The 72089-nt window shown below is 35.9% G+C and overlaps 1 protein-coding gene and 1 non-coding gene across 5 annotated transcripts; one reads left to right on the forward strand and one right to left on the reverse strand.

Annotated features, from left to right (window-relative positions):
- Nucleotides 1-12323: 12323 nt before the first annotated feature.
- LOC145044516 (small nucleolar RNA R71) lies at nt 12324-12430 on the forward strand. Its single transcript, XR_013681463.1, has one exon. It is a non-coding gene; the product is annotated as a small nucleolar RNA R71 (small nucleolar RNA).
- A 22747-nt stretch (nt 12431-35177) lies between these two features.
- Nucleotides 35178-44603, reverse strand: LOC145043068 (NEP1-interacting protein-like 2). 4 transcript variants are annotated; one of them, XM_078991606.1, is made up of 6 exons: nt 44467-44603; nt 43844-44019; nt 36210-36293; nt 36001-36132; nt 35672-35807; nt 35178-35577 (listed from the first exon to the last, which is right to left on the reverse strand). In XM_078991606.1, the coding sequence occupies exons 1-5, from the start codon at nt 44573-44575 to the stop codon at nt 35685-35687; spliced, it is 624 nt and encodes a 207-aa protein (XP_078847732.1). In that variant the 5' UTR covers nt 44576-44603; the 3' UTR covers nt 35178-35577; nt 35672-35684. The 4 variants fall into 4 exon arrangements, with proteins under 4 accessions (XP_078847732.1, XP_078847731.1, XP_078847733.1 ...); XM_078991605.1 differs by having other exon boundaries at nt 35178-35589; XM_078991607.1 differs by having other exon boundaries at nt 35178-35807; nt 36001-36129.
- Nucleotides 44604-72089: the final 27486 nt, after the last annotated feature.

Below are 72089 nucleotides of genomic sequence, written 5' to 3' on the forward strand. Positions count from 1 at the left end.
TTATTATACTGTAGGACCAGGCCAACCAGGTCACAAAATTTCCCCCACATATCCGGCTCGGAGGTCAGGAACTCACTACAGACTCCGCCAAGTAGCGGACTAGAAAGTACGGGATGTTGCAACACATTCCTGGATGCAAAATAGACCATAAAAGGAACAAATTAATCTTTGTAACCTTTTCTTCATGCCGCCTATGATGGATGGAAAAAATTATGAGTTAGTGAATGAGAAGGTGAATTGGCGACTTGATACTGCTTTCCGGTGACACCCCTGAATTAAACACCCTCAATGCAATGCTGCTCCAGAACTCAGACGTGGAAATTCCTCCCTCATATCCACGAATAGCCTCTCTCAAGAAAAAAGCAAAGTCCAGGTACATAGCCTCATGGTTCTCATATAATCCCATCCTCCATGAAAATTCAACCAGACTACACTCCCAGTATTCTCCTCCTAAGCGAAAAACCAAGGCATGGGGGGTAATTGAGGTCTTAAACATTCTCATGAAATATTACAGTTAAGAAAAACTCCACAAATAATTCCTTATAGACCCGTTCTTGAATAGAAAAAAAGTTGTTCCATCATTTGCATGAAAAAGAGAGCCATTACCCAAAAATAACTTTGTAAGAAGTGGGTTTAACCGATCAACCAATCCAACCTCCCTCAACCTTTGCCAATTAAGAATTGGGGCAACAACAAACTCACGGTTATGTAGCCACCCCAAACAATTATTCCAAAGTGTAAGAACATCTCATGAAAAGTTGGTTGGGAAAACATAAAACGGGTGCAAACTAGTCACCCCTGTTGAAACCTCGCGTCTAGGAGCCATTTTTGCAAAACAAGCAACAATAGAAACCAAACAAGAGAAATCCAACATATTAGAATTAAACATAAGTTGGTATAGTCACACCAAGAGTTCATGTCGTGAATTCCTAGGAATTCACGGCGTGAGTTCATCCATAGAAGTCAGAATCGGTGAATGTAGTGTTCAAATTAGGCCAAAACAATGGTTGGGGTTTTATGCTAGAACAATCCTAAACACATTCCAGTACATGCAGTAAAGATTTAACTTATTTAAAGTATCAATTTTGATATTCAAATGAACTACAAACCCTAACTCCTAAATCAACCAAATAGGTCAAAAATAAAAAAAAATGTAAGTAAGATTAGTTTACCTAAATTGGATGATTACGGGAGCACACAAGTAAAGCGAAATAAATTCGGCCGAAATTGATTAGAGGGGGGGACCAAAAAACAGCTTCACTTCATGAGGAATAAAGAAAGTGGGATAAGTCAAATGTTTCCCGCCCTGAACTATGGTCCCGTGTTTTTTTCAAAACTCCCGTCGTGAATTCTAAAGATTTATGGCGTGAGTCTTCTTGGGCTGTGTGATTGGGCCATCTAATAATAAGTGGGCTTGGACATGTAGTCGGCTAATAGATAAGTAGTCTGTAAATCCTCTTGGACTCACGTTGTGAATCCAAAAGATTCACTTCGTTAAGTCTGTTTGGGCATATTATTTCTTAATACATCCAAAGTGTTATTAACTATACTTCTTAATTTATTACCACTTAATCTTAGGGACCCCATACTTAGTTTTTTATCATGCATAAAATGGTTTAGTTGATTCGATTGATTTTCCTAAAATTTAAAATTTAAAAACTAAAATGAAAAGAAAAGAAATTTCAAACTGAACTCGGGTTGCTTCCCTAGAAGCGCTTCTTTTTTATAGAGTCGTGAGCTGGACTCCGTGCCTCCCTACATTAAGTCGTCATAGGAATCCATCACTACCTGAATCTTTTGTTCTTTCCATCATCTCTTGTAAGCTTGAACTCCTCATTTATATGCTTTTTTTCGAGTTTTCCTTTTTAGCTTTCACATCATCCACATCAAGCTTTCTTTTGATCCCTTTAGTCTCCAGTTTTTCTCCATTCTTTTTAAACTCCATAGGAACCTTTTCTTCTTTCACGACTGCACTCGTCTCCTTATAAGTTGCCTCGTCTTCATCATCATCACTCTATATTTCATCGTTTTCCTTACTTACCCAAGAAGTTGGATTTATGTAGGCAATGACTTCAACTATAAATGGGACGGATGCTCTCGGTTGTGGTCGTTTGGCTTGTTGAATTGTTTTCATCTCTTCATCCATCAAATTCTCTAATTCTTAAACTTCATCCTCTTCACTTATTTTGAAAACCTCTCCTTGAACATCACTCTTGGGAAACCATCTTCTATTCCAAAAGTTTCCTTTTCATATCCTATCCTTAAAGTGAGCTTGGACTCACAAATATCAACCAAAACACCAACAGTATTAAGTAATGGGCGACCAAGAATAATAGGGACATCGGGATCTTCTTTAATATCCATAATCACAAAATCAATTAGGAAAACGAATTTCCCAATTTTTAATAATATGTCTTGTACAATGCCCCTGGGTTGTGTCACTGAATGGTTTGTCATGTGAATTGTCATTTTGGTAGCCTTCCTCTTCTGAATATTAAGCTTTTTCTAAAATGAGAAAGGCATCAAAATTATGCTAGCCCCAGAATCGGCTAAAGCATAAGTCTTCAGATTGTTCCCACACTCACATGGAAGAGTGAGGCGTCCAGGATCTCCCATATTCTTTGGTAATTCTCCCAACACTACCCTTTAACTTTGCTCATTTAAAACCACCTTGGAATTTTTCTTCAATTCTTGACGAGTATCCATTAAATCTTGTAGGAACTTTGCATACATAGGAATTTTAGCTAACGTCTCAACAAAAGGTGTATTTATAGGAATACCCTTGACGTGCTTTATGAACTCCAATAGCTCCTTTTCCAATGGACTAAGATTAGCTCGGGACGGAAATGGTAAAGGAGGAAGATAAGCCGGAACATTTTCTGAAGTTTTTTGTTCAGCCCGATCCCACGTCGTGAGCATATCAGGCTCACGTCGTGAATCTAGTCTTTCAGCAAAATTTTGATTTACGATCTTTAACTTCTTAGATTCTGGTTCGGGCTTGTAACAGCCCAAAATCCATGTATTCTTCTTTTGGCCTTGCATCTTTGTTAAGTTGTTAATTTAGGGTTTTCATGGTAGGCGAGTACGTTGGGCGTACAAGGTGTATGTTGCGCGTACTCGCGCGCCTCTTTTGGACGCGTTCCCCCTCAGGTACGCTGGGCGTACCCAAGGTTACGCCTGGCGTAACTTGCCCAGATCTAAAAACCCTAATCTCTTTGGAGGGCTATAAAAGGAATGTGTGGCTGGACTTCTTAGCCACGATCCCTCAGAGTGAAACCCTAAATAGTGTGTGCCTTCGTTCTTAAGCCTTTGTGTGTGCATTCTAAGCTTGGTAGTGCTATTCCAAGGTTGCAAAGGAGAAGAAGAGCTTATTGTAGAGGCTAGAAGTGGTGCTCAAGTATAGATCTGAGTTTTGCAAGGTTTAAAGCTTCATTATCAGGTAAAAAGTTCGGATCTTGGCACTTGGTTCATGTTATACGCTTAAGGTATCATTTTCTAGGGTTTAAGTCCCAAAGGTGGAGACTTTTTGTGCAAATGGCATCCATAAGCTTAGATACTTCATATTTCTGATCTATTGGAGTTGTACACTCATAAAAATGACATCTTGGATGTGGGTATTGCACCATGCATGAGATCTAGGTCCTTGAGTTTGAATAGAATGATGTTATGTGATGTTGGAGCCTTTACAGCCATGCCAAGGCTTAAAGGTCTCGACTTTATGGGTTTAGACACACTAAAAGAGTCGGATCTAGAAGTTGGAGTAATGGCTTAACCGATTAAGACCAGAAATGAAGAGTGGTTGATTCTGATGGTTACGATCAGCATAACTTCCAGTACACGTAGCGTACTGGGTGGAGACCCCGATCCAGGGGATTGGCGATGTACGCCCCGCGTACCCTCAGGGTTGAATTTTGTTGAATTTTAGGGTTTTAGTCAACATGAGGACTTTAGGTCAAGGAAGGGTAAAATGGTCTTTTACCCTCTGAGGAATGATGATAAGGGGTAAAGTTTTAGTGGTGGAAGTCTTTGTGTATTAAATGATATTTTTATGTTTAGGCGAGGTAGAGTCGTCGTTGGGATTCAGTGATAGCGAGGATAGGAGATCTTAGACTTTCCACGAGGTGAGTTTTCTCACTATACTGTACCCGGAAGGGTTTGACTGTGTGACCTGAAGGTTGGATATGTTATCAGATGTATGTATTATGTGTGATAAGTTATTCGTTATATGTGCCATGTATGATAAGCTTGATATGGGCCGGAAACCATTATATTATGGGCCGGAAGACGAATATGTTATGGGCCGGAAGGCGTTGTGATGTGGACCGTAAGGTTGACGTGGGTAGGACCGGAAGGTTTACCTAGTCGGGACGGAAGTCCCCTGAGACACATGGACCGGAAGGTCGGGGCCTAGAAAAGCGTATGTGCGTAAGTTGTATTTTGGGGAACTCACTTATTTATGCTTACAGTTGTTGTGTTATGTGTTTCAGGTACTAGCGAGGACCGTGGGAAGGCGCCGGCGTGATCGTACACATTGTCGGGGGAAAACTATTTTATGATCTTTGGGATGTATTTCGTTGTGACAATATTGTTTACGTTTGAATTGGAAATGTTAATCGATGTTTTTGATGTTTACAAAAATGAAAAATTGGTTTTAAAATTTACGTCGTTACAAGTTTGTATCAGAGCCTTGGTTTGAGGGATTCGGATACACCTTCGGGCATAACTGAACTCAAACCTAGGATTTGAGAAATTTTTAATTAATAAAATCAATAAAAATTTGATAAGAGATTCTGAAACAACCAAAGAAGAAGAAGTGTGTACGGTCAGCCAACGCCCGAACGGTAAACTCCCGAAAATACTCTTACAATATGTGTTATGAGATATGATATGATATGATACGCATGCTAGTAGACTAGGTATTCTTATTAGGACTAGAGTGGCCTGATTTGTGATGCCTTAGTCTAGGGAAATCTGCTGCTATGAGGTGATTTGAGATCGAGTGGGTAGCTAGTGCATGGCAAGAATGGAGTACTCATGATCTGGGGTTTGGGGAGGAGAACTTGGGGTGAATGCTGATGCGGTGTAGTTGGTAGTATTGGGCCCATACTACTGAAGACACCGGGTCAGTAGGCAACCCAAGTAAGAATCCCTGGGTATCGGAGAGTGAGTAGGGTTGCGTTATCGAGTGCGATTATGCTCGATAGAGTCTCTGATATTTCTATGTTGTATTTCAGAGGCATCATGGTTGGACCATGCCATAGACCTGGTACGAGCAGTGTGAGTGACGAGGAGCTTCGTCAGATGATTCATGAGGAGGTGGCTGCAGCGATCCGGGCTGAGATTCCGGAGATGCTTGGGTCTATTAAGACCACACTGATGGAGACTTTTGATGAGTGGTACGCCGCGGTGACTGAGGCCGTAGCCGCTGCAGCTACCGCAGCTGTGGCCGCTGCCAGACCACAGGGAGGTGACTCGTTGCTGTTCCAGGAGTTCAGCAACACGAAGCCACCCGAGTTTTACGGGACGTGGGATCCAATCGCTGCGATGAGATGGATTGCTGATATCGAGGGATGCTTCTACACTTGTTCATGTCCGGAGCATCTGAGGGTACGGTTCGCTTTGAACCAGCTCCGCCTGGGAGCAAAGGATTGGTGGAAGTTCGTGACGACGAAATTCACTCTGGCGGAGGTTTCAGTCGTGACTTGGGAGAGGTTTACTGCTATGTTCAAAGACAAGTACTTTCCCCCAGTGGAGAGGGAACAGTTGGTTCAGGAGTTCAGGACCCTCAAGCAGGGTAATGATTATGTCATGGTGATCACGCGGAAGGTTCATGAGAGGGCGATATTTTGCCCAGAGCAGGTTTCCGCAGAGTAGGCTCGGATGAGCCGGTATTTGGGTGTGCTGAGGAGGGATATCTGGGAGTTCGTATCGAACTCGTCGTACCAGACTTTTGCTGAGCTTCAGGCGAATGCCAGGAAGCGTGAGATCGAGTTGGAGACCCAGGCCAGGGAGGAGGTCGAGTCTCAACGGGTGGATCAGCGGCCAGCTCAGTCTCAGCCGGCAGCCAAGCGGACCAAGTCCACCGATTCGAGGTCGGGAGGTCAGAAGGGCCACACTTGCGGAAAGTACGGCAAGGGTCACGAGGGGGCATGTTGATCGGGTGCTTGCTACAAGTGTGGCAAGGAGGGGCACATTGCTAGGGATTGCGCCAAGGGATTTATGGTTTGCTTTCATTGCAACCAGACCGGCCATCGGAAGGCCGAGTGCCCCTAGCTTCACCAGGGATCTACGCCTGCTGCCACGGTTACCGAGACTCAGCCGGTGAAAGCTGAGGCTCCGAAGGCTCGTGGGAGATCTTTTCAGTTGACTGCACAGGAGGTCCGCGCGGCGCCTAATGTCGTAACTGGTATGTATTCTTTCATGTATTTACTTTTATGATAAGGTATTGTGCTTATATTATGATATGCGTAGGTACTTTTCTTGTGAATTATGTACCTGCCTTGGTATTATTTGACTCGGGTGCGAGTCGGTCTTTTTTATCGTTGACTTTTAGCTAGCACATAGGTATTGATCGGTAGGTGATGAGTCGACCCCTGCGAGCTTCTATAACGGATGAGAAAGCGGTATACGCCACTGATGTGATTCCAGGATGTGTGCTCGATATTTTTGGGGTCAAATTCCCTATAGACTTGGTTCCTATAGCGATGGGGGATGTCTGCGTCATCGTGGGCATGGACTGGTTGAGTAAGTTTGGGGCAGTCATTGACTGCGAGAGACAGTCGGTGACTATTCGATACCCTAGTGGGGGAGTACTTACGGTGTATTGCGAGGGGACCCGGTGTGGGTCGGCGTTTTGTTCGGCTGCCAGGGCGAGGTAGAGTTTGCAACAGGGCTGCAATGGATTCATAGCCTACGTGATGGATACTCGAGTGGCCGCGGGGAGGCCCAATTTGGTTGATGGCGTTCCTGTAGTATGCGAGTTTTTGGATGTGTTCCCCGAAGACTTACCATGTGTTCCTCCGGAAAGGCAAGTGGAGTTCCGTATCGATCTGGTTCCGGGAGCGGCGCCCATCGCCAAGGCGTCTTATCTTCTCGCTCCACCGGAAATGCAGGAGTTATCCTCGCAGCTTCAGGAGCTGTTGGGGAAGGGGTTTATTCGACCGAGTAGCTCACCTTGGGGAGCGTCGATTTTGTTTGTCAAGAAAAAGGATGGTTCACACCGGATGTGCATCGATAACCGGGAGTTGTCAAGAAAAAGGATGGTTCACACCGGATGTGCATCGATAACCGGGAGTTGAACAAGTTGACGGTTAAGAACCGATATCCGTTACCTAGGATCGACGATCTGTTCGATCAGTTGCAGGGGGGCATCTTGGTTCTCCAAGATAGACTTGAGGTCGGGTTATCATCAGATGAGGGGTCGGGATGAATATATTCAGAAGACTGCATTCAGAACTCGTTATGGGCATTATGAGTTTAAGGAGATGCCTTTTGGGCTCACCAATGCCCCGGCCGCGTTCATAGATCTTATGAACCGGGTGTGTAGGCCGATGCTGGATCGGTCGGTGATTGTATTCATTGATGATATTTTGGTATATTCGAGGTCTAGGAGCAACATGAGGAGCATTTGAGGGAAATTCTTGGGGTATTGAGATCGGAGAGGCTGTATGCCGAATTCTCCAAGTGTGATTTCTGGTTACGAGAGGTCCAGTTCCTTGGGAACCTTGTTAACCAGAAAGGGATATTGGTCGACCCGGCCAAGATTGAGGCGGTGTTGAGATGGGAGGTGCCGAGATCGCCCACTGAGGTCAGGAGTTTTCTGGGATTGGCCGGCTATTATCAAAGGTTTATCAAGGATTTCTCCAAGATTGTCATTCCACTTACTAGGATGACCCGGAAGGGAGTTGCATTTTCGTGGGGACCGGAGCAGCAGTCCTCATTCGAGAACCTTCTTCAGAAATTGTGCGAGGCCCCGGTGCTTGCACTCCCGGAAGGGACGGAAGATTTTATGGTGTACTATGATGCATCTATATCGGGTTTGGGGGCGGTGCTTATGCAGAGGGGGTATGTGATAGCGTATGCTTCGAGGTAGTTGAAGCCTCATGAGTCGAGATATCCCACCCACGACCTGGAATTAGGGGCTGTGGTGTTTTCCCTCAAGATCTGGCGGCATTATCTTTATGGGGTTCGGTGTACCATCTACACAGACCACAAGAGTCTGAAGTACTTGATGGATCAGCCAAATCTGAATATGCGACAGAGGAGATGGTTGGATGTGGTGAAGGATTACGATTGTGAGATCCTGTACCACCCGGGAAAGGCTAATGTGGTAGCCGATGCATGAAGCCGGAGGGCAGAAAGCGCCCCCATCCGAGATATTTGTATGAGGTTGACGGTGATGACCCCGATTTTAGATACCATTCGAGGAGCTCAGGCTGAGGCTGCGAAACCAGAAATCCAGAAGAGGGAGCGGGTTGTAGGTCAGGTATCAGGATTCGTTACGGATGGTCGAGGGCTTATGACTTTTCAGGTTCGGATTTGGGTACCGTTTGTGGGCGGCACGCGGACTATTTTGATGGAGGAAGCGCATCGATCGAAATTCTCAATTCATCTCGGGGCTACGAAAATGTATTTGGACCTAAGGAAGGAGTATTGGTGGCCCTGTATGAAAAGGGATGTTGCATGGTTTGTTGAGAGATGCCTAACTTGTCGATAGATTAAGGCCGAGCACCAGCGTCCGCACAGTAAATTACAGCCGCTAGAGATTCCCGAATGGAAGTGGGAACAGATTACCATGGATTTTATCACCAAATTGCCGCGGACTGCGAGGGGAGTCGATGCGATTTGGGTGATCGTGGATAGATTGACGAAGAGCGCTCATTTTCAAGCCATCAGCGAGAGCTCTTCTGCGGAGAAGTTAGCAGAATTATAAGTGAGGGAGGTGGTATCGCGGCATGGGGTTCCGATGTCGATTGTTTCAGATCGAGATGTGCGTTTTACTTCCATGTTTTGGAAGAAGTTTCATGAGGAGTTGGGTACGAGACTGCATTTCAGTACCGCATACCACCTGCAGACAGACAGACAGAGCGAGCGGACGATTCAGACGCTTGAGGATATGCTCCGAGCATGTGTTTTGGATTTTGGAGGGAGCTGGGACACCTATCTACCTTTAGCAGAGTTTTCGTACAACAACAACCATCATTCGAGCATTGGTATGCCACCCTTTGAGCTGTTATATGGTCGGAGGTGTCGCACCCCCATCTGCTGGGGAGAGGTGGGGCGGCGGGTGATGGGTAGCACGGAGATTGTACTCCAGACGACCGAGCAGATTCAGCAGGTTAGGCAGAGGTTGTTGACTGCGCAAAGTCGCCAGAAGAGTTATGCGGACAGGTGGTGGTCCGAGCTCGAGTTTCAGGGTGGTGACCTTGTGATCCTAAAGGTCTCTCCTTGGAAAGGAGTGATATGATTCAGGAAGAGGGGCAAGTTGGGACCCGGTATATTGGACCCTTTAGGGTAATGGCTAGGGTAGGACGGGTAGCCTACCGGTTGGATCTACCTGCTGAGTTGGGGCAGATCCATGATACCTTTCATGTCTCGCAGTTGAGGAAATGTATTGCCGACGAGTCGGCAGTGGTGCCATTAGATGATATTCAGGTGGATGCAGGCTTGAACTATGTGGAGAGACCAGCAGAGATCAGGAATCGGAATGTTAAGGTTTTGAGGAACAAGGAAGTACCCCTGGTACAAGTAAAGTGGCAACATCGAAAAGGGTCCGAGCTGACATAGGAGTCCGAGTCTGAGATGCGAGATCTGATTCTAGTGGGGGAGAATTGTAACAGCCCGAAATCCAGGTTTTCTTCTTTTGACCTTGCATCTTGGTTAAGTTGTTAATTTAGGGTTTTCATGGTAGCCGAGTACGCTGGGCATACAAGGTATACGCTGCACGTACTCGCGCGCCTCTTTTGGACGCGGCCCCCCTCAGGTACGTTGGGCGTACCCAAGGTTACGCATGGCGTAACTTGCCCAGATCTAAAAACCCTAATCTCTTTGGAGGGCTATAAAAGGAATGTGTGGCTGGACTTCTCAGCCACCATCCCTCAGAGTGAAACCCTAAATAGTGTGTGCCTTCGTTCATAAGCCTTTGTGTGTGCATTCTATGCTTGGTGGTGCCATTCCAAGGTTGCAAAGGAGAAGAAGAGCTTATTGGAGAGGCTAGAAGTAGTGCTCAAGTGTATATCTGAGCTTTGCAAGGGTTAAAGCTTCATTATCAGGTAAAAAGTTCGGATCTTGGCACTTGGTTCATGTTATATGCTTAAGGTATCATTTTCTAGGGTTTAAGTCCCAAAGGTGGCGACTTTTTGTGCAAATGGCCTCCATAAGCTTGGATACTTCATATTTCTGATCTATTAGAGTTGTAGACTCATAAAAATGACATCTTGGATGTGGGTATTGCACCATGCATGAGATCTAGGTCCTTGAGTTTGAATAGAATGATGTTATGTGATGTTGGAGCCTTTACAGCCATGACAAGGCTTGAAGGTCTCGACTTTATCGGTTTAGACACACTAAAAGAGTCGGATCTAGAAGTTGGAGTAATGGCTTAACCGATTAAGACTAGAAATGAAGAGTGGTTGACTCTGATGGTTACGCTCAGCGTAACTTCCAGTACACGCAGCGTACTGGGTGGAGACCCCAATCCAGGGGATTGGCGATGTACGCCCCGCGTACATCTAGCAGTATGCCTCGCGTACTCTCAGGGTTGACTTTAGTTGACTTTTAGGGTTTTGGTCAACATGAGGACTTTAGGTCAAGGAAGGGTAAAATGGTCTTTTACCCTCTGAGGAATGATGATAAGGGGTAAAGTTTTAGTGGTGGAAGTCTTTATGTATTAAATGATATTTTTATGTTTAGGCGAGGTAGAGTCGTCATTGGGATTCGGTGATAGCGAGGACACGAGCTCTTAGACTTTCCACGAGGTGAGTTTTCTCACTATACTATACCCGGAAGGGTTTGACTGTGTGACCGGAAGGTCGGATATGTTATGAGATGTATGTATTATGTGTGATAAGTTATTCGTTATATGTGCCATGTATGATATGCTTGATATGGGCCGGAAGGAATTATGTTATGGGCCGGAAGGCGTTGTGATGTGGACCGTAAGGTTGATGTGGGTAGGATCGCAAGGTTTACCTAGTCGGGACGGAAGTCCCCTGAGACATATGGACCAGAAGGTCAGGGCCTGGAAAGGCGTATGTCCGTAAGTTGTATTTTGGGGAACTCACTAAGCATTTATGCTTACATTTGTTGTGTTATGTGTTTCAGGTACTAGCAAGGACCGTGGGATGGCGCCAGCGTGATCGTACACATTTTCGGAGGAAAACTATTTTATGATCTTAGGGATGTATTTCGTTGTGACAATATTGTTTACGTTTGAATTTGAAATGTTAATCGATGTTTTTGATGTTTACAAAAATGATAAATTGGTTTTCAGATTTACGTCATTATAGGGCTGCCTTGGCTCCACTTCCAATTCTTCTAGGAACTCATAGATGGCCTCTTCTTCAGTCTCAATCATCATAACATGGGATTGAGCATTCTTTTCAGGAAATTGTGGGGATAATTTGTTGCTCACCAAAGTAGTTAGTTGACCAATTTAGACTTCGAGATTATGGATGAATGCTTGATGATTTCTTAATCAAGCTTGCTGGTCAATCATCATTGTTTTCTATTCTTTCATCATTTTCATGTGTTCCTTCAGCACTGCATCAGTATCATCGTGTCTTTTCTCGGAAGCTTCCATAAATTGGGTCAAAATGTTTCCAAATCTACTTTCTTCTCGGCTAGTGGTTGTTCTTTATGGTTGAAGCCTCGGCCTGTCTGCTTATAATTCTCTTCCTTTTGTTTCTTGTATTCATCATATGACAGCCACTCCTTCTTTGGTTTTCTCCAATCTTCATCATACTTATCCCCACTAGAATAACAAACTTGAGCCTTTTTATACCCATTATCATCTACGTTGCAATCCTTAGTCAAGTGTGGACTATTACATCTTTCACATCCAACTCTTATAGCATGTATTGTTTGATCCATTGTGTCAAGCATGGCCATCATAACAACCATGTCTGCAGAATTTCCACCCCCACTTCCTTTTTGCTCCCTCACTTCTTGGATTTTGATACTTACGATAATGCTTTGCAAATTCTTCCACTAACTCCTTAACTTCCCCCAGATTTTTCTTGACAAGTGTTCCTTGGGAATCAAGGAGTTGCCTTGTCATGACATTAACACCATCATAAAAGATTGACACTTCTTGTTGTATATTGAGGTCATTTTGAGGATAATTTCTCAACAATCCCTTATAGTGCTCCTATGCCTCATAAAGTGACTCACCTGGATTTTTCTCAAAATTTGCTATTGCTTTTTTGAGTTTAGCTATCTTGGAAGGTGGGAAAAATGATCTGAAAATTGTTTCGGCCCAAGTAGTGATTGCACCGGGTGGCAGTTCCTTTAGCTAGTCTTTTGCAGCCCCTTTAAAAGTGACTGGTAGCATCCTTAGCAAGACTGTATCTCTTGGAACATTTGGGATATTGAAATAATCTGCTATGTCATTTATTTCATCCAAATGCTTGTAAGCATCCTCATGACCCTTTCTAAACAATGGTACATCCTTAAGTACAACAAGGATGTGTCCTTTCAGTTTGAATGGGGCAGTTGCAGGAATTGCATGTTGTATTAGGCCATGACCAACATCATCTCTAATTCACTTTTTGTAAGCTCCCATGGACATATTCATAATATCTTCCATTTCTTTATCAGACTTGCCTTCGGATTCACTTCTATGTAATGCAAATTCGGGCTCAGTATTTTATTCGGTATCCTTTGGGTTTGGGTCTCGCTCAAAGCTTTCTATCTTACTTTTGTCCTTTGATGATGTAGTCGACTATCCTACTATCTATCCCGACTTCCTTCCAAAGACTGATTTGAGGTCTTTGAAAGATGACTTTTTTGATGTTTCACTCACTCCCATATTCTTATCTACCTTCGTGTCAAGGGTTGACTCTGGATCTTCAAGTGGTGGCACCAAAGGCGTGTTAGAGCCTCTAGTCATGAACTTTTGCAAAATAAACAAAAATAAATACATAAAACTAAACTAAAACAGTTGAACAAAGACAAATGGAAATTACTGGATTCACGTCATGAGCCAATAAAGCTCACGTCGTAAATTCAGTACTAAAAAAACTAAACTAAAATGTAACTTTTTTGCAGGTTTGACCCCACAAAAAGGATCGATTAACCTAAAGCAAATAAATCAACAATTAAATAAGTCGTTCCCCAGTAACGGCGCCAAAAAATTGATGCATGCAAATAGCTACACCAAATTTTATATTTATAACCTAACTAACTTAACTAATAAATTGCACCTAGGCAGTGTGTGACAATCGTCAAATTCTGGTCAATTCAAAGTCAAATAAAGTCAACAAGTCAAACCGGTCAACTCAACTAACCCTTGTGTACTAGGGTTTACGTTGTGTAATTACTAAAACAACTCGCTATTCTAAGGAGAGATCATAAATCGAAAAGTACGTACATCTAGATCTCCTTAACCCAAATCTATGGTAAGTGACGAGCCAAACCGATAAAAAAAATGTTGCATACTCATAGGGAGTGTGTAAGATCCTTAAACAAGGCTTAACGAGGTTTACGGACCTTGCATTACGAAGCCAGACACTCACAAATGCCACACATGAAACCTCTCTCAATCGTTTTCACTCTATCTCTTCTTATCAAGAATCTCTCCCAAATCTCCCTAAGAATGTCAAATCTCTCCCAAATCTCTCCAAGTATATGAAATCTCTCCCAAATATCTCTTTGAATGTGAAATCTCTCCAAGTATGTGAAATCTCTCCCAAATATCTTTTTGTATGAGAAATCTCTCCAAGTATGTGAAATCTCTCCCAAATATCTCTTTGTATGAGAAATCTCTCCAAGTATGTGAAATCTCTCCCAAATCTCTCTCAAAAGTTTCCGTAACTTTTTACAGTCATTCGGGTCATTCCGGCCCTTAACCGGGTCAAAAACGGCTTGAAACGGGGTAAAAACGAGAAAAATAGGCTTAAGGACCCGAAACCCTTCCCTTGGGGCCGAAGCCTCTTAGGATCCGAAAGTCCTCTTAGGGACCGAGACCAAGAACACCCGAACCCGAAGGCTCCAGGAGGAACCGAACCCGAGAGGTCCTCTCGGGGTCGAACCTCTCATGGGGGGGGGGGGGGGACCGAACCCGAAGCCACTGTTCATTCGGCTCATTTCGGGTCTGACTATCTTCACCTCTTACCTTCGGACCGAGCCTGGCATGCGGACCCGAGCCCTCCCTTCGCTTCCCTCTGTTTTGCTTCATTTCGGATTCGGCCATAGCAAGGACCGAACCTCGGCCTAGGACCGAGAGGTCTCGATGGGAATGCTTTTCTTCTCGGTTTTCGACTGGTTTTGCGTTTTAAGCCCGTTTTTAATTATTTTAACGTGGGATTTTCATGCAAAATTATATTTTAACATAATGAACCCTAAATATTCACAATTTAATCATATTTTCATGAAAATCTTTATTTAAATAATAAAAGTTAGTGGGTAAAGTACAAAGAGGTGGAGTATTAACTTTGCTTTACCTTATGACACAAGCAACCACTCCCACACCGACTCTATGACCAGCCACACCTCCCCACCTTATCTAGGTCACATCAATGTCCTTTCCATCAATTATCACCCTTTCCCACGTTTTTGAGAGCTGGACATTCATCCTCTCTCCTCATTTCTCCCATTTTCTCTCATTTCACCAAGAAGATCAAACTCTTTCCTCTCTAACTTCCTCTCTCTAGAAATTCGAGATTCAAGGGCTGATCTTGGCTTTTTCCTCCACATTCGGTAAGCATAATTCATTCTCCTTATGAATATCTCACTTCTTTATACTCAAATCATGGATATCTTACACAAACTCCATTGTATTTGTGTTAGAGCTTCGAATCTTCAAGTGTTCTTGGGTTGAACACTTCTCTTCTTCAACACTTATCTACTGAAATCACATAAGGTGAGTTCATACCCCTACATTTTCATGTTTTCTCAAGTTTTTAGGGGGGGAATACAAGTTAAAACACCAAGAACATAACTAAACTTTTCTAATAGCCTTCATCAGAAAAGTTCAACTTCATTCACGGACTGTTTTGGACAACTTAAACATTTTAGTTTTCAAAACTGTTTTAGGTGCAAGTAGTTCCACTTCTTAGATTTAAAATGAATACTTGCACATCTCCATACGATTTTTCTACAATTTATGGTGATTTTTACAAAACAGCCTGTCTTTTCAAACACAAATCCGGACCAGTCTGTGAATATGAGTATACTAATACAAGTTAAAGGCTTACAAAAATCATGATAAAATTGATGAGTAAACTAGACTCATTTAGGAACTCTCACAATTTACGGATCTAGTTTTTGACTTCATCTGATTTGTCTAAAACAGTGCAGAAAGGTTAAGGAATTAGTTAACAGCTTCTAACTAGCAAAACACTTTGTAACATGTTGAGCAAAGTGTTAAATCTTTGATAACTTCATATATTACATGTATTTCTTGTTATGATATATTTATATAATAGGAAATTACTTATGGAATTTATAAGAATCCTCCATCATAATCATTAGTACAAAACAAAGCAAGTTAATCATAGCTATACTGTACAATACATTTGACTTACATGGAAAGGGTTCTTCTACTCCGCAAATAAACATACTAAACTATAATGAGTATAGTTAGGTTACATATACATTTCAAACACTTTAATAAACTGTAATAGTTATAGTTTATGATCAGTTACATAACACACTCGTACAAAAAGAAAGGGTACAAATACAAAGTGTCGGGTTAAAGGGGGTACAAATACAAAGTATCGGGTTTTTATACAAAAAGGGGTACAAATACAAAGTGTCGGGTTTATATAAAACAAGGGGTACAAATACAAAGTGCCGGTTTATATACAAAAAGGGGTACAAATACAAAGTGTCAGTTTTTATACAAAAAGGGGTACAAATACAAAGTGTCGGGTTTATACACAAAAAGGGGTACAAATACAAAGTACCGGTTTTTTATACAAAAAGGGGTACAAATACAAAATGTCGGGTCTTTATACAAATAGGGGGTACCGATACAAAGTACCAGGTTCACTTAAGATAGTTATTATGATATTAAAACTATATTTCATCTAGAATTGCTAGACTTCAACTATAATCGTTGAGCGTATATGTTTAAGTCATATAAGAATTTAGTCTCAGTTGGCTTAGAATTGGTGGGGCCCGCGTCATCTCCTGTTCCTCGTTGGGTTGTGGACCTAGGGCAAACCCACTATATTCAACATTTTATCTAATTTAAACCTTATATAACTTATATACGTTGGACGATTATAGGAGAATGCTATGGGTCATTCTAGGGTCATTAATACATCATATAGGAATATTCTCTAAGGCACCAGCATGACCCATCAACCACGTCCCTGGCTTTGGAGTAAGCCAGCCTGTTACAAGTGTGGAGAAACGGGACACTTTAAAAGAGACTGCCAAAGAACAAGAGATACCGGTGGTGGTGGAAGGGTGCTTGCAATCACCGAAGGAGAGACCACCCCGGAACTTCCCGCAAATATCAGTACGTGTTTCTAACATCGACATTTAAAATCTAAATTTCTTTATATGTCAAATCTAGCATCGATTAAAGCATGCATAGTAGTAATGCCAAGGATTAGACTCAGAGTGTAAACAATAAGAAACTCCAAGACCGTCATGTGACATCGGGCGCGTCATTTCTCACCATAATCAATTTCTTGTACTGGTAAAAGTTTCCCCCATCTTTCCTCTGAATTCTTGGATCCCCATTCGAAGTGCAAATTTCGGGACGAAGTTCCCTCTAACGGGGGGATGATGTGACAACCGTCAAATTCTGGTCAATTCAAAGTCAAATATAGTCAACAAGTCAAACCGGTCAACTCAACTAACCCTTGTGTACTAGGGTTTACATTGTGTAATTACTAAACAACTCGCTATTCTAAGGAGAGATCATAAATCGAAAAGTACGTACATCTAGATCTCCTTAACCCAAATCTATGGTAAGTGACGAGCCAAACGGATAAAACAATGTTGCATACTCATCGGGAGTGTGTAATATCCTTAAACAAGGCTTAACGGGGTTTACGGACCCTGCATTGCGAAGCCAGACACTCACAAATGCCACACATGAAACCTCTCTCAGTCGTTTTCACTCTATCTCTTCTTATCAAGAATCTCTCCCAAATCTCCCTAAGAATGTTAAATCTCTCCAAGTATATGAAATCTCTCCCAAATATCTATTTGAATGACAAATCTCTCAAAGTATGTGAAATCTCTCCCAAATATCTCTTTGTATGAGAAATCTCTCCAAGTATGTGAAATCTCTCCCAAATATCTCTTTGTATGAGAAATCTCTCCAAGTATGTGAAATCTCTCCCAAATCTCTCTCAAAAGTTTCCGTAACTTTTTGGAGTCATTCGGGTCATTCCGGCCCTTAACCGGGTCAAAAACGGCTTGAAACGGGGTAAAAACGAGAAAAATACGCTTAAGGACCCGAAACCCTTCCCTTGGGGCCGAAGCCTCTTAGGACCCGAAAGTCCTCTTAGGGACCGAGACCAAGAACACCCGAACCCGAAGGCTCCAGGAGGAACCGAACCCAAGAGGTCCTCTCGGGGTCGAACCTCGCATAGGGGGGGGGGGGGGACCGAACCCGAAGCCACTGTTCATTCGGCTCATTTCGGGTCTAACTATCTTCGCCTCTTACCTTCGGACCGAGCCTGGCATGCGGACCCGAGCCCTCCCTTCGCTTCCACTGTTTCGCTTAATTTCGGATTCAGCCATAGCAAGGACCGAACCTCGGCCTAGGGACCGAACCTCGACCTAGGACCGAGAGGTCTCACTGGGAATGCTTTTCTTCCCGGTTTTCGACTAGTTTTGCGTTTTAAGCCCGTTTTTAATTATTTTAACGCGGAATTTTCACCAAAAATTATATTTTAACATAATGAACCCTAAATATTTACAATTTAATCATATTTTCATGAAAATCTTTATTTAAATAATAAAAGCTAGTGGGTAAAGTACAAAGACGTGGAGTGTTGACTTTGCTTTACCTTATGACACAAGCAACCACTCCCACACCCACTCTATGACCAGCCACACCTCCCCACCTTATCTAGGTCACATCAATGTCCTTTCCACTCAATTATCACCCTTTCCCATGTTTTTGAGAGCTGGACATTCATCCTCTCTCCCCATTTCTCCCATTTTCTCTCATTTCACCAAGAAGATCAAACTTTTTCCTCTCTCACTTCCTCTCTCTAGAAATTCGAGATTCAAGGGCTGATCTTGGGTTTTTCCTCCACATTTGGTAATCATAATTCATTCTCCTTATGAATATATCACTTCTTTCTACTCAAATCATGGATATCTTACACAAACTCCATTGTATTTGTGTTAGAGCTTCGAATCTTAAAGTGATTCTTCAAGTGTTCTTGGGTTGAACACTTCTCTTCTTCAACACTTATCTACTGAAATCACATAAGGTGAGTTCATACCCCTACATTTTCATGTTTTCTCAAGTTTTAGGGGGGGAATACAAGTTAAAACACCAAGAACATAACTAAACTTTTCTAACAGCCTTCATCAAAAAAGTTCAACTCCATTCACGGACTGTTTTGGACAACTTAAACATTTTAGTTTTCAAAACTGTTTTAGTTGCAAGTAGTTCCACTTCTTAGCTTTAAAATGGATACTTGCACATCTCCATACGATTTTTTTCTACAATTTATGGTGATATTTACAAAACAGCCTCTCTTTTCAAACACAAATCCGGACCAGTCTGTGAATATGAGTATATTAATACAAGTTAAAGGCTTACAAAAATCATGATAAAAATTATGAGTAAACTAGACTCATTTTAGGAACTCTCAGAATTTACGGATCTAGTTTTAGACTTCGTATGATTTTTCTATGATTTTTCTAAAACAGTGCAGAAAGGTTAAGGAATTAGTTAACGGCTTCTAACTATCAAAACACTTTGTAACATGTTGAGCAAAGTGTTAAATCTTTGATAACTTCATATATTACATGTATTTCTTGTTATGATATATTTATATAATAGGAAATTACTTACGGAATTTATAAGAATCCTCCATCATAATCATTAGTACAAAACAAAGCAAACTAATCATATCTATATTGTACAATACATTTGACTTACATGGAAACGGTTCTTCTACACCGCAAATAAACATACTAAACTATAATGAGTATAGTTAGGTTGCATATACATTTCAAACATATTAATAAATTATAATAGGTATAGTTTATGATCATTTACATAACACGCTCGTACAAAAAGAAAGGGTACAAATACAAAGTGTCGGGTTTATATACAAAAGGGGGTACAAATACAAAGTACCGGGTTTTTATACAAAAAGTGGTACAAATACAAAGTGTCGGGTTAATATACAAAAAGGGGTACAAATACAAAGTGCCGGTTTATATACAAAAAGGGGTACAAATACAAAGTGCCGGTTTTTATACAAAAAGGGGTACAAATACAAAGTGTCGGGTTTATACACAAAAAGGGGTACAAATACAAAGTACCGGGTTTTTATACAAAAAGGGGTACAAATACAAAGTGTCGGGTCTTTATACAAATAGGGGGTACCGATACAAAGTACCAGGTTCACTTAAGATAGTTATTATGATATTAAAACTATATTTCATCTAGAATTGCTAGACTTCAACTATAATCGCTGAGCGTATATGTTTGAGTCATATAAGAATTTAGTCTCGGTTGGCTTAGAATTGGTGGGGCCCGCCTCATCTCCTGTTCCTCGTTGGGTTGTGGACCTAGGGCAGACCCACTATATTCAACGTTTTATCTAATTTAAACCTTATATAACTTATATACGCTGGACGATTATAGGAGAATGCTACGGGTCATTCTAGGGTCATTAATACATCATATAGGAATATTCTGTTCACACCTAACTAAGAAAATAGTGGATTTTCTGGAAATCAAACTCTATCGATTTAGAAGGAAACGTTTTTCTACTTCAAACAAAACTCTTATGAACTCACCAACTTAATTGTTGACACTTTTTCAAAACTACTTGTATTCTCAGGAAATCAATGAAACAGGAAAACTTCAGCGCTTTGAGGATGGGACGTTAAATCATCAACAATTTATTTTTGTCATCATAATGTAATTGATTTTGAAACATGTAAACATATACTTTGGTGTAACTTTTTCAATTATATTTATGATGGTTGTATTTACTTTGAGCACTATTATACACGTTGTTGTGATATTGTACATGAAGTCCTCCACCCCCGGACGTTTCCGCAATCCTTGGTTTGGGGGTGTGACAGATTGGTATCAGAGCGTTGTTTATAGTGAACTAAGTATATCGAACCACATAAGATATACAAACTATAAATGCATTGGGACTAAGGTCTCTGATTTAAAGTTTTCAAAACAACTATACTTTTAGAAATAAATAGCTTCTTGTTAAAAGTATACATGCATGCATACATACTAAGGTCATCATCATTCTAGAAGAAAACAAAAGTAATGATTGTTGGATATCACAGGTAAGTTTGGGGATGTATGGTCAGTCTTGGGAATGGCATAGCCTGATCAACTATGCTGGTCCAAGGACTGATTATCATATGCCCAAGAATGGTTGTGATGTGGCAACAAGTCTAAAAACTTACCAACACCACCACAATGAAATACCATAGGGGTATTTGGTGTTATTAAAATTACTTATCTGCGAACTAAATAGATTTTTTATCAATAGGTCAATGATTGCTTAGTGGATACATTAAAATTATATGTATCCAGGATGTCATAGACTTAGAATCTGTGGATCTTTGCTTTACTTCATGTTCTCGTTGGATTGGGGATTTAGAGTTAGGGTCGCTTATTCGAAGGTCTATCCTGTCCCAAATACATATAACTAGTATGCACTGTTGAAGTACCTGATAAAGATCATCTTCTAATTATCTAATTAGTTCGTCTACTTAGTTATTTCTTATATCCCCATTTCTCGCAAACATATCATGGCTGGATTCCATCCCCATGATGACCTGTACTACCCCAACCACGACGATACTAAATGACTCAGAGAGAAGCCAAAGAATGATCACCCAACCCCTGTGGATGGTCACCAAGCTGAAGGCTATGCTGATGGTTCTGACTACGACCATGAAGTGGAGAACCTATCCCCGATGACCCGTGTTCCAAATCCCAACCCTCGACCGGCTTTTCAAGGCCCAACGCCTCCTTGGGTAGAGTGCTTGGAAACCTAGAGCAAAGAGCAAGACCAACCTATGCCGTTTAATGGAGACCGAAGCTTCTACAACATAAACGAAGGAAGATCAGCATATAGAAATTTTCCATTCCTGGTCCGTAGAGTTGCCCGAAACGAGATTCAGGCAGAACAACTCTCCATAGTATCACAGAGGTTGATACAAATGCAAGAATACATACAATCCGCACCAATCGCCTTGAGCACACTCGTGAAAAGTCTGAAAGAGACTATGAAACCTTGTTGCAAGCACTGGCTAAAACACGAACCGAAGTCATAGAACTCTGAGTACGCCAGAGGGTGTACGAAAGGCACATGCTTGTTATGGAGCGACAACTAGCTGAACTGGGGGTTCACCAGATGAATGACCACCGCCAGTAGTAGATGCCTTACTTTCTTTCCCTATTAACGAGGAATTTTTTTTTCCTATCTATGTCCTATGTGGCATTCTCTATGAAACCATCTTGTACTGTAAGTACTTTGGTTAGGCCTTTAGACGACCAAAACTCTCCTACTCCGGATGTGATGTAAGACCCTCTACAAAGTCAATTTTTCCCAAGCCTGTCACATCTTAAACATCAATGACGTTGTCAGTCAGATAAATTTTGTGACACTCTTTGTTCGAATACTTCCATATGAGTCTATCTGAAACCCACTTTAGTCAAGTTGTTGGACTAGAGTAATTTAGCTCCGGCATCGTTCCCAATTTCTTTCCAAGGTTGGATCATGTTATTCACCAACCAATGGAACCCGATTTTGAAACGACAAACGTCATAAGATCATTCTCCGAACTTACTTCTACTCTGATATAAGACTGCATCATAGGGATGTTGGTCAAACCTTCGAGAACTTCAATTGATCATAATAAGCACCTAGCCTGGGTCAAGTATAAGGCTTCACTTGGATACAAAACCTACTGAACTCATGAAGTTCATTCATATGGACTTCCTTTATGAATTACATATAAGGCATTCTTGAATCGGAGAATAATGTATAAAAATCTAATTCTATAACAAGTGACTTGTCTTTGCTAGTAGAAACTTACCATCTGATCATTTTTTTGCAAACTCATGACTGAACGATGCCACCAAGGAAAAGACCCAGACCTTCCGGCAGCACAGCACCACCACCTCCAACGCCACCTCCTCAGTTTGATCCCGCAATGTTCCAAGTTGCAGTAACAGCAGCCGTGGTAGCTGCAATGTCACAAATTGGTACAAATAGCACTGGTGGTGCTGGATCTGGAGCCACAAACTCTAACCACGGGGATAGTACAGGACGCACAAAGGAATGCACTTACAAGGACTTCACAAATGGCAAACCCAATTCTTTCGATGGAAGTGGGGGCGTCCTCGCACTAATTCAATGGTTCGAGAGAACCGAAGCAATCTTTGAGATTTGTGCTTGCCCCGAAGCGAGCAAAGTCAAGTACGCGGCATTCACCTTCATCAGAAGAGCTCTCACTTGGTGTAATGGCAGAGTTAAGTCGCTTACGCTTGCAGTGGCTAACTCGTTAAGTTGGGAGGACTTAAAGAAGATGATGCTGAAAGAATATTGCTCAAGAGGCGAAGTGCAAAAGCTGGAGCAAGAACTGTGGAATCTCAGAATGGGAAGCTCCGACCTTACAACTTACACCAACCGATTTTGTGATCTAGCACTCCTTTGTCCCGCTATGGTCACCCCGGAAGACAAAAAGTTGGAGCGATACCTCTGGGGATTGTCCCCCAAAATTCAAGATAGCGTGTTGGCCTCAAGACCAACTACCTTCGACAGCGCCAAGGAGTTGGCACAACAACTCATCGACCATCATGCCAACCATGACACTATGACAACCACCCTTAACCAAGAAAGAGGAGGGAACAACAAAAGAAAGTTTTGGGACAACAAGAAGGACCAATCAGCCCAGGGCCTCGCTATGAAGCAACAGATCTTTGCTATTCATGCTGCCACAACCCTCACCACGCCAACTCCCATGAAACCATACGCCGGAACCCTTCCGAAATGCAACAAGTGTAACTTCCATCACACTGGGGCTTGCCGGAAGATGCATTGCAAAAACTGCGACAGAGAGGGGCACACTGTTCGTTTCTGTAAGGCACCAGCACGACCCATCAACCACGTCCCTAGCTTTGGAGTAAGCCCAGCCTGTTACAAGTGTGGAGAAACGGGACACTTTAAAAGAGACTGCCAAAGAACAAGAGATACCGGTGGTGGTGGAAGGGTGCTTGCGATCACCAAAGGAGAGACCACCCCGGAACTTCCCGCAAATATCAGTACGTGTTTCTAACATCGACATTTAAATTCTAAATTTCTTTATATGTCAAATCTAGCATCGATTAAAGCATGCATAGTAGTAATGCCAAGGATTAGACTGAGAGCGTAAACAATAAGAAACTCCAAGACCGTCATGTGACATCGGGCGAGTCATTTCTCACCATAATCAATTTCTTGTACTGCGAAAATTTTCCCCCATCTTTCCTCTGAATTCTTGGATCCCCATTCGAAGTGCAAATTTCGGGACGAAGTTCCCTCTAACGGGGGGATGATGTGACAACCGTCAAATTCTGGTCAATTCAAAGTCAAATAAAGTCAACAAGTCAAACCGTTCAACTCAACTAACCCTTGTGTACTAGGGTTTACGTTGTGTAATTACTAAACAACTCGCTACTCTAAGGAGAGATCATAAATCGAAAAGTACGTACATCTAGATCTCCTTAACCCAAAACTATGGTAAGTAACGAGCCAAACGGATAAAACAATGTTGCATACTCATCAGGAGTGTGTAATATCCTTAAACAAGGCTTAACGGGGTTTACGGACCCTACATTGTGAAGCCAGACACTCACAAATGCCACACATGAAACCTCTCTCAATCGTTTTCACTCTATCTCTTCTTATCAAGAATCTCTCCCAAATCTCCCTAAGAATGTCAAATCTCTCCAAGTATATGAAATCTCTCCCAAATATCTGTTTGAATGAAAAATCTCTCCAAGTATGTGAAATCTCTCCCAAATATCTCTTTGTATGAGAAATCTCTCCAAGTATGTGAAATCTCCCCCAAATATCTCTTTGTATCAGAAATCTCTCCAAGTATGTGAAATCTCTCCCAAATCTCTCTCAAAAGTTTCCGTAACTTTTTGGAGTCATTCGGGTCATTCCGACCCTTAACCAGGTCAAAAACGGCTTGAAACGGGGTAAAAACGAGAAAAATAGGCTTAAGGACTCGAAACCCTTCCCTTGGGGCCGAAGCCTCTTAGGACCCGAAAGTCCTCTTAGGGACCGAGACCAAGAAGACCCGAACCTGAAGGCTCCAGGAGGAACCGAACCCGAGAGGTCCTCTCAGGGTCGAACCTCGCACAGGGAGGGGGGGGGACCGAACCCGAAGCCACTGTTCATTCGGCTCATTTCGGGTCTGACCATCTTCGCCTCTTACCTTCGAACCGAGCCTGGCATGCGGACCCGAGCCCTCCCTTCGCTTCCACTGTTTCGCTTAATTTCGGATTCGGCCATAGCAAGGACCGAACCTCGGCCTAGGGACCGAACCTCGGCCTAGGACCGAGAGGTCTCGCTGGGAATGCTTTTCTTCCCGGTTTTTTGACTAGTTTTGCGTTTTAAGCCCGTTTTTAATTATTTTAATGCGGAATTTTCACCTAAAATTATATTTTAACATAATGAACCCTAAATATTCACAATTTAATCATATTTTCATGAAAATCATTATTTAAATAATAAAAGCTAGTGGGTAAAGTACAAAGACGTGGAGTGTTGACTTTGCTTTACCTTATGACACAAGCAACCACTCCCACACCCACTCTATGACCAGCCACACCTCCCCACCTTACCTAGGTCACATCAATGTCCTTTCCACTCAATTATCACCCTTTCCCATGTTTTTGAGAGCTGGACATTCATCCTCTCTCCTCATTTCTCCCATTTTCTCTCATTTCACCAAGAAGATCAAACTTTTTCCTCTCTCACTTCCTCTCTCTAGAAATTCGAGATTGAAGGGCTGATCTTGGGTTTTTCCTCCACATTTGGTAATCATAATTCATTCTCCTTATGAATATATCACTTCTTTCTACTCAAATCATGGATATCTTACACAAACTCCATTGTATTTGTGTTAGAGCTTCGAATCTTAAAGTGATTCTTCAAGTGTTCTTGGGTTGAACACTTCTCTTCTGCAACACTTATCTACTGAAATCACATAAGGTGAGTTCATACCCCTACATTTTCATGTTTTCTCAAGTTTTTAGGGGGGGAATACAAGTTAAAACACCAAGAACATAACTAAACTTTTCTAACAGCCTTCATCAAAAAAGTTCAACTCCATTCACGGACTGTTTTGGACAACTTAAACATTTTAGTTTTCAAAATTGTTTTAGTTGCAAGTAGTTCCACTTCTTATCTTTAAAATGAATACTTGCACATCTCCATACGATTTTTCTACAATTTATGGTGATTTTTACAAAACAGTATGTCTTTTCAAACACAAATCCGGACCAGTCTGTGAATATGAGTATATTAATACAAGTTAAAGGCTTAGAAAAATCATGATAAAAATTATGAGTAAACTAGACTCATTTTAGGAACTCTCAGAATTTACGGATCTAGTTTTAGACTTCGTATGATTTTTCTATGATTTTTCTAAAACAGTGCAAAAAAGTTAAGGAATTAGTTAACAGCTTCTAACTATCAAAACACTTTGTAACATGTTGAGCAAAGTGTTAAATCTTTGATAACTTCATATATTACATGTATTTCTTGTTATGATATATTTATATAATAGGAAATTACTTACGGAATTTATAAGAATCCTCCATCATAATCATTAGTACAAAACAAAGCAAGCTAATCATATCTATATTGTACAATACATTTGACTTACATGGAAAGGGTTCTTCTACACCGCAAATAAACATACTAAACTATAATGAGTATAGTGAAAGGGTTCTTCTACACCGCAAATAAACATACTAAACTATAATGAGTATAGTTAGGTTGCATATACATTTCAAACATATTAATAAATTATAATAGGTATAGTTTATGATCATTTACATAACACGCTCATACAAAAAGAAAGGGTACAAATACAAAGTGTCGGGTTTATATACAAAAGGGGGTACAAATACAAAGTACCAGGTTTTTATACAAAAAGTGGTACAAATACAAAGTGTCGGGTTAATATACAAAAAGGGGTACAAATACAAAGTGCCGGTTTATATACAAAAAGGGGTACAAATACAAAGTGCCGGTTTTTATACAAAAAGGGGTACAAATACAAAGTGTCGGGTTTATACACAAAAAGGGGTACAAATACAAAGTACCGGGTTTTTATACAAAAAGGGGTACAAATACAAAGTGTCGGGTCTTTATACAAATAGGGGGTACCGATACAAAGTACCAGGTTCACTTAAGATAGTTATTATGATATTAAAACTATATTTCATCTAGAATTGCTAGACTTCAACTATAATCGCTGAGCGTATATGTTTGAGTCATATAAGAATTTAGTCTCGGTTGGCTTAGAATTGGTGGGGCCCGCCTCATCTCCTGTTCCTCGTTGGGTTGTGGACCTAGGGCAGACCCACTATATTCAACGTTTTATCTAATTTAAACCTTATATAACTTATATACGTTGGACGATTATAGGAGAATGCTACGGGTCATTCTAGGGTCATTAATACATCATATAGGATTATTCTATTCACACCTAACTAAGAAAATATTGGATTTTCTGGAAATCAAACTCTATCGATTTTACAAGGAAACGTTTTTCAACTTCAAACAAAACTCTTATGAACTCACCAACTTAATTGTTGACACTTTTTCAAAACTACTTGTATTCTCAGGAAATCAAAGAAACATGAAAACTTCAGAGCTTTGAGGATGGGACGTTAAACCGTCAACAATTTATTTTTGTAATCATAATGTAATTGATTTTGAAACATGTAAACATATACTTTGGTGTAACATTTTCAATTATATTTATGATGGTTGTATTTACTTTGAGCACTATTATACACGTTGTTGTGATACTGTACATGAAGTCCTCCACCCCCGGACGTTTCTGCCATCGTTGGTTTGGGGGTGTGACACAGTGTACCTAGTCAAATTGTAGAATAGTCAGTTAAGTCGGGTGTCGATCACAGGGATCAGTTTTGACTAATTAATCTATCTACTACTAAATTAACCTAATTTCTTACAAAGAAATGGGATTTATCTAATTTTCCAAGTTTAGATAAACTTAATTCTGTAACACCAATTCAATAAAAAAAAAACAATTCTATTAGTTCGAATCCACTTTCCCTCAATGATTTATAAGTTAGCTATGACAATTACTGTTGGTTACCAATTAAGATAGTATTAACAATTTAGTTCTAAATTTACTAACATTAATTAATTCATGTAATTCTATGTATGGTCACACAGTAGTTAACACGGAATCAATTATTTAATATGATTGGAGCCATGTAAGATAGATTTGTAAAACACACTTACGGTCATAATATGTGTTCTCTAGCACAACTTAATTTAATAGTTCAATTACTTATCTAAAATTGGTTTGATCTTAGCTCTAATAAACAAGTGTTCACTGAATTATTAGGTATTTAAATTCATGCAGCCTCATATTCACTAACTACACAGAACAACAATTTAAAGCAATCAAACATGCTAGGTTAAATCAATCAAACACATTTCATAACCAACAAGTAAAGTCAAATCTAAAGTATTAACACCCTGAGTTCCAGATTCATCTAGCAAACAGAAGCAGCTTGATTTAGCTGGACATCCTAGAAAATAAACTCAAATAACTCATACTCAAAAGCATAAATGATGAAGTACCAAAACTAGAATCCAATTATGAACTTTTCTTCTCCTTTGGTGTTGAAAGCCAATTCCAGACCTTTTCTCCTCCTGAAATTTGTCTCCAGGAACTCTCTTAATCATCCAAAAAGCCCCCCAATCTTAATAAGCGATGAAATATATAGTCTCTGATTTTTCTGCACTCACGTCGTTAATGGATAAGTCTCACGACGTGAATAGTAGATATTCGTGTTGGCCAAGGACTCTTCTTCGCGATGTCTATCTTCTGGAAGATTCGTGTTCACGTCATGAGTCTATAAGCCTCACGATGTGAATTTAGCATATTATGTAAGCTTCTTTCTTCTTTTATTCTCCAAGCCTCCAAAGTTCCATGTTTTGTCATTTTTAGTCCTTTTCTCAAAAATGCTTCTATTTGGATGCAAAATATAATTTAAGCTTATAAGTACCATTATTCAGTAATAACCAAAATATAAATAAAAATGTAAATAAAGATTTAACAGAGGGATTATTATCATCACAAGTTTTTGAAGCATTTTTCAGCAGAACTAGAATTATTTTTGTTCTGCTCGAACTCATCTTACATTGTTACTTTATCTGCAAATCAAGTAGAAGCTTTAGAATCATTCACATTAATACTCTTAGTTGAGTTGGATTGTTCAGTCTTGATTGAGGCACTTACAGGGGGTTGGCCGTATTGTGCAGGAGTCTAGTTGGCATTGAAAGGAGGTGGAACATAATGATACCCTAGACCCTCACCCTGTTTGTCTTTCCACTTTTATTGTTTTTCTATCATTGACTCAACTTTCTCACTTGACACATCAAATTTCTTAAAAGTAAAATTAGCATCTTTAAATTTAGCATTTAATACATCAAGTTTGGTAGTTAATTTCGCAATTTCCTCTTTAGTGTAACAAGGGTGAACACATTTGGCGCTATATTCCTCCCAAATCATAATTAAATCTTTATTTTGAGCATCTAGTTTTTCTTTAAGAGGCTTGTTTACTTTCTTAATTTCATATACTTTATTTTTAAAGTCAAAAATCTCTCTAACTAATAACTCATTTTGCTCAGATATTTATTGTATTTATCTAGCAGGACTGAGAGCATGAGGTTTCACTAACCTCCTTGGTACTGATGGAAGAACTCATTATTTACCAGCAAAAAGAATCTAATAGTGTAATTTGATTTTGACCGAAAACTAAAAATAAATGTCCTTTGATCGAAACCACTAATAGTCAACACCATGTTGACCGAAAACCTTCAAGGTCAACCTTTTGTCCGTAAAATATGACTGAGAACAAGTTTTTTTGACCGAGAACCTTAGCCAAAAACTCAATAACCAAGAAGTTGAACCAAAAATGCTAAGCCAAATATGCAAAAAAAAAATTCAAAGAGCACCGAGAAGAGAAGCTGACCTAGCCGAGAACACAGATCTACCGCTGAGAACTCCGAGGTTGAGACTGAAAGCACGAAAGTTCAGTCCAATGAGCTAGCCAATTGTAAAAACCCTAACCGAAATCATTAGCTAACTTCCAAAAACTCCTAAACCTAACCGACAACCTGAAATTAGCCGCCAAACACATCAAAAACACCAAAAACACGAAAGTGGTAATTTATCAAGATCAATTTCGATCAAAATCTCCAACGTAGTGAAGAACAACAACAACAATTTTCCATCAAAAGAACTTAAAAACACCAAGAAAAATTCCAAGAATCATTTAATATCCTACCAATTCGATTGATACAAATCATTGCTCTGATACCAATTGTAAAACCCGATCTAATGGTATCAATCGAAATCACTAGAATTGGTGTGGAATCTGAATCTTATGATTAACCCAAAACAGTTATTATGATTTAAGAACATGGTTATCAATCTTCAATGCACACTATATTGATATTAGGCTAGTACAAAAGATTTTGAATTGCTCTCGGTTCTCTCTTTCTCTCTAAACTCGATCTCATCTTTTTAGAATGACCAACCCTTTATATGGTTGAAGCAATAATATATATATATATATATATATATATATATATATATATATATATATATATATATATATATATATACTTGCCGTTTACCCGCGTCAAGCGACGAGTGCAAATGATGAATAAAGTTTTTGTTTGTTGATTGTGATAGATGAGAGAAAGTGTGAGTAGCCAATGAGCGAGGGAGGGATGAAAAAAGGGTAATGGTGAATCGAGGGAGAGGATTGTGCAATCAACTAGTCATTACATAAGTAGATGTGTACATGTATATAATGCATTTTTTATTTCAAAGTCAGATGTATCAGTAATCCTTAATTTATGTTATGAATCGACCATTATATGTGAATTAGTCTAATATTTTTTTTAAATCTTCTCTATTTCTTAATGTAATGGTATATGTGTATTTTAAAATTGTACTTTGTGTTGGATAATATGCAAAACTATCTAATATTATATATTAATAATCTTATTTATTAATAATCTTATCGTTTCATTTAAAATTCAAACGGACAATTCTATGATATCTCTCACTTTCTTAATTGTGGGTAAAATATCCGATAGATTTTGTCATATACTCACATTGTTGACTCATACCCAATACTTTATAATTTGTACAACATATAATTAATTATGATTTATCTTAAAAGTGATAAATCTTATATCTACTTTAACTGAAGTAATACTCATCAACTTAATAGTTTAATTGAGCTTTAGAACTGAGCGATTTAATTTCAATGCAAATAGTATTGTTTAGCTTAGACTAAATTTTATCATTCATTGATCAAATTAATGATTTTTTTATAAATAAAAGTATATTTGGAAACTTTTGGATACATAATTAAAAACACCAATGTCTATACTCCAATTGTTTCTCAAATTCACACAAGTGAATGTTTTAACATATTTAAATACAAATTGAATACACCAATCAGAACAAAACACAAAATTTCATGTGGATTATAAGTTTTAAAAATAGATTTAAAATCAAATACATATTTTTAAGATTAAAGTTTTGGTTGTTTCTTAAATAACAAAAATACTCAAACTATAGACAGTAGTATATTTTAAGTTATTTGTAGATACCGTTGAACTAATGTCAGTTTGACAACGATGTATTTCATTGTCTTTAAAAAAATTGAAATTGGATCTCTGAAAATAAGTCAAATAACAATGAAAAAAGATGAAGTGGTTTTCATCTTGAAGTTAATAATCTTGAATTTGAGTAAAATCACCTTCATCACTTTATATATATATATATATATATATATATATATATATATATATATATATATATATATATATATATATATATATATATATATAATAAAATACATACAATAAATTCTAATAAACATAATTGTAGAATTACCCCCATCTTGAATTTAGCAACCAATTTTCTTACATAATACAAATTATTTGGACTACAAACACCAAAACAAAATATTAAATATGTGTCTACTTTCCACCAACTACAATTTCAATTTCAACTTCTTTTCCCATTTTCCTAATCATCTCCTTTCTCATGTAAAGGGATATGGGAAATGTTTATGATCACAATTGGATTTCAAATCCGATTGGAAATGAACAATCACACATTCCAACCCTACAAAACATCAACATCATGTTTAAACTCTAAATTAAAATCTAAATGAATGGATAAAACATGTTTAAGGACTTGAATTCAAGTTTTAGGTTACAAATGCATGGTAAAGTATGAGGAAGATGCAGACTAAACAATATCAGGTGAAAACCATAAACCATCTTCAAAAAGCATGTTAAAGTGGAAGAGCACCTGAACAATTGTTTTTGAATTTTTTCTATAAATTCTTATGTACTTGATTGGAGGCTTAACCTACACTGAAGAAACCTATTGAATGTTGTTAGTGAGAAAGAAAAGGAATGAATTTCTAGATTAAGACTATACCAAATATATAATTCTTATTAAAGCATTGCACTTTGAAATTACAATGTTATAATTAGATGATTGTTTGCAAAGTATACCAAATTATAGCATTGTACTTTCAAAATTATAATGCTTGAATAAGAAAAATAAAAACACACCTTCATGTACACATATAAAATTATATCAATAACAGACCATAAATCCTCTAATTTATATTTTTCTATGTATGCCATTTTTACCCTTTGAGGGTTAAGAAGATTTGAATATAAAGATGTGATTTTGTTGAGCATCAATACCATTTTTACCAGATTTAGCAAAAAATAGTAAGTATGAAAAAAACAATCTTATTGATCTTCCTTCTCTTATATACAGATTTTATTTTGGTAAATTAAAGAAAGAAAACCTGTTACAATATTGATTACATTTTCTTGCTTCGTTTCCCCTGACATCGTAAATGCTACAAGACTCAAAATACTTAAAGGTTGTTCTAAAATAAAAACACAAGGATCCAGTGATTAGTTAATTTTATAGCATATTTTGGAAGTATAAACTAGAACAAATAAGAGCATTGTGGTATTGTGAAAACAAATTAACATATCCCAAGCATCTTAATTGAAGAAACAAAGCTTTAATGGTGGTTGAGTGGTGTTGTTTTTAGTTTATCAACAAAAAGAAACCTTGAATTGTCGATTGTATGGAAGTCATATATATATATATATATATATATATATATATATATATATATATATATATATATATATATATATATATATATATGAAATAGTTTCTTAAATTGTGTAGATTTATTTATCTGAATAAATACTAACCAACTGGAATTCCTAATAAACCTCGATTTGCTGCATTCATGTACTCTAATGTAACATTCAAAAAGATTAGTTAATTGTATAGGATGGATTTGCACTCAGAAAACCAATTCACATAACCCAATTCTTAATTAAAAAAATATAATTTATCCAAACCACTAAAACCCGTATTAAAATTACCAAAAAAAAGTAGTCTAATTTACCGTATTTACCCCATATAATGGGTTGCTCATCATAAGAGTCTAGTAGATAAATAAATAGACTTCCAAAAATTTCAAATAACAGTATAATCAAAACCATCAGACAGTAAAAGGTAAAAAAAACTCACCTTCTAATTATCAAGTGTGGTATTATCTTTGCTCTTGTCATTTTTCCTACCACGAAAGTGCATCAAAACATCAACATTAGAAAAAGTTATATAGTGCTCCATAACACAAAATTATAGAAAAGTCCATACAAAAAATTACTTTTAACATCAATTGATGTTATTCATGAATAAAAAGGAAAAGCTCAAACCTGGAAATTGAAAGGAGAGGAATGATGGTCAGTGATGGCATTTGAGTTGGGTGGCGGTGTGATGGTGTTCAAGTACAGAGACTAATTCTTCTTCATATGTCTGAACATTCTTGACAGATTTTTATAGTGATTCATTGCCATAAATTATATTTTTTTTACCTTGTGTTGAATGTTCATGAAAGATGTGGTAGACACATATTAGGGTTTGAAATACATATAAAGGAAAGAGATGGTGGAATTACCTTGTTTTTTCTCCGATTGAGGCGTTTTAGTGGTAGAACACATGAACCAAATGTTTGAAAGAAAGCCTAAACCTACAATTGGTAAGAGTATCATGAAAAGAAATCGAGCCATGATTGATCCCCATATTTATTCTGGAAAAATGAAAAGAAATCCAAATGTTATTCAAGAATCAACCAATACCAAAAGGAAGAAAAAGAAAACTAGAGGTGTGATTTCCATGTTGTAGATAGTAAATACAAGAAGCATAAATTGAAATCTTTAATAGAAAAAGAAAAAACCCCACCAATTGATGAAGATTGAAACATGCTTCAGGTCGTTACCTGAATCGATGATGCAAGAGAGGAGGCCGACAATGAAAACGAAGAAATCGAACATGAAATCTAATGAAATCAAATTAGAGAGAGAGACTAGAGGACCTGGTGGTGGTGGTCAATGGGTTTTTCATTAGGGCTTCTACTTTTCAGTGAGAGAAGGAAGATAGCGGTGAGTGAATGATCCGACGATGGTGGTTATTGGTTTTCGGTGTTTACATGCGAGTTCTGACCTAACACTGAGAGAGGGGATGTTAATATAAAGGGCAGTTGGTGTTGACCGATTCATGTGGAATACTAATTAAAAGGTTGACCGATTCACGTGGAATACCAATTCAAAGGTCCGTCTGACTTTTTCTTTTATTTGACTGCATAAGATTTTGATGCATAAAATTATCGTACATATTGCATAAACCTTTGTACCTCTTCAAATTCAGCAAAATGTGGTAAATACCTTTTAAGGTATAAATATATATATATATATATATATATATATATATATATATATATATATATATATATATATATATATATATATACCTAGACCTAATTACAAAGGCCTAACCTACAACCCAACCGAAATCCTCATTAAGCCCACCAAAATCGCATGGTATTTTGGTCAAAACACAAACAAAATAATGGTGTTTTCGGTCCTAGACCAAGAACTCTAAAATCTATCAAAAGTAAAGTATAAACCAAAAATCTTGTCCTAACAGCCACCATAAACAATTAGATTGCACCGTTTGCACACTCTTGCGATTGATTGTGAACAAAACATTGTTCGTTAGAGATAACGTAACAGTTGACCCTAACATCAACTCTTCAAAGTATGACGGTGTTTAACAAAGAACTATGATTGATCAATTAAAAGGATGGATGAGAAACCCCAAACTAAATGAAAAACCCTCAAAACAAGAACCAATGACCAAAAAACCACATAGATCAAGAATGATCAACCAAGATCAAACACAGGAGACCAAAAAATACATAGACAACACTAATTTAAATAGACCTACATAGATTGACGCGGATTAACAAGATTTAAATATAAAACGTAGACCAATTACTAACTCGATATAGAGAAGAACAAACTCAAGGCACAATCTATATGCAAAAAAGAACTAATCCTTGCTCTGATACCATATTAAGAAAGCTAAGAAAATTTAACATATACAATCCCTTTTTATTAAGAACCAGATGGTTTTCACGAAACTTACAATGCACTCAAAGATTTAATATAAAGACTTTGAACAAAAACTAAAAAACATCACATACTCTATTAAACACAAATATAATAAATATTGAAATTCTAATCTGTAGGAACAACACGAGAGAAAAGAATGAGAGTTACAAACTGTATCGGTGAATATGAACCAAAATGAACACAATAACACATTAAATACACCAAGTAAAGTATCATATCAAATATGGATAAAACCAATACCAAACCTAATAATCCGACCCACATATGGTCCGTGTGTCACTTGTACTTTGTAAGAAACAAGTTGCATTGCATTTACTTTAGCAAAACTTCAACTTGACCCTTTTATTATTACAATCTGCACAAAATACTACATAACATAAAATATAACAAGAACAAGTCCTTTTATGATACTCTCGTGATAACTATATAACTTTCAATAGTGTTGTCACCTCGAACAAAATCTCATACATGTTGTCGGCAGGTGGGGCATGAGCAATGTCGAGTGAACCACTTATCCACACAAGTCAGGTGAAACATGTGTTGACAGTGAGGCAAACTACGAGCAATTTCACCTACTTGGATATCCTTCCATAGTCAATCATATACTTCATGTTGGTGTATTAAGGCAAATATGATGCTAGTTGATGTACTAGTTTAGGATATAGATGAAATATAGCTTTAAACTTTGAGATGTATATTGAATAAAACTTTAAGCTTTGTGATGTATATCTAATAAATCTATGAATTTGTGATGTACAATATTCAGGAGAAATGTAACCTCCAAACATATTGGGCAACAGATGGCTTGAATCGGTTTAATTTCATCTGACATCCGGTGCCATGGCAAGCATCTTAATGAATCCTCTGACAACCCTTTGTAAGCTACTTCAACAAGACGCACACTTACCTGCTACAAAAGTTTGATAATGTTTGGAATATACGATTGTTAATTACATGATTTGTTAGCTTTTTATTCCAAATATTTACCTGTAAGTGATTTGTTGTTAAGACTTCAGGTAGAAAATGTAGCTCTGATAACCTTCCACGAAGAAGCTCCTCCATAAAATTCACCTATAAGCAGTGAATAAAAAATAATCCTAGATTAATCTAGCAGTAGAACGAATAAGAAAAGAAAAAGTTGTATATTTCATCAACTAAAAGTGCACACATCTTATCCAATAGTCCCATATGGATTATATTTTCTAAAAAATAAAAGCAAGACAAATGAATGCAATAGTATGTAGAGTGTAGCTTCTACTGTTTAGGTATTGATGTAAATGCGCCAAGCAACATGTGAGTTGCTCGAGCTTGGATCGTTAAAACCTCAAAACAAGACAAGCTTAAAAGAGCTCGAGCCAAGCTTGATCTTAGATTAAGGCCCTGTTTGGTAGCCTCCTAATTGAAAAATTAAGAGGCAAGGTCTTAATTTTTCAGATGTAGACTGTTTGGTTGCTTATGATTTTATGCGTCTTAATTTATAATCTACCCCTTAAACTTTCAGATCTAAAGACATGTTGTAACACCCCTAATCCAGTAGACCAAGAAAAGTAAAGGAGAACCCAAAATCAGTGAGTTAACTCATCGAGTCCAAGGAAGAACTAGACGAGTCAGAGCAAGTTTCGTGTCGCAGAATAAGTGGCCGACTCGGCGAGTCAGGGGAACTAACTCGACGAGTCAGGTCTAGGTTGAGAAACCCTAATTTTCAGGACTTGGTACCCTATTTAAGCATTCTATTCTCCTCTTTAGACTCTCAATTACAGCCTCCATAGTCCAGAACCGAAACCCTAACCACCCAACATCATTTCTTGAGTTTTGTGAAGATTAAGTTCCATTGGAGTGCATCTTGAAGGTTTGAGAGAAAGGAGCAAGGAAGGAAGTGTAGATCTAGCCTCTACTTCTGTTTGGCAACTGATAGAAGGTAACAATTCTATACCTAGAGCATTCTTTAGATAGATCCGCTTCTTAGCTTAGATTTTTGTCATTTGGGCCATTTCCTAGGCCAATCCGAACTTTGATCCTTTGAGGACGAAAAGGACTCCAGATCTGGGAATTTATGAGCTTTAGGAGCTTTGAGTGGGTAGCTTTACCCAACTATGGCTTCATTCCATGATTTAGACATTCATTTCTAGCTTAGTTTGATGTTTTAGCTTCATATCTCAATGCATACACGTAAATTTGGCAACTTTACGTGTTATGCAAGCTCTAGGAGTCTAGATCTATGTTTTTGATGAATTGAAATCATTTAAGATCAACTGTATGGTGAGGACATGCAAAGGACTCGACGAGTAGCTCATCGGACTCCACGAGTCGGGTCGTGAACCCAAATTTTCCCCTATTAGTAAGTTGAGAGTTGAATTGGTAAGAGGAAGGAGATGACTGTTAAACAAGAATCAGACTAGGAAGCAAAAGCACTCAACGAGTCCAAGGAGGGACTCGATGAGTAGAGTCGAAATGTCACGATGATCATTTCAGGCAGAACTCGACGAGTTGACTAAGAGGACCACAAATTGACTTAACTGGGATTGACCTTGTCTGGACCATGACAAGAGCGTTGACTTTGATTAAAGGGTAAAATGGTCATTTTACCCTAGGAAGGAGTTACAGATATTCACTATGTATTATTGTGTTTTGATAACCGTAGGGACGCCGAGGCAGTTACATATTCCTCGCCACGAGATTTATAGTCGGCTACACGACGTGGGTTTCCTTTTAGTAGGAGCCCGTCTACGGCCAAAATGTCAGTCCGTTTAGATGATAGTAGTTCTGGACTTGGGTCTGAGTCGGGGTAGTCCCGAGAAGTAGATTGTATGCTTGATGTCTTTGTGATTCATGCATGTATATGTGATTATGTTATATGTTACGATCATGTTTATGCTATGTTTAGTTTATTCCGGACTTTGGTCCGATTCAGCGGGTAAGGCCCTAGTTATTCCGGACTTCGATCCGATGCAGTGGGCGAGGCCCTAGTTAGTCCAAACTTCGGTCCGATGCAGCGGGCAAGGCCCTAGTTATTCCGGACTTCGGTCTGATGCAGTGGGCGACGCCCTAGTTAGTACAGACTTCGGTCCGATGCAGCGAGCAAGGCCCTAGTTATTCCGGACTTCGGTCTGATGCAGTGGGCGATGCCTTAGTTAGTTCGTACTTTGGTCTGATGCATTGGGAAAGGCCTAATATTTGCTTTATTTATTATTGTATCGTATGTGGTAGCTTAGGGGGAGGTCACTAAGCTTCGTGCTTACAGTTTTCAGTTTTGGTTTCAGGTACTTCTACTAGCAAAGGGAAGGGCATGGAATGATCGCATGGCACACACTACAGTCTTCATCCTGGGAGTTTTACTCTAATATTTTGATATGACATTTGACATGAGATTTAATGTGTGATGGATATTGTGAGATTTTGAACCACATAGTTTATGATATTATACTCTGGTAATGAAATGATGGTCTTAATGATGTGTTAAAAACGAAAAATTTGGGATATTTCACATGTCTGAAAAAAATAAAAGGAACGTATGTTCCTTTTTTTCACAAATACTTTATCTCCTTCTCACAACTCTTTCTTATTCACAAACTTCGCTTCCCACTGAAACTCCAATTGCAACCCTCCACCATCTTCTGCGGTCATCCACTCCAAGCACCAACTCTTCCAGAGATGTCATCTTCTAGATCATCTCTGACAACGAAGCCCTCCAGCTCCCTCATCGAAGCGTATTTTTTTTACCCCTATGCTCCCTCGTATCTTTCTATTTCTCATGACTCCTATTCCCTGCAACCCCTCTCCGACGCCTGCTAACCTCCATCGCCTACTCGTCACCATCTCCTCCAACGACTCACATCCCTAATTAGACCATCGTTGGAGCGCAATCCCTCCACCTAATCGGACGATCGGCTTGCCCCACTATTTTTGGATATCACACTAGGTGTTGTGTAGAATTTTAGGGTTTTCAATTCATCTCGCTTTTTTGGAATTGTAAATCAATCACCACATGAGATATTGTTTATTAGCCAGCCCCACGACTAAGCCCTAATCGGCCAGACCCACCATTTCCATATGAATATTTCAAGTCATATTAGTATTTATTGTTATGAACTATGATAGCAAGTGTATACTCGGAATCAAAATATAGTTTTGATCTGATTGAGGTGTTTTCTTGCAAAGTGATGTAAATCATATGATCAATTGAGATGGTGATACGCCTTTTGTTAAATTGGTGTTGATTATTTGAGATATTGAAACTGATTTGGCATATTTGGTTATTTATGGAAGCCTTTTTAGGGTTAATCATTTTATGATTCCCTACGGTGCCTTTATAGTAGAAGTTCTTAATCGAGCTCTTCTAAGGTATTGGTTTTATATTAAACATATATTTTATATTTATGGCATATATTTATTGTTCCCTATAAATAATCATTAGGTTTACTTTTTGTGTAAGCTTTTGACCAGATTAGAGTTTTCTCTATACGTTCATCTCATAATCAATACATGAAAAACCTTTATCAAAATTCTTGCATATTGTGGTGATTGATTCTTGATTGTTCTTGATATTCTGCATTCGTCATATCGGATTTATTCCTAACAAGTGGGATGAGAACGGATTCTTGTAGATCTCAACGATTTTTCCAAGAATCGATCTTGTTTATGGTGAAATTTTATCTTGAATCTCACCTTGTTCTTCAAGTTTTGTAAGTTTTCTGAAAAGAAAAAGTCTACTACTTCGTTTTATTGCCAAATCTTGTTCAGATCTGTTATCTTCTACCCATTCTATCATATGATTTGTTCTTAATTTTTGTGTTCTGAAAGAGAATTAGAAGAAAATTTCATGTTTACTTGACTTTTCATGTTCATATCCACTTTTTCTTTCTAAAAACCATCTCAGATCTATTTTCTCTCATTAGAAACCTTCTCATATCCGTTTTCTCTCTCTAGTATCTTTATCAGATCTACCTTCTCTCTCTCTACAAGTTTTGTCATTTGTTGAAGATCTAATGGATAAAAAGAATTTATTGTTTGACTCCATTTTAGAACTTGGATTAAAGGTTACTAAACCAATCTATGGTGTTAACAAAGTGAGCATGTTTCAAATCAGTGGTCAATCTATGTTGAATGATATTCCTGAGTAGTATAATCTTTTTGTTGATAAGAAAATATCTAGATACTCATCTATTAATTACCAAGAGTTAAGAGAGAATAAGAGAATAGTAGAAAATTTTCAGATTATATATGGACATTTAAATCGAGAACATAAACAGATGTTGAAGATGAAAAGAGCTGAAAAAGAAAAAGAAGAAGTTCATGTTGTTCTTCAACTTTCTGAAGAAAAAGTGACTCCAGATGTTCTTGTTGAGGGGTAGTCAAGTGGTTCATGTTTTTTAGAAGAGTTACATTCCAAATCTGGTACTTCAGAAGATGAATCTCAAAGAAATTCATTTGAAATCGTGAAAGTGAAGACATTCTGTTCTATTGGAACTCAAACAGATGATTCTTTATGTTCTGAAGTTGTTTTTGAAGGAATGATTCCTTACAGAAAGCCAATGATTTAAGAAAATCAGGTTTATCAAACTCCTAAGGATTGTGCTCAAAGGTCTTCTAATGTTCAAATTCAGAATAGTGAAAAGGTTGATCAGATTTGCAATTCGTTTATGAAGCCTAGAAACCAGAAAAGGAAGAAGATGAAGAAGAACAAGAGGAAAATAAAGAATGTTTGGATGCCCAAGGTACAAGTACCCAATGCTTGTAAAAAAGTTGAAAAGGCTGAAGTCAATAATGTTTAAAGAAAATTTCATTCAGGTGAATATGTTAAGAGTTGGAGAAAAGAGAAAATAGTGTTCGGTTGGTTTAATGAATATTTTGGGAATTTTTGTTTTCCAACTAAGAAGCGGGTATTATTTCCAGAGGATGATATATTTTCTTCAAATAAGTGGGTATGCAAAAAACAAACTTCTATGTTGAACCTTAAATGGGTACCAAAAGTCCAATAAAAGGTTTTGTCCTTGATTATAAAAAATAAAAAAAAAAATAAATAAATAAAAAAAAAGGAACAAAAACTTGATGAAATTTGGTGGATTTGATTCAAATATATGATATTGTGTTGAAGAAATCAATTTCCATTGACTTTTAATTGTTGGAAATGCCAAAAGTATGAAAATGTGAAAAGTGGGTGAAAAGTGGCATTTTCTGAAAAAAAAGAGGCTGCCACCTGACCCATTTCACCATTTCAGCAAACATGGCACAAGCTATCAGTTCACATCATCAAGGAGGGTCAGATTTGCCACTTTGAAGAAATATATTGTTACTTTCGCAATTTAAGACAAATAGGGCTACTTTCGAAATATTGGACAATAACCGATTCTTAGCTAATTCTCTGAGGACCAATTTCATAACTTGATGTGAAACTCATTTACAATTGAGCGTTCCAGTAAATTGACGTCAAATTCACAGGTGGGAATCGGAGATAATCATCAAGAGACGAACTTCATCTACTCACAAGCGAAACTCGGGCCTAGAAGCGAAAGTCTCATTCTTTGCAATGGAATTGTCAAACAAGAAGCAAAAGTGTCTGTCAAGAAGCGAAACTCGGGATTAAGAACCGAACACAAGAACCGAACCTGAATCTACTGTTCATAGGCGAACGTTCGGTTGCTTTCGCTTTTGGTTGTGTAATTGGATTTGAAGCGAACTTGATTAGCTTTCAGTCCCTGATCAATTGAATTAGGTTCGCGTTCTCATATGCATCTACAGGCTCACTCATAATTGATTGTCTAACTGATTGGTTCGCAAGTCAACGCTTTTGTTCGTTTTCAAGCTTTAAAATAATGACTTCGTTTGATCGTTTATGATTCACAATTGGAATCAATTGGTGTCGACATTAGAAAGTTGTAGTGATGTTCTGTAGTGATGTCGATACTCTTCTGCATTGGAATCAATTAGATGTTCTGTAATGATTTGGAGTTGGAATCGACATTAGAAAGTTGTAGTGAAGCGATAGTGAAGAAGTGAACTTGCAAATACACACACACACATATATATATATATATATATATATATATATATATATATATATATATATATATATATATATATATATATATATATATATATATAGGAACCGAATTGGACCGATACATTCATCTCATGATCAATACATGAAAAACTTTTATCAGATTTCTTGCATATTGTGGAGATTGATTCTTGATTGTTCTTGATATTCCGCATTGGTCATTTCGGATTTATTCCTAACAACTGGATTGACCAAAATTGTTGTAAGTGATGTATTTTGCACTAGTAAAATCGTATATAATGTTTGCAAATCATTTACTGAAGAACAAGAAGCATTCCTGATAATTATTGAGTTTACTTGCTCAGACTGTTCAACCCATTATTGAGTTTGTTGGCTGATGTTTTATTATTATATTTGAACCAATTTGATCAGTTATGTACTTTGTTGCTATTATGGAGATGTGCTTAAAGTTTATTGCTAATTTAGATGGTTATGGTTATGTTTGATTAGTAGTTTCTTAAACGTCTTATTTTGGTGCAACACTGCAGCTTAGGTGTCGTCGATACTTATACAAGGTGAAAATGATATTGGATGGGTGTCAGTGTTTAGGGGTATATTTTGATCCGGGAAGCTAAAGTAAAAAATATGATTTGAATTTGGGCTTTTCACTATTCTATTTAAATAAATTGCAAACGTAAATACTTAAAATTTGACTTTGTTATCAATTTTGAATTTAGGCTTTGAAGAATTGGCTTCCTTCGGCCCTTGTGAATCTTTGTAATATGGATGTGTATTAGCAATGTAATGTTCATGTCATAACAAATTAGGGGTGTATGAACATGTATTTATTTCAAAAGCATTGTACCATTAATTGGCTAGGTAAGAGCTTGAGCATATTTTTATTTTGAAGTACATAATCGTCAAGTTAATTTTCACAATTATTCAAGAAGTTTGTTAAATTACTTTCTAAATAGAAACATTGAATTTAACAAAAAATAATACAGAAAAGTAACATAGTCATTTTTATTATTCGGCACAATAATTTAGAGGTTCCAACCAAACAACATGTTAGAAATTCAGATCTTAAAAATTCAGATCCTCTTAGAAATTCAGATCTTTTAAAAATTCAGATCTTAAAAATTCAGTTGCTGCCAAACAGCCCTATGGCTCAGAGTTTGTTTTTTATTTATATAATTATATATTATATTTTTATATCATTAAATATGGGGAAAAAAACTTACATAATTAAACGAGCTTTAGTGAGGTTTTGACGAGTGTTTTTATAACATTTTGCAAGCCAAGCTCTAGCTCCATTAGCGTAAAGCTTGGCTCCTTTTCGCTGGGCTCGTTTACATTTCTCAAAAGTTTGCAGTACATTATAGTTTTTTATTTTATTTTATTTTATTTTATTTATTTATTTGGTAATTTTAGACAATATACTACTACCCATAATCTTTTTGGTAGTAGTAGCATCCACCTAGATTAAAAAACCTTTAGCTTTCAATTTTAATGTCTATAACTGTATAACTGTATGTTTGTGTGTGTATGTTTTATGTTACTGATTTTGCAATTCAGTGTTATGAGTTTTATACATCTAGTGTGAATTACTTAGATGTGAACTAACCCTTGAGGAGTTCGGTATGCCAGCAAGTCCTTGACGCGAAAAAACACATAAAGTCTCCAAAATCTCCATAGAAAGAACAGCCCCAGCAAGAGCACCGAGTCCAGCTCCACGGAAGGCCCCACAATCAGAAGTTCTACCTGCCACAGCACCCGTGATAGCACCCGCCAACGCTCCAACTGCAAAATAAACTAGCTTTTATAGAATTTAATGTTTTATGGCTTACATGAAATAACTTATATCCCGTCACACTGATCTTTTAAAAAAAAAAAGTGTGAGTAGTTAATCAGAAACAAAAATGAATTCTTTGGTTAAACCAGAAACAATCCAAACTACATTAAGAAATATGGCATAGAAAATGCTGCAATTAAAAAGGAGGTGAGCTAAAATTCCAAGATTAAAGCTCATAAAGGATTATCAATTCAGCATCAAGCTAATCATAATTCCATACCCAAAATGATTAGAAAATCCTAAACTCAATTATCATTTTCTTAAGTTTGCAAAAATCAATCAATGAATAAAAAAAAGGTACTTAAAATCAAGAGTTAACCAACTTTATGACAACCAGTCAAACAATCCAAGTATACAAGAAAAATATCATTTACCATAACCAAGTAATAACTTACAAAAGGTGAAGATACAGGTAAGGGCACCAGATAGAGCATCAGAGAGCGATCTGGGGATGAAATTATGAAGCCTAATGTCTGCTTCCGAACCTCCAATCACAACTTCCATTTAGTTCCGATGGTTTGAGTTTAACCAAAAAAATATATTTATATATATATATATATATATATATATATATATATATATATATATATATATATATATATATATATATATATATATATATATATATATATATTATCAAAGAATATGGAAGTTTTAATCTTTGCAAAAGATTTATATACAAGAAGTAACACTGTAAAAGTTCTACAATGCTCAAACGTTTATTCCCTTTTCTATTTGTTTAATCATCACTTTATTTCCTATTATGTAACGGGAAAACCAAACCTTTTTACGTTCCAAAAAAACCCCGATAGAATGAAAACAATAAACCATGTATATTTTATTGCTTCTTTGCTATCCATTTGTAATGCGTTCAAGCCTTCATGGAGAAGGATGAGGAATACTGAATTATTTCTCCTTTGAGTAAATTACACGAATGGTTCCTATGGTTTAGGGTAATTTGCATGTTTGATCCCCAACTTATTTTTTTAACTCGGAAGGTCCCTACTGTTTGTTTTTGTTACGCGTTAGGTCCCTGTTTTAGATAAAAAAGACTATTTTGCCCTTGATTTTTTAATGTATTTAGATAAACACATTCCCAACCCCACCCCCTTCACCTTAACTTACCTACCCCACCATTTTTTCCTATTTAAATAATAGTATTTTTAGGTAAGATAGGGACCAAGCGCGTAACAAAAACAAACAGTAGGGACCAAACACGTAATAAAAGCAAACAGTAGGGACCTTCCGAGTTAAAAAAATAAGTTAGGGACCAAACGTGCAAATTACCCCAAACCATAGGAATTTTGCTACGAATTTAAATAATAGTATTTTTTCCTACGAATTTTGCTGACTTGCATGTTTAGAACCAAATGGAGGCAATAAATGAATTAATCGAGTTTAATTGTTGCTTGTTTAATTTACTTTTTCAGTAAACCAACACCAAAAGGTTGAGGGCTACCTCTTTAAAAAGAAAATTGATCCAACTTTATTCTATGATTAAATATACACAATTTCAAAGCGTTTGGGCACCTCCCCCGTATGTTTATGCTTTGGATATCTGCCCATGCCCACAATCCATTGCAAAAAGAGGGCACAAGAAAATGATAAAAAACACGAACCAATTTGTTGTTCTAACACGGACATATATTTAAAATATGTATCAGTTTAGTATACTTTAAAAACAAACTCTCAACTACTTTCATCTCAAGTTCTTTTCCATTGATTACAAACAACTCTCCAAACAACACTAGCTCTTACAACACATCCACTAAAAATAATTTTGATTTTGATTCTACAGAACCACCACCCTACTAACCATAATTTGAAAACCTTGTCTTTTCATCCACTTAATTTCATTATACAATTGAACAATTCAGGTATTTCTGAATAGTAGATATATTCAAAGAGTGAAATTGGGATAATACTTATATTTGAATAGTAGTTATAATCAAAGAGTGAAATTGGGATAATACTTATATTTGAATAGTAGTTATAATCAAAGAGTGAAATTGGGATAATGAATTTTGACTAATGTCAATTGGATTATAATATTCATGTACTATAAGATTCGTGTATTCTGATTTCAAGACTACCTTGGACTTAAACGGAATAAATATTACTTTTCTCCGTCTCAAAATTATAGTCCATCTTTTTTTTGCCCTAAAAATAAGTAACATTTTTACTAAAATATCCCATATTATTATTTAACCAATTAAACATTTAATGGACATTAAATACAAAGTAAAGATAAAACTGTCACTTTATGATAAATATATATATATATATATATATATATATATATATATATATATATATATATATATATATATATATATATATATATATATCATATATACTTATAAAGCAAGCATTTTTCCTTGAACCTCATGCATTTGAAACTTCCTATTTTAATGAATATCACTCAAAATTCTCTTAATAATAATTAACAATTCAAAGGTTTTATAACCTATATGATATATTTAATAAACAATTAATAGATACTCTACTATAAAAAGGTCAATCTTTTTGAGTAAACACACAAATACAAATCACATACAAAATTCACAAAGAAAACAAGTTTAAAATTTTTTGTGTTGGCTTGAGGGCTTTGAACAATTTTTTGTGCCATGTTATTATGTTGAAATTTTAATTTGTAAATTTTTTATATAGTAATTCTTTTTTGTATTTTCTTGATTTAAGTATTCTTTTAAAAATATCATTGTATGTTGTGGTTAAAATTTTAATGTAAATTAGATTAGATTTATGTTATCGATCATATGTTATGAATGTGATATATATAATGTTTAATTAACTATTGTATACATATTTGTATGTTCATGTTGCTTCAAAACAATAATTAACTAAAAATCATGGATATGTCATATTATCCATTATCTATGTAAGCCGTTTTTTTTAATGCAAATTGCCTATCTAATTACTTTATATATTAGTATATGTTTAACATTTTAATTATAATAATAAGTATTTTTTAAAAGTTTCTTTCAATTATTAATAATAACAAATGGTTTTAAAATTAATAAGCAATAATTATAAATAATAAAATCAAATTACATGGGTATGTCATATTATCGATGCAAGTCTCTTTTGAGATACAAATTATCTATCTTCTCACTTTATTATTTAGTGTATGTTTCACACTTTAATAACAATATTATTTGTTTCTTAAAAGTACTTCTTTAACTTATTATTAATAATAAGTTGTTTAAAATTAATGAATAACAATTTTAAATGATAATAACATCAAATTATAAATTACATTTAGCTATAAATAAATTGTATTTTAAATTAACATCATTATTGAAATTAGAAAAATGATCGCATAAGTAAAAATATAATTAATAAATAATAATAATTGTTAAAAATAATACTAAATAGATCATTATATTTAATATTATTAATGTGGAATGTAGGTTGATGTCAATGAATATTATTGTTCAAAATAATATATATATATATATATATATATATATATATATATATATATATATATATATATATATATATATATATATAAATTAGTGTAAAAATATTATCTCAAAGTTAATGTCAATTACATAACCATTTTAAACATATATTTTTTAATATTTTAACAATATATTTTTAATCTTCGCTGCGCAACGCACGGGAATTCATCTAGTATATATATATATATATATATATATATATATATATATATATATATATATATATATATAAAGTTAGTGGTAATTAATGCTTCTATAATTTGTGTATTTTTTTTTTTTGTCTTTGGACAATAATTTTAGGATAGAGATAGTATGAATTTTTATTGGTTTTTGTTACTTCAATTGTAATCAAATAGCCAAAAGTCCAAAGTATTTAAATATGTTTTTATTATTTAAAGAGATAATAATTAAATGCAGAACATTTAGTAAATTTGATTATTTAAAAAATTAAGACATAAACAGATAAAAATTAAGAGATATATTTTAAGATAAAAATGAAAAAATTCTAGTTACATTAAGGTTATATATATATATATATATATATATATATATATATATATATATATATATATATATATATATATATATATATATATTTGTGTGTGTGTGAGCGTTCAATCGAGAACATTTCTTGTTGCGAGAACATTTGAAAACAAATTGAGACTACATAATTTTTTTTAATTAAAACTATAAAATAATATTCATAAAAATCAATCAATTGGTACAAATAATTAAAAAAATCCACTAACCAAAGCCACTCACCACCCATCACGACTACCTACTACCTACCACCACCTCCACTACCACCACCACCTCCACTACCACCACCAACCACCACAACCACCACCATGCACCACCACTCATCACTACCGACCACAACAAATCATCACCAACACCCACCTCCACCACCACCTGCTACCACCACACCTATCCGTCACCCACCAAAACCACCATCCGCCGTAACAATCACCACCTACCTCCACCATCCCCACCCACCTCAATCTATCACCACCACCACCAACTATCACCATTTACCAAAATCACCACCTACCACAACTAGCACATGTCACCACCATCACCATCTACTAACACCACCACAACCTATAAACTACCAAAACCACCACCCGCCACCACCATCACCACCTACCTCCACCACCCCCACCCACCTTAATCACCGATCACCACAACCCGCCAACTACCACCACCACCTATCACCACTCACCCACTACCAACCATTATGACCACTACTTGCCATTACAACCAACCACCACCCACCACCCATCATCACCACCCACCACATATCACCACCACCCGCTTTCACTACCACTCACCTCCCACCACCACCACTCATCACCACCGACCACCACAACTGCCCGCCATGACCACCAACCACCTCCACCACCCATCACCACCCGCCTCCACCACCCATGACCAACACCCACCTCTGTTACCCCCACAACCACCACCCATCACCAACGACCACCACCACCTATGAAAGACCCACACTTTCATATGAAACTTAAAATTATATTATATTACTCCAAAACATGCTACATACATATTTATAAAAAAATATTTTACATTGATAGTTTGATTACAAATGATTGGATACAAATCGACTATTACAAGGTGTTATATATTACATAACTACCTAGGATACTATAGTTTTATAAATACATGAGTACTAAATACAAAACTAATAGTTTTAAAATTATTCAAAATCTTCTAACATTATATGTCTATACTGGTTCCTTATTACCTGCAATGGTTAAACACTGAGAGGGATAAGCGGTGACGCTTAGTGAGCTCAATAATAGATACAATATAACGTTATGTCATATATATACTTCAATATGGCAGAAGCAAAGAGGAACAAGGAACAACAAAGGCATATGTGAATCATGCAACAAGCTTTCCATAGCAATCAATGATTTGATTCAATGATATACAATGAGATATAACAGTTTCAATACTTAATATACATCAATAACGCTTCGGCCCAAATGGCACAGAAGACATACAATTTCTTATTAAATATTTTGGTAGATTCCAGGCCTTCAAACTATCTAACTTTCTGCCAATATCATAGAATAGAAGTCATTCTCTTACGAGACATTCACTACATGCCCAGAGGCTACATACCAATACCTCAATGAATCTAATTCCTTTCAATGATCACATGGTCAAAGGTATAACTTTGCTACCAATATAACATGGAATAACAACACAAGATAACAACACTGTAACACCTGGTTCCAGGTATGCATCTAAGTTAAGTTAGTTTTCTAATTTTTACCCTTAGACTCGACGAGTTGAAGGCCCAACTCGTCGACTAAGAACGAATCCGGGTCGGGGAATAAATAGCCTACTCGACGACTTGGAAAACTGACTCGGCAAGTAGGTGTTGTTTGATGGAAACCCTAATTGTAAGGGTTTTCCTCCCTATTTAAAGAACATAATGCCCATGTAGCCTCCCTTATCACCCCCTGAATGTCTAGAAAGCCCTAAACTACCACCCTTGAGCTTTGTGAGTATTTGAGTGCCATTTCTTAAGTTATCTTGTGTGTTTGAAGTTGGGTGAAGAAGAGGAAAAGGGGAGAATTGTAACACCCGGTTCCAGGTATGCATCAAAGTTAAGTTAATTTTATAATTTTTACCCTTAGACTCGACGAGTTAAAGGCCCAACTCATCGATTCAGAACGAATCTGGGTTGGGGACTAAGTAGCCTACTCAACGAGTCAGAAAACTGACTCGGCGAGTAGGCATTGTTTGATGGAAACCCTTATTGCAAGGGTTTGCCTCCGTATTTAAAGAACATAACGCCCATGTGGCCTCCCTTATCACTCCCTCAACGTCGAGAAATCCCTAAACTGCCACCCTTGAGTTTTATGAGTATTTGAGTGCCATTTCTTAAGTTATCTTGTGTGTTTGAAGTTGGGTGAAGAAAAGGAAGAGGGAGGATTCAGGAGGAGATTTCAGATCCAGAATCATCACCATCTTCTCCCCATTTTCTGGTAATAAATCTTCACACTTGACTTATGATTTCCTTGATCTTCTTATGGTTATTTTGGGCTTTGAAGCTTGATTCTTGGGATTTGGACGTCCCAAGTTGATACACCTTCAGATCTGGACCTTGAAGGGACCTCATGGCATAAAGGTGCCTTATTTATGGCCATGAGAACCCCCATGAATGTTATTAACCCCCATTTTGACCCCTTTAAGCTCAAATGTTTCATGCAATCACTTAAATTTTATGACTTTACGTGATATATCGGCCTTAGGAGCCCAAATCTACCTTTTGGTTAAGTTTTGCACATCAGAAATCAACTTATGGGCTTGGTCATTTGTAGACTCGACAAGTCAGTTTTGGGACTCGACAAGTCATGGGTTAATTCCCCAAATCAGTTCGGGGTTCAATGGAACCCAGTTGAGTTTAAAAGAGATTAGATGAGTCTAAAGGAATGACTCAACATATTAGGACATAGCCATGGCCTGTTAATCATGGGACTCGGCGAGTGGAAGAACACACTCGGCGAGTCCAAGGCAATCTCCCAACCCATGAAGATAGACTCGATGAGTTGTTCATACAACTCGGCGAGTCACATACAGGACATCTTCATATGATGAAGATAGAATCGACGAGTTGTTCATATAACTCGGCGAGTCGGTTAAAGGTTGTCCCGATATCATGAATAAAGGAGAACTTGTCGAGTTCTTGATAAACTCGACGAGTATAATCGTGTTGAGGACAAATGAAGGACTAGGGGACTCGAAGAGTTGGCGGGCTAACTTAGTGAGTCAAGACAACTAGAAGTTGACTTTGACCAGGATGTTGACTCTAGCCAAGGGTAAAATGGTCATTTTACCCTGACAATAGTTATCAATGTTTTGACAAAGTGTCATTGTGGAAATTGTAGTTGGGGAGTCATCGGAGCAGCAGTCAAACATTTCTCAGCCCGTTTAGATGATAGTAGTTTCGGACTTGGATCCGATGTCGGGGTAGTCCTAAGAAGTAGTTTGTATGTTTGATGTCTTTGTGATTCATGCATGTATATGTAATTATGTTATATGTTATAATCATTTTTATGCTATGTTCAGTTTATTCCAGACTTCGGTTCGATGCAGAGGGCAAGGACCTAGTTATTCTGGACTTCGGTCCGATGCAGGGGGTGAGGCCCTAATTCGTCTAGACTTCGGTCTAATACAACGGGTAAGGCCCCAGTTATTCTGGAATTAAGTCTGATGCAGGGGCGAAGGCCTAGTTAGTCTGGACTTCGGTCTGATGCAGTGGGCAAGGCCCTAGTTATTCTGGACTTCGGTCCGATGCAGTGGGCATGGCCCTAGTTAGTCCGAACTTCGGTCCGATGCAGCGGGCGAGGCCCTAGTTACTCTGGACTTCCGTACGATGCATTAGGTGAGGCCCTAGTTAGTCCGGACTTCGGTCCGATGCAGTAGAAAGGCCCTAGTTATTCCAGACTTCGGTCTGATGATGTGGGTGAGGCCTTAGTTAGTCCGGACTTCGGTCCGATGCAGTGGGAACGACCCAATATTTGCTTTATATTCTATTGTATGGTATGTGGTAGTTTAGGGGAGCTTACTACGCTTTGTGCTTACAATTTATAGTTTTGGTTTCAGGTACTTCCACTAGCAAAGGGAAGGGCTCAGGAAGATCGCATGTCACACACCACAGTCTTCATCCTGGGAGTTTTACTCTGATATTTTGATATGACATTTGACGTGAGATTTGATATATGATAGATATTGTGAGATTTTGAAACACATAGTTTATGATTTTATACTCTGGTAATGAAATGATGGTTTTAGTGATGTTTTAAAAACGATATTTTTGGGTTGTATTTTTGGGATGTCTCAAACACGGAAAAGGACATAGCACATATAACACATAACATACAATTGTTCTAATGTATTGAAACTCACTGTGAAATAACCGAGGACTAATTTGGGAAACACTTTGACTCTAAATATGACTTTCTGTGATGAAACCTGGGATTTTTAGTTGAAAACCGGCCTTACTTGGGCAGAGTTTCAACTAGAAAATATGATTTTCTCAGGAAATTCGAAGCCTTTGGACTTGCTTCGAGTGTCGGGGATGATATCGGGGCTTGGGGGGATTAAAAGTGGGCTAAAGAAGGTTTATAGAGTGAGAGATATCAGAATTAGCAAACAAATCCCGAAGGCTTCGTTTTCTATTTATAGGGTGAAATGTCACCCCTAGGTTTGTCGTGTGTCTTCTAGGCTCAAATGGTGTCACTTAGGTAGTTCATGTCGTGAACACAATCAGGTCTTGAAGTTTGTGCTCCGAACTTCAAAAATTCATATCTTTCGCATACGTGCTCTGTTTCTAACGTTCTTTATATCCACACATAGGCGAAATTATGCTCTACAACTTTCGTTTAGACTCCATCGACTAATTTTGACTTTATTTTCAATATTATATTTGTTTAATATTATATTTTAAATATTATATATTTAACGAGCTGAGATAGGAAAAGTCCATTAAAAAATCATAACTTCTTCATCCGACGTCCGTTTTCATCTGTCTTTTTACCGTTGTACTCCTATTGATGAGACCTTCGATTCTCGTTTACGTTGTCTCACATAAAAATCACTTGATCTTTATTTCAAGTTTTTAGTTGTCTACTGCTATACTGAATCTTAGAAATATTATAACTTCCTCATACGAAGTCAGATTTTGATGTTCTTTTTATGAAAGTTCTCGGTTTAATGAATACTATGAATTTCATTCAGATCATAAGGGATTAAAAGTAGTTTATCGAAAACTCACTTTTTATGCATACGGCGTCGTGTCGGTTCTGTCGCAAAACTTCAATAAGCCATAACTTCCTCGTTATAACTCGGATTTCGATGAGGTTTTTGTCTAATTGTTTCTAACGAGATTATTTACAAGTTTCATTAACACTATTTTAACATATTTCCAACTTTATATTTTTTTTAATTTAAATAACTGACAGTTGATTGGAATCTCATAAGACTTCCAATACATTTCGAATGATCTAAACATAGTTTTACTTTAATTCTAGCAAAAACTATCTAAACCTAGTTTTACTTTAATTCTAGCAAAAACTATCTAAACCTAGTTTTACTTTAATTCTAGCAAAAACTATCTGTTAGAACTCAATACTCAAATTCATATAATATTTCTTAATATTATTCATTATAAAACACGATAAATGAACGTCTATGTTACAAATACATCATCCTTTTGAGGATTTCGTCCCCGAAATCACAATGATTTAAATAACTGGGGATATTTTGCTCTTATCTCATTCTTATTTTCCCAAGTATAATTTGGCTCTCGATGGTGTTTCCATTTGACAAGCACCAACTCCACTTCTTTATTACGCAATTTAGTCGTTCTTTCATTTACGATTTCTTCAGGTTCTTCTACATATCTTAATTTATTATCCAGTTTCACCTCGGATAACGGAACCGTTTCATCATAAATGCTCAAACATTTACGCAGATAACTCACATGAAACACATCATGAATACCTGCCAAATCATCTGGCAATTCCAAGCGATATGCTTGTTTACCAATTCTATGGATGATTTTGAAAGGACCAACAAATCTGGGACTTAATTTTCCTTTCTTCCCAAATCACATAATTCCTTTCCATGTGGATACCTTTAGTATTACAAAATCACCCACCTAGAAATTCTATGGGCTGTCTTTTCTTTTCCGCATACGACTTTTGTCGATCTTGGGCCGCTTTCATTATTTCTTGTATAATTTGAATCTTGTTAGTGTTGTCTTGAATCATTTCAGGGCCACTAAGGACTTTTCTGTCCTACATCGCACCAACATAATGGAGTATGACATTTACGCCCATATAGTGCTTCATATACCTTTAGTATATTTTCTACTATTTGGATTGTTCTCTCCATCTAACCATCTGTCTAGGGCTAATAAGATGTGTTGAGATCAACACGAGATCTTAATTCACATTACATACTTTCCTAAAATTAAGAAGTGAAGTGATTATCACAATCAGAAATAATCTTTAGTGGCACACCATGTCTCGCAACAGTTTCATCCAAGTATACTTGTGCATATTTTTCCATTGGATTTGTTTCACGCATGTCAAGAAAATGTGCACCCTTAGTCAATCGGTTGACTATTACCCAAATGTTATCATAATGTATAGTAGTCTTTGGTATTTGGAGCAGCAGTAGACATAAAATCATTTCAAAATTCTATTTGCCTATCAGGGGTAATCCATGCATATCATCGGGGGAAATATTATGATATTTATTATCAACAGGAACATCAGCTATAGTTTTCTTCTCCTCTTTGGAGATGTCAATTGTATAGAAGTAGAATACCCCTTCGATTTAAATTTACAAATTGTAGGAAAAATATTTTCTTTAACATTTTTAGGTCTTTGTTCACTGTAGACATAAATAGGATCATTCCCTTCGATAGGGATGCGTACCATCTTTTCGTAACACAGGAGATATGTGTGGTTCTTTAACAACCAATTTATGCCGAGAATAATATCAAATTTGGGCAAGAATATAGGAATTAGGTTAGCAAGAAAACTATAACCTTCACTTTCTATGATAAAATCTCTATAGATTTTATCAGCAAGTAATGATACACTTCTCGTGGTATCTACATGAAATGATTGGGCGAATGTATAACAAGCAATGTGAAAAGAATGCGCAAATTCATGAGACACAAAAGAATCTGAGACATTAGAATCTAGAGTTAACAAGAAGTGAACTAGTCACAACACTTGTGCCCTCACGTGCCTGCTATATGGTAATCTGATTTGTACGACCTTTAGCTTTTGGTTTGCCAAACCATTCTCAAAATTTTTAAACTTCTTAATTGATGGTGGTGTTCATACCTGCACCCGCTCTTCATTCTCCATTGGGCCTTCGGTCCTAATCTCCAAGTTAAAAACTCAATTCTCATTGCAAACTCTTGATCCTTCTTAAATTTAATTTATAGACTTAACCCAAGATAAGGTTTTCACTTTTGATACAAAAGCAACTCAAATGGTAATATTCTAATGACCTTTTATTTCAGAATGCAGAAGACAGAAAACGAACCATACTCTTATTTCTATTAGTCAATCACTATCATAAAAGAAACATTCATTCATGTTCTAATGTGATATAATATCTTTATAACTAATAGCATTTCTAGCTAATGGTTGCTTAATCCTTTAATGAAGCATGTTACTTTTATCGACTACCTCGAGCATCTTCTTCTTCAATCTTCCTATTGAAGTTTCGTTGCTACCAAAATGTGGTTCTTTGAACCAATCAACTTACTTCGCAGATTTATATTAATCAGACTTGATTCTTTATGAACACTAAGGTCTAAACGAAATTCATCTTCTTATTCATCACCAAAACGAAGGTAATGACATACTCGAACAAAAATAAAATCAATTTCTAGCTTCTTGGTAACCTTGTGATGTTCCCTGATCCAAGTGTGAGTCCTGTGCTTCCAGTAGTATAGGCATGTACTACTATTCACACCTACTCATACTCGTCCCAAGTATTATCACGCAGTTCCCAAGTTACTATTCAAAAGTTTTCACAAAGCAACTTCTCACACCTGAGTATGTTCAAACAAATACATACAACAATTTCTCCTAGACTCAACTAGGGATTTCACTTTTCTATCAAACATATATTGGATTTCTTAAATTTCATCTTCTAGAATCCTTTTCACGCATATCCTTTTCTAGTATATCCTAATACTTTTCCTTCGTCGATAGGAAGTTCACTTCTAAATTCTTCATATAAATTGTTTCTCGAGTAATGTCTATTCTATAAGACACACTACACCAAAATTTATTCCAGCAGTGTGGAGACAAATGGTTTCCAACTACCTATATAATCTTTTAACTCATGCAAGTCATCATGCATATTTGTTCATTTCATACTCTTCCATGAAATCGTCATTCTTGTATATGAGTAAGTCTTTTTCTCATGGGTGTATCTTGTAAGTCTATTTCACAGGAGTCTATCTTAGGTAGTCCGCATTATAGCTGCATCTCAGCAAGCTCTACCAGCTTCAACTTGGTTCTCTGTGATTCCTAACTATAATATCTCTTCTCATATAATACTATGGGTATATTCCTTGTTCAACTAAACATTCTACCTTACTTAGACAAGTAAGTTACTTAGCCTTTTACCACTAAATGACTTAATTCACCATCCTAATCATGTATGTTAAAGTCGGCTTAACACATAATGGAACTTCCATAAGGATGTGATAGAAGTCAATCATCACTTAGTATTATTAAATACAAAATCTGAACATCCTGTATAATGTTACTACTTGAATTACATACTACATCAAAATGTTTAGGCAAAGTCTTGGCTTATTGATTCTGAAAACTTCATTAGCCTTTCCTTTGATCTTCATATAATTATTCTAATTTTTTGCACAACATCAATTCTGATATTGCCGAAGTATTGATCACCATCTTCGGTTCTTCTGACTCTATAACCAAGCATTGCTTTAATCTGGACGGCGATGGAACAACTTCATAGATTACACAAAAACATTTATCTAGCCCAAATGTGTTTCAAATGCACATCATTCTTCCAAAGATGTTATTATTTCATTAAACGTGCTTTAAAACTACAATACCACTCTATAGGTATTAATACACTATTTACGATAACACTTCATAAATATTATTTTATGATATCCCTCAATCGTTTATCTATAAAATTATCGATGTCAACTATCATAAGTCTCTTTATCACTTCAAAAAAATTTAGAATCTGGAATACTTAAAATTTCTCCTTCCAGACCAAGGTCAGCAACAGATCTTAAACTTTCTCATATAATAGCAATATAAATAAGCAACCTAAGACATGCTATATTCATTTATCATTTAGCACATATTAGAACATAAGGCATATCTCCTCTAATATTCTAGTGCTTGTGTCCATTTAGGTATTCAACCTAAAATATACTAGATACACATCGTATCATCATCCCTTAGCAATCCATGTTTAAGTGTACAAATTCTCAAAATTCCTAGTTCATTTAAACTAATTCTCTGAAAATTTTAAAGTAACTTAATATTTTAGAATACTAGGATTTATCACTACCCAATACCCTATTTAAATCATTCCTATAGTTTGTATCCATATACTTACAATGAATCCATTCATATATCGAACTCCCAACGATTTAAGTCTAAATACCAATCTGTGGCATTCAGTTCACTTAAACCACCGCTCTGATACCATTAATTTGAAAGACCCACACTTTCATATGAAACTTAAAACTACATTACATTACTCCAAAACATGCTACATGCATATTTATAAACAATATTTTACATTGATAATTTGATTACAAATGATTGGATACAAACCAACTATTACAAAGTGTTATATATTACATAATTACCCAGGATACTATAGTTTTATACATACATGAGTACTAAATACAAAAGTAATAGTTTTAAAATTAGTAAAAATCATCTAACATAATCTGTCTATACCGGTTCCTTATTACCTAAAATGGTTAAACACTGAGAGGGATAAGCGGTAACGCTTAGTGAGTTCAATAATAGATACAATATATCGTTATGCCATATATATATATATATATATATATATATATATATATATATATATATATATATATATATATATATATATATACTTCAATATGGCAGAAGCAAAGACGACCAAGGAACAAAAAAGGCATATGTGAATCATGTGACAAGCTTTCCATATCAATCAATGATTTGATTCAATGATATACAATCAATGAGACATAAAAATTTCAATACTTGATATACATCAATAACGCTTCGGCCCAAATGGCGCAGAAGACATACAATTTCTGATTACACTTTTTGGTAGATTTCAGGATTTCAGTCCTATCTAACTTTCTACCAATGCCATAAAATAGAAGTTGTCCTCTTACAAGACATGCTCTACATGGTCAGAGGCTACATACTAGTACAACTGTGAATCTAAGTCCTTTCATTGATCCCATGGTCAAAGTTATAACTTTGCTACCAATATAGCATGGAACAACAACACGAGATAATAACACGGGAAAGCACATAGTACATATGACACATAACATAGAATTGTTCCGATGTATTGAAACTCACTGCGAAATAACCAGGGATTAATTTCGGCAGCACTTCGACTCTAAATATGGCTTTCTGTGATGAAACCGGGGATTTTTAGTTGAAAACCGCCTTACTCGGGCAGACTTTCGGCTAGAAAATATGATTTTCTCGGGAACTTCGAAGCCTTGGGACTTGCTTCGGGTGTCGGGATGATATCGAGACTTCAGGGGGGGGGGGGGGGGGGGGTAAAAGCGGGCTAAAGAAGGTTTAGAGAGTGAAAGATATCAAAATTAGCAAACAAATCCCGAAGGCTTCATTTTATATTTATAGAGTGAAATGTCAACCCCTAAGCTTGTCGTGTGTCTTCTAGGCTCAAATGGTGTCTTTTAGGTAGCTCATGACGTGAATTCTATGTTCACGTCATGAATGCAGTCAGGTCTTGAAGTTTGTGCTCCGAACTTCAAAAATCCATATCTTTTGCATACGAGCTCTATTTTTTACACTCTTTATATCCACGCGTAGGTGAAATTAAGCTCTACAACTTTCGTTTAGACTCCATCGGCTAGTTTTGACTTTATTTTTAATATTATATTTTTAATATTATGTATTAATGGGCCGAGACAGGAAAAGTCCGTTAAAAATACATAACTTTTTCATCTGACGTCCGCTTTCATCTGTGTTTTTACCATTGTACTCCTATTGATGGGACCTTCAATTCTCATTTTAGGTTGTCTCGGCTAAAAATCACTCGATCTTTATTTCAAGTTTTTAGTTGTCTACTACTATACTGAATCTTAGAAAAATCGTAACTTCCTTATACGAAGTCAGAGTTTGATGTTCTTTTTATAAAAGTTCTCAGCTTAACGAATACTATAAATTTCATTTAGATCATAAAGGCTTAAAATTAGTTTATCAAAAACTCACTTTTTACGTCATACGGCGTCGTGCCGTTTCTGTCGCGAAACTTTAATAAGCCATAACTTCCTCGTTATAACTCGGATTTCGATGAGGTTTTCGCCTAATTGTTTCTAACGAGATTTTTTTAAACTTTCATTAACAATATTTTCACTTATTTCCAACTTCATATTTTCGTTAATTTCAATAACTGTCACTTGATTGGGATCTTATAAGACTTCCAATACATTTCAAATGATTCTAAACATAGTTTTACTTCATTTCTAGTAAAATATGTCTGTTAGAACACCATACTCAAATTCATATTATATTTCATAATATTATTCATTATAAAACATGATAACTAAATGTGTATGTTACAACCTATCACTACGAACTATCGCCATCAAATCCACTTACCATCCACCAAAACCAACGACCACCGAAGACCCCCCATCACAACAATCGACACTAACACCCCACTCATCACTCACCAAAGCCACCATACACCATCACCACCATCACCACCAACCGCCACCCATCCACCCACCCACCACCACCTATCACCTTCACCCATAACCACCACTCACCACTGCCACCTACCACCCACTATAATCACCACCTTACATCTCACCCACACTATCCTTCACTACCACCGCCACCTACCACCTACCACCACCAAACATCATTATATACCTCCAACACCCATCACCACCACCTGTGATTATCTGTATATATTCACATGTAATTATTTGTATTTAATCACATATGATTATGTGGACTGTATTCTTTTTTGTCCATATAAATCATGTGACTAGATACATATAATTACATGTGATTAGATATATTTAATCACATATGTCATTATTGCGTTCTCGATTCAATAATTATTTTTTATCAACTTTAATAATATTTGTTTAGATACGTATAATCACATGTGGTTATATGTATCCAATCATATATGATTTACATGAAAAATATTCATTTTTGATTTTTCGTTTCAGTAATTTTTCGCATATATTTAATCATATGTGAATATAATTGTTTAATCACTTTCGAATAATGTGGATATAAATTTGTTTTAATGTTCTCGATTCAATAGTTGTTCTCATGTATATAATTACATGTGATTATAAATATTTTGTCATATATGATTTATTGAATTAAGAACGTGAAAACAAAGCTTTTTCACATAAATCGTATTTGATTAAATACATGATACCAGCTATTGAATTAAAAACACAAAAATAAATATTGTCTACTAAAATCATATGTGATTAAATACATATAATCACATGTGATTATATGTACCAAATTACATATGATTTATGTGGACAAGAGTCATTATTTCTTTCTCAATTCAATAGTTGTACTCATGTACTTAGTAACATGTGATTATATGTATCAAATCATATATGATTTATTTTGATAATATTCATTTTCACATTTTTGATTCAATATTTTTTCTTATGTATTTAATTGTATGTAATTGTATATATTTAATCACATATGATTAATGTGGAAAAAGAAAAACTATTGAATCACAAACACAAAAATGAATCTTGTGTACAGAAATCATATGTGACTAAATGTATAAGAACAACTATTTAACGAGAATGAGAAAATGAATGTTGTCCACATAAATCATATTTGATTAGATACATATAATCTCATGTAATTAAATACACAATAACAATAAATGAATCAAGAACACGAAAATGAATATTTTCCACATAAATTATATGTGATTAGATACATATAATCACATATGATAATTGTGTAAAATATTTATCTTTGTGTTCTCGATTCAATAGTTATGCTCGTGTATATAATCATATGTAATTATATGTATCTAATCACATATGATTTATATAGACATCATTATTTTTTGTCCATATAAATCATATGTTATTTGATACAAATAATTACATGTGATTATATGTATTTTAATCACATATGATTACAGTTGAAAAAGAACAATTACTGAATCGAGAATGTGAGAATGAATTGTATCCACATAAATCCTATATGATTGGATACATATAATCAAATGTGATTATATGTATCAAATAAGATATGATTTATGTAGACCGTGTTTATTTTTGCAGTTTCGATGAATAATTGGTTTTGTGTATTTAATCTCATGTGATTATATGTATATAATCACATATGATTTGAGGTGGACAAGATTCATTTTTGCCTTATCGATACAATAATTGTGCTCATTTACTTAATCACATACGGTTATACATATAATCACATATGATAAAATACATGAAAGCAACTATTGAATTGACAAAGCGAAAATGAATTGAGTCCACATAAATCATATGTGATTGGATTCATATAACCACATGTGATTAGATGTATTTAATCACATATGATAATTTTGGATAAAGATTTGTTTTCATGTTCTTGGTTCAATATTTGTTATCGTGTATATTGATTACATGTGATTATATATATATATATATATAATCACATATGATTTATATAGACAAGATTCGTTTTTTCCAAATAAAATCATATGTGATTACAAATTTAATCATATTTTATTAAATGTATTTAATAACATATGATTAGAGTGGAAAAAGCAGTTATTGAATCGACAACTCGAAAATGAATCTTAGCCACAAAAATCATATGTGGTTACTATACATAATAGGAGACTTAGTGTAACTCACCTCCTTGAACATGAAAATCAGCTAAGGTGAGCAAGATGCATCCTTTCCTTTTCAAGAACCTACACAACAATTATAACATTATTTAGCTTGTGCTTTGTTGTATTACTCTTATAAAACTTATGATATATTTCCTTATTTTCTCTTTCATTGTAGTGCTTTTTTTGGGATCTGTTTTTCTTACCTTTCCACCATTTCTTAAATTTCAATAAAATAATATTGGTAAAGTTCCCCTTTTATCTTTTTCAGAAATATAAATATCTCATTCTAATGATTTTTGGTTGATTTTATATTAAATTTACAATTTAGTAACTTTAAGCTCTTAGTTTCTGGACCATTCAACAATTTTGAAATAAACTATACCAATCTACTAAGAACTATATCAGTACCTTTATATGTAGGAAACCATACACCTATATCTAACTATAGGATTTGGAATTTTAGCATTTGGACTTCAATAAATTTATTATGATTTTTTGAAGACAATGCATAAAATTTGTGACAACATCGACCAACTTGAGAAGATTGCCAATTTTACCCCTTAATGAGTTGGAATTTCGAAATGTGATTCAAAGTTTGAAGCAACTAGACACACTATTATTTCAATAAAAATAAGTATCCTGATTTTTAGGTGTTCTGATTGACTTGCACGAATTTTAGAAGTTGGAGGAGAAATTTGGAAAGTTTGATCATAATAGCTTTTAAATCACTTTTGGTGTTCTATTAAGGACTTAATGGTCAAGCCTAAAGTTTATCACTTTTTATATGATTGTTGGTTACTTATTAGGCTATTGAGATGTGAAATTAAATTTAACCTAAGGGCCTTAATGTAACAACCCAAATTTCAAAGGAAATTTGTCGTTTTTGATCAACCAAAATACTGTCTACAAAGCTTGAAATCCCAAATACAATTGTTTTCAAAATTCATATTAAGTACAATTTTATTTCGAATCATCAGAGTGTCCCATAAGAAAATGCCTGAGAGAGTGCACACCATGTCATCAAGCCTTTCCCTTTCCCTTGGGCTCAATTGTACTTGAAACAAATCCACAAACTATAAGCTAATGCTTAGTGAGTTCACTAGAGCATACCGCACATACAATCCAAATAACACATATCATATTAGCCATAAAAGCTACATCTACTACATAAGTCATGCATACCAACATACAAGGAAGTGCTGGAAACCCTCCAGGGTCTTACTCTTGGTGCCATGGGAACCCCCACATGGTCTTAGCCCAATGCCTCGGAAACCCTCCCGAGGTATTGACCTTGGATTCAAGGGAAACCCTCCAAGGTCTTACACCTAAGTGCCTCGGGAACCCCCCGAGGTCTTTGCCTAGGATTTCGTGCAAACCCTCCACGGTCTTATACCCAAGAGCCTCAGGACCCCCCAAGGTCTTTCATATAAGCTTTATAGATACAACTAGTACATCATAAGATTAACTTGTCATAATCCCACAATTATCCTCAAAGTCAACTCCGGTCAACACTGGTCAAAGTCAAGGTCAACAGTCCATGTTGACCCCAACTCGTCGAGTGCATCTAGCAAGTCGTTGAGTTCCTACAGAATCCAGAAAATATGAACAAACCCTAGCCAACTCGCCGAGTTGTTTCATCAAATCGACACGTTCATTCGATATCTAGTAGACGGGGAAACCCTTATGACTCGTCGAGTTGCTAGGGCAACTCGTCGAGTACCCCTCCCTGTTCGCTTATTATGATGATTCACCGAATGCAGGGACTCCAAGGCTTAGATCTGAAACCCTAACGTGTCTAGAGGGATAAAGTTTCCAACTTTATCCTTTAGAATCACTCTAAATGCTCTAAGGCCCTTATCAAAGGATGAAAAGCTCAAAAGTCTTGCCATGCATTCCCAAAACATTGGGGATATGGAATGCTTCATTTACAGAGGAGTTTCTAGTCCTCAAAACGTTACAAAGATGCAAGATTTAAAGACATGCATGTCCAATGCGTGTCTTTAGGTCAAAATGGCCAAAAAGGGGAAATATGCTTTAAAAACTCTTACATAGCATCCTTGCTTGATCAAAAGCTAGATCTAGCCCACCTTGGGACTATTTTTCCCTGGAGATCCATAAAGTTGCAAACTTCATGAACCTCATGCATGTAATCATTATGAATAATAGGGAATAAGGAGTAAACTCAAGATCTACCCATATTCTAAGGTAAAAATCAAATCTTGAAGACTTACCATAGTCTACAAGATGGTCAAGCTCAAGAACGAGGACTTGGTTTGCTAGATCTTCTTCTTCTTCTCACTATCTCCTTTTTTAAGCTTTACAAGTCACTCTAGCTCACCAATTGAAAGAGAATGGGGATTAGGGCTTAAGCACATACATTTTTAGGGTTTAGAGGTTGATTGAAGGTCAGCCTCATTGTTCTTAAGGAGATTATATAGGGTGAAAACCCTAAAATTAGGGTTTTTCTTTTACAATACCTACTCGTTGAGTTGGCCTTCCAACTCATCGAGTAGGGTCTAGATCCCGCATCCTCGACATGTTCCCTACTCAACAAGTCAGTGCTCCCCACTTATTGAGTCATAGCATCAAAACCCTAAACTTAGAAAATTAAATAATATATGGGACAGGTGTTACAAATCTCCCCCACTTGAACTAGACTTCGTCCTCGATGTCTGTCGACCCAGATAAATCCGGGTAGTGGTCTCTCATCTTATCTTCTAGCTCCCATGTCCATTCGAAGCCTCTTCAGTGCTGCCATTGCAGCTTTACCAGCTTCACTTACTTGTTCTGAAGAACTTTCGTCTTCCTATCTAGGATCGCAACAGGCCTCTCAATGTATTTCAGGTTCTCATCCACCTGAATGTCGTCCAGCGAAACGACTACGGAATCGTCAGTGACACACTTCCGAAGCTATGACACATGGAAGGTGTTGTGAATCTGGCTAAGCTCGTCCGACAGATCTAAGTGATATGCCACTTTGCCCACCCAGACCGAAATTCTAAACGAGCCGATATATCGGGGTCCTAGCTTGCCATTCTTTCGAAATCTGATAACCCCTTCCTTGGTGACACTTTCTGTAGTACAAAGTCCCCCACCTGGAATTCGAGATCCGAATGTCTACGGTCAGCATAACTTTACTAACTGCTCTGTGTGACCTGCGGTCAATCGTCCACCTACTAAATCAGTCCGGTCACCCCCTCCAGACACCACATATGCCAGAGACTCCTCCGACATTATCGCCGACAGTGAAGCCCTTCGGTTCCCTCATCGATGCATATTTTGATTTTACCCCTAAAATCCTCGTCTCTTTCTATTTCTTACGACTCCTATTCCCTCCAACCCGTCCCCGACGACTGATACCCATTGTCGTCTACTAGTTACCATCTCCTCCAATGACTCACAACCCTAATCAGACCATCGTTGAAGTGCAGTCCCTCCACCTAATAGGACGATGGACCAGCCCCACCATTTTCGTATATCACACCAGGTGTTGTGTAGAATTTTAGGGTTTTCAATTCATCTTGCTTTTTTGGAATTGTAAATCAATCAAAACATGAGATATTGTTTACTAGCCAGCCCCACAACTCATCCTTAATCAGCCAGCCCCACCATTTCCATATGCATATCTCAAGTCATATTGTTATTTATTTTTTATGAATTATGATAGCAGGTGTCGGAATCAAAATATAGTTTTGATCTGATTGAGGTGTTTTCTAGCAAAGTGATGTAAATCATATGATCAGTTGAGATGGTGATACGCCTTTCGTCAAATTGGATTGACCAAAATTGTTGTAAGTGATGTATTTTGCACTAGTAAAGTCGTATAAAATGTCTACAAATCAATTATTGAAGAACAAGAAGAATTCCTAATAATTATTGAGTTTACTTGCTTAGACTATTCAACCCATTATTGAGTTTGCTGGCTGATGTTTTATCAAGATCTGAACCAATTTGATTAGTTATCCACTTTGTTGCTATTCTGGAGATGTGCTTGAAGTTCATTTCTAATTCAAATAATTATGGTTATGTTTTGATTAGTAGTTTCTTAAAAATCTTATTTTGGTTCAACATTGCAGCTTAGGTGTCGTCCATACTGATACAAGGTGAAAATGATATTGGATGGGTGTTAGTGTTTAGGGGTATATTTTGATCCAGGGAGCTAAAGTAAAAAATATGATTTGAATTTGGGCTTTTCACTATTCTGTTTAAATAAATTGTAAATGTAAATACTTAAATTTCACTTTGTTATCAATTTTGAATTTAGGCTTTGAAGAATTGGCTTCCTTCGGCCCTTGTGAATCTTTGTAACTTAGATGTGTATTAGCAATGTAATGTTCATGTCATCACAAATTAGGGGTGTATAAACATGTATTTATCTCAAAAGCATTGTACCATTAATTGGATAGGTAAGAGCTTGAGCATGTTTTTATTTTGATGTACATAATCATCAAGTTAATTTTCACAATTATTCAAGAAGTTTGTTAAATTACTTTCTAAATAGAAACATTGAATTTAATAAAAAAAAATAATACATAAAGGTAACATGGTCGTTTTTATTATTCGGCATAATAATTTAGAGGTTCCAACCAAACAACATGTTAGAAATTTAGATCTTAAAAATTCAGACCCGCTTAGAATTCAGATCTCTTAAAAATGCAGATCTTAAAAATTCAGATGCTGTCAAACAGCCTCTAAGGCTCATGTATTAAACAAGTTCAGTTTTTTTTATATATATAATTATATATATTATATTTTTATATCATTAAATATGGGGAAAAAACTTATAATTAAATGAGCTTTTGACGAGTGTTTTTATAACATTTCGCTAGCCAAGCTCTGACTCAATTAGTGTAAAGCTTGGTTCCACTCGGTTGGACTTGTTTACATCTGTACGTATAGGTAACGGCCGATGCATACCTCAAAAGTTTGCATTACATTATAGTTTTTTTGGTGGTAATATTAAACCATATACTACCCATAATCTTTTTGGTAGGAGTAGTATCTACCTTGATTAAAAAACCTTTAGCTTTCATGTCTATAAGTGTGTGTTTGTGTGTATGTTTTATGTTACTGATTTTGCAATTCAGTGTTATGAATTTTACACATCTTGTGTGAATTACTTAGATGTGAACTTACCCTTGAGGAGTTGGGTATGCCAACAAGTCCTTGATGCAAAAAAACATGTAAAGTCTCCAAATTCTCGACAGAAAGAACAACCCCTGCAAGAGCACCGAGTCCAGCTCCACGGAAGGCCCCACAATCAGAAGTTCTACGTGCCACAACACCAGTGATAGCACCCACCAACGCCCCAACTGCAAAATAAACTGGCGTTTATAGAATTTAAAATTTTACGGCTTACTTGAAACAACTTATATCCGGTCACACTGATCTTTAAAAAAAAACAAACAAACAAAGTGTGAGTAGTTAATCAGAAACGAAAACGAATTCTTTGGTTAAACCAAAAACAATCCAAACTACCTTAACTTTTATGAAATATGGCATAGAAAATGGTGCAATTTAAAAGGAGGTGAGCTAAAATTCCAAGATTAAAGCTCATAAAGGATTATCATTTCAGCATCAAGCTAATCATAATTCCATACCGAAAATGATTAACAAAATCCTAAACTCAATTATCATGTTCTTAAGTTTGCAAAAAATGAATTAATGGACTTGCTATCCATTTGTAATGCGTTCAAGCCTTCATGGAGAAGGATGAGGGATACTGGTTTATTTCTCCTTTCTACGAATTTTGCTGACTTCATGTTGAGAACCAAATGCAGGCAATAAATGAATTAATGGACTCTAATTGTTGAGGCCTACCTCTTTAAAAAGAAAATTGATCCAACTTTATTCTATGATTAAATATAAACAATTTCAAAGCGTTGGGGCACCTCCCCGGCCGTCTCTTTATGATTTGGATATCCGCCCTTGCCCACAATCCATTGCAAAAAGAAGGCACAAGAAAATTATAAAAAACAAGAACGAATATGTTGTTCTAACACGGACATATGTTTAAAATATTTATCAGTTTAGTATATTTTAAATACAAACTCTCAACTACTTTCAACTTAATTTCTTTTCCATTGGTTAACTACAAACAGTTAACTCTCCAAACAACACTAGCTCTTACAACACATCCACTAAAAATAGTTTTAATTTTGATTCTCCAAAACCACCACCCTACCAACCACTATTTGAAAACCTTGTCTTTTCATCCACCTAATTTCATTATACAATTGAACAATTCAGTTATATTTGAATAGTACTTATATTCAAAGAGTGAAATTGGGAAAATGAAATTTGGACTAATATCAATTAGACTATAATTAAGATTCGTGTATTCTACTTCTAGATTAATTTGGACTTAAACTGAATGAATATTATTATGAATTTTTATTGGTTTTGGTTACTTCAATTGTAACCAAATATTCAAATGCCCAAAGTATTTAAATATATTTTTATTATTTAAAGGGATAATAATTAAATACTATGTTGTTTGAACATTCAGTGAATTTGATTATTTAAGAAATTAAAACATAAACAGATAAAAAAGTACGAGATATATTTTAAGATAAAAATGAAAAAATTCAAGTTACATTAAGGTTATATATATATATATATATATATATATATATATATATATATATATATATATATATATATATATATATATATATATATATATATATATATATATATATATATATATATATATATATAGGTTATTTGAATTGTAGTTATATTCAAAGAGTGAAATTGGGAAAATCAAAGTTGGACTAATATCAATTAGACTATAATTAAGATTCGTGTATTCTACTTCTAGATTAATTTGGACTTAAACTGAATGAATATTATTATGAATTTTTATTGGTTTTGGTTACTTCAATTGTAACCAAATATTCAAATGCCCAAAGTATTTAAATATATTTTTATTATTTAAAGGGATAATAATTAAATACTATGTTGTTTGAACATTCAGTGAATTTGATTATTTAAGAAATTAAAACATAAACAGATAAAAAAGTACGAGATATATTTTAAGATAAAAATGAAAAAATTCAAGTTACATTAAGGTTATATATATATATATATATATATATATATATATATATATATATATATATATATATATATATATATATATATATATATATATATATATATATATATATATATATATATATATATATAGGTTATTTGAATTGTAGTTATATTCAAAGAGTGAAATTGGGAAAATCAAAGTTGGACTAATATCAATTAGACTATAATTAAGATTCGTGTATTCTACTTCTAGATTAATTTGGACTTAAACTGAATGAATATTATTATGAATTTTTATTGGTTTTGGTTACTTCAATTGTAACCAAATATTCAAATGCCCAAAGTATTTAAATATATTTTTATTATTTAAAGGGATAATAATTAAATACTATGTTGTTTGAACATTCAGTGAATTTGATTATTTAAGAAATTAAAACATAAACAGATAAAAAAGTACGAGATATATTTTAAGATAAAAATGAAAAAATTCAAGTTACATTAAGGTTATATATATATATATATATATATATATATATATATATATATATATATATATATATATATATATATATATATATATATATATATATATATATATATATATATATAGAGGTTATTTGAATTGTAGTTATATTCAAAGAGTGAAATTGGGAAAATCAAAGTTGGACTAATATCAATTAGACTATAATTAAGATTCGTGTATTCTGACTTCTAGACTATTTTGGACTTAAACCGAATGAATATTATTATGAATTTTTATTGGTTTTGGTTACTTCAATTGTAACCAAATAGTCAAATGCCCAAAGTATTTAAGTATATTTTTATTATTTAAAGGTATATAATTAAATATTATGTTGTTTGAACATTCAAAGAATTTGATTATTTTGAGGTTATATATATATATATATATATATATATATATATATATATATATATATATATATATATATATATATATATATATATATATATATATAGGTTATTTTGTTTTTACTAAGTATTGTTTGCCAGAATGCACAGATCTAAACCAACGGATGAAATCAATCAATGAACATGATTTGAGAGTGTATTATATTACAATGAGGTAACATGTACCATATAATCACACAATTTTTAGCAAAAGTAGATTTTGGACAATTAACTACATTTATAAAAAGAAATTTTCGGATTTTTAGGGATGATTAATTCTCTTAATTTTAAAAAATCTAAATTTTTTAATGAATTCAATTTCAATTTTTACCGATTATATTTTGTCAGAATATTTTTTGTTAATTATGCTCTTTCAGAATTTCATTCTAATATAATATTATTTTGTTAGAATGATCCTCTTTCAGAATTTTATTCTAATAGAATATCATTGAAGAAAAACAAAATTTTTGAATCAGATGTTGCAAATTAACAAAACATTCTAATATATTCTTATACATCCGAACTTAAATACAAATTCATACATATTCTTACAGACTAAAATCCTTATACATTTTAATATAATTATACATATTCTAAAAGAATATGAAGGTCTTCAACGCCTTCTTCCAACCATTCCTATCACAAATACAAAACTTTCCATTCTATTCAACCATCCACTTCAATATGAGTTAAAACTATTTCTACTAACTTACAAACTTTTTGGAATACGTTTGAGTGTTTTAAAGTTAGTGCTTCAGAAGATATCAGGAGAATGGATACCCTATGGTTTATTATGTAGCAATAAGTGCCCAAAACTTCAAGAGTTTTGAGTTTACGGTCCAAAATAGTTTTGGGAATGTAAACCCAAAAGACTATATAAGTGAGACTTAGTTATTTTATTCACTTTTTCACATTTCCAAAGACTAGGGCCATTTCTCTCTCAAGTATCATCCCAGTTTTCTTCTAGATCTTCAACTAGTAAGTGTTTCAAGCCCTTTTATGTTTAGGTAAAGTGTTAAACATCAAGAAATCATCAAAATACCCCAAGAACAAGGTGTTCACGGCCCAACATCTTCTTGGACCGTGAACACTAAAAGTATGGCTAAAATGTGCCCTTTGTCCCATTAGACCTTGGAAACAAGCATAGCAACAACCCTTGACATGTTTAAACCTTAAGAGCATCAAGAAAACACCCAAAATCACAAAGGATAAGGTGTTTACGGTCCAAGAATCTCCTTGGACCATAAACCTTAAAAAAAGGTGCTAAAAGTGTGCCAAAGTTCCCTAAAATCTTGCCAAACCTTAGAAGCAAACTTGGAACATTCCTTTGATGTGTTTAGCACAAGAAAACCACAAAAATGTCCCATGTTTAGGTGTTTACGGTTTGCGGAGCTCCCAAAACCGTAAACACCCCAATGAGGGTTTTAATGCCCCATATTTCTTCCTTAAGCCTAGAAACTAGCCTAGACCTTTACCTAGAAGTGTTTAGGACTTGAAAACTTCATTTGACCATAAACCATATGTGTTTACTACCGTAAACCCAAGGAAAAATGGTCCAAAAACCGTAAACCCTATAAAGGGGTGATATGTTTCCCTAATCACTTCCTAAGGCTAAGACTTGAAGTTAGGATGCTTCAAAATGATTTCTAGGACTTCAAACCACAAAATGGTCAAAGTACCATGAGTTTACGGTAGTAAACTCATGGGTTCCAACCGTAAACTCAAGTGGAGTTGGTTACAAAACCATAAACACCAATTAGTGCCATTTCACTTCCCATTGTTGAATCACATGTGATTCCAACACCTAGCCAAGGTGTTTCCTTGTCCCGAAAGGTGTTACCTTTCATATAGTTGTTTATAAACACTATATTCATGTCAATATGTGTCCTTATATATATCATTTAGGACTTATTGTGTCT

Source organism: Lactuca saligna, chromosome 4 (genome assembly GCF_052625555.1).
Source record: "Lactuca saligna cultivar CGN05327 chromosome 4, ASM5262555v1, whole genome shotgun sequence".
In the NCBI taxonomy this organism is placed as follows: Eukaryota; Viridiplantae; Streptophyta; class Magnoliopsida; order Asterales; family Asteraceae; genus Lactuca; species Lactuca saligna.

What these genes read in the sequence shown, in the direction of transcription:
- LOC145043068 (XM_078991606.1), bottom strand. Translation starts at nt 44,575, where the DNA reads ATGGAAGTTGTGATTGGAGGTTCGGAAGCAGACATTAGGCTTCATAAT. An exon ending in TAACAACAAATCACTTACAG is followed by an intron (nt 36,133 to 36,209) that starts GTAAATATTTGG and finishes AAACTTTTGTAG; the next exon opens with CAGGTAAGTGTGCGTCTTGT. An exon ending in GTTGCCCAATATGTTTGGAG is followed by an intron (nt 35,808 to 36,000) that starts GTTACATTTCTC and finishes TGACTATGGAAG; the next exon opens with GATATCCAAGTAGGTGAAAT.